Source organism: Rhyacophila brunnea, unplaced genomic scaffold, assembly GCF_057557595.1.
Source record: "Rhyacophila brunnea isolate RB1 unplaced genomic scaffold, BYU_Rbru_1.0 scaffold_5, whole genome shotgun sequence".
Lineage (NCBI taxonomy): Eukaryota > Metazoa > Arthropoda > Insecta > Trichoptera > Rhyacophilidae > Rhyacophila > Rhyacophila brunnea.
The window spans coordinates 27,410,217-27,471,164 of NW_028233170.1; the positions used below are offsets into that span (position 1 = coordinate 27,410,217).

At 33.1% G+C, this 60,948-nt stretch overlaps 5 protein-coding genes across 8 annotated transcripts in view; 1 reads left to right on the forward strand and 4 right to left on the reverse strand.

The window, feature by feature from the left end:
- Positions 1-5,441, forward strand: part of LOC147066234 (uncharacterized) — an 11,942-nt gene extending 6,501 nt beyond the window's left edge. Inside the window, exons 5-6 of the mRNA XM_085955739.1 lie at positions 556-758; positions 5,173-5,441. Of these exons, the coding sequence (XP_085811865.1) occupies positions 556-758; positions 5,173-5,441 (472 nt within the window). The remainder of the gene's footprint in view (positions 1-555; positions 759-5,172) is intronic.
- A 2,087-nt stretch (positions 5,442-7,528) lies between these two features.
- Positions 7,529-14,361, reverse strand: Tango6 (transport and golgi organization 6). Its single transcript, XM_085955526.1, has 5 exons — positions 14,241-14,361; positions 12,031-14,156; positions 10,115-10,328; positions 8,884-9,035; positions 7,529-7,975 (listed from the first exon to the last, which is right to left on the reverse strand). The coding sequence occupies exons 1-5, from the start codon at positions 14,284-14,286 to the stop codon at positions 7,679-7,681; spliced, it is 2,835 nt and encodes a 944-aa protein (XP_085811652.1). The 5' UTR covers positions 14,287-14,361; the 3' UTR covers positions 7,529-7,678.
- Positions 14,362-22,994: 8,633 nt separating this feature from the next.
- Positions 22,995-36,881, reverse strand: LOC147066236 (juvenile hormone esterase-like). Its single transcript, XM_085955247.1, has 4 exons — positions 36,733-36,881; positions 29,045-29,198; positions 25,328-26,637; positions 22,995-23,448 (listed from the first exon to the last, which is right to left on the reverse strand). The coding sequence occupies exons 2-4, from the start codon at positions 29,177-29,179 to the stop codon at positions 23,286-23,288; spliced, it is 1,608 nt and encodes a 535-aa protein (XP_085811373.1). The 5' UTR covers positions 29,180-29,198; positions 36,733-36,881; the 3' UTR covers positions 22,995-23,285.
- Positions 36,882-41,642: 4,761 nt separating this feature from the next.
- Positions 41,643-46,751, reverse strand: LOC147066237 (carboxylic ester hydrolase-like). Of its 2 annotated transcripts, XM_085955195.1 has the most exons (4): positions 46,656-46,738; positions 46,381-46,535; positions 44,522-45,822; positions 41,643-42,440 (listed from the first exon to the last, which is right to left on the reverse strand). In XM_085955195.1, exons 2-4 carry the CDS (start codon positions 46,513-46,515, stop codon positions 42,272-42,274), a joined length of 1,605 nt encoding a protein of 534 aa, XP_085811321.1. In that variant the 5' UTR covers positions 46,516-46,535; positions 46,656-46,738; the 3' UTR covers positions 41,643-42,271. The 2 variants fall into 2 exon arrangements, with proteins under 2 accessions (XP_085811321.1, XP_085811320.1); XM_085955194.1 differs by having other exon boundaries at positions 46,381-46,751.
- A 6,396-nt stretch (positions 46,752-53,147) lies between these two features.
- Positions 53,148-58,779, reverse strand: LOC147066238 (esterase FE4-like). Of its 3 annotated transcripts, none has more exons than XM_085955250.1 (4): positions 58,744-58,779; positions 57,984-58,142; positions 55,201-56,513; positions 53,148-53,453 (listed from the first exon to the last, which is right to left on the reverse strand). In XM_085955250.1, exons 2-4 carry the CDS (start codon positions 58,116-58,118, stop codon positions 53,285-53,287), a joined length of 1,617 nt encoding a protein of 538 aa, XP_085811376.1. In that variant the 5' UTR covers positions 58,119-58,142; positions 58,744-58,779; the 3' UTR covers positions 53,148-53,284. The 3 variants fall into 3 exon arrangements, with proteins under 3 accessions (XP_085811376.1, XP_085811375.1, XP_085811377.1); XM_085955249.1 differs by having other exon boundaries at positions 58,600-58,757; XM_085955251.1 differs by lacking the exon at positions 58,744-58,779 and adding an exon at positions 58,344-58,477.
- Positions 58,780-60,948: the final 2,169 nt, after the last annotated feature.

The window sequence follows — 60,948 nt, forward strand, 5'->3', positions numbered from 1 at the left end:
TTATTCAACGAATAATTCACAAGATTTGAGAATGTAACATTCTTTATATTGAACATGGGTAGGTACATAATTTTTAAACGAATCTTAAATAATAGTCCCTATTTTGGCGCATTGAAAATGAAGGATATAATATTTACCTAAGCCTTCGTATAAACGACGGGAATAAAACCAGTGCCATCTATGACTTATTTTAACATTTCATTATTATGTACGAATGACATACGCTATTTTTGGGATTATTCATGTTTGTTATAAATAGTTTTTAATTTTTCTACGAGAAATGGATGTTAGTCACTTGCTCAACCTATTAGGGGACCAAACACAATATGTTGAAAAATAACATGTGAATTTTTGCAAGACCCGGTTTCGAACCGAGAACAGAGATTATGTTAGAAATGTCCTGCACACTTATATGAATTTAACATTGTGCTGAAATGCTTTGCTTTGACTGAGGGTGATAATAGTGTGAAATTTGCTTCAAATGGATTTAGGCTTCATATAGATAGAGGTTTTCTTTAATGTCTTATCATCTAATTTATTCCTCATTCACTGCAGATTTTTGGTGCTGTGTTCATACAAACCGGAAACATTAACCGTACGCGCTGGTATTAATTTGCCAGCCAACGGAGCGAACCCGAATGTGAAATTCTACAGACCTCACTCGGGATCAGCTGAACCTTTCGACAGCCGTGATGACACAATTAATGAAGTTCGACCAGCTAGACTGGAAGCAAGAGTTGCTGATCCATCTACCACAGGTAACAATTATTACTGTCCGCTCATTTAATTTTATTATTGATATTGATCATAAATATGTAGATACTAGACAGACAGACCTGCAACGGCAACCTAGGATCACTGAATAAAGTTTTATAGAACTCAATATCTTATGTCAGGCATGTTCAACACGTCGATCGCAGGATGAATTTTCCTCAATAGAACCATAGGCCCATTGGAATTAAGCCCTGAAATTGTAAGAAGCATATACAATCAGCTGTAATATAATATGATTTAACTGAGATTTTGAAAAGGAACCATTAAGGGGGGACATGCTCGTCGAAGGTCAAAATTGAGTTTTTATTGTATATTCAAACCATGATCCTGGACACTCCTTAAACGTTGTAGATGATCTATTTATATACTTTTGAAGCCTTATTATTCTTTATAGTTATTTTAAACATTTGATGACTGCATGAAGTATTTTTGTTACATAAAATAGTATTCTTTTAAACCTCTCGCTCTAATGTTTTAGAATATAGTCATATTTCGGTACATAACTGTGCAGTGGTGTTAAGATTTTTTACATTTATTAATTTTTAAACGCATTTATAAAACCATTAGCATAATTTATTACGAGATAATTTTTGTAAAATATTCACGATAAAAAATTATATTGATAATCTCTGTGATCCCAAATTTGACAAGAATTAGGCATTTTATTATTCAAAAAATCGGCAAGATTAACACATTTCAAGATAATTCTAAAGATATTTATTATAAGCTATGTCTTTGACCATTCAAGTGTGATAAACATCTTATGAATAATGATTGCTTTATAATAATTATTGACCTAAGAATAAGGTAGTGTTTTTTTGAAATACGCCATTTCTTTTGTCATTCCCCAGTGGTTAAGCTACAACATACGGCCGTAGCCATAAATTGACAAACTATAATTGAAGTAAAGAGTAAAATGATATTGACACGCGTGTTTGAACATGTACCGTTTAAAAAAAAATAAAAAAAAATTCGGTTAGGTACATGTTCAAACACGCGCGTTAACATAATTTTACTCCCTACTTTAATTATAGTTTGTCATTTTATGGCTACGGCCGTATGTTGTAGCTTAACCACTGGGGAATGACAAAAGAAATGGCGTATTTCAAAAAAACACTACCTTATTCTTAGGTCAATAATTATTATAAAGCAATCATTATTCATAAGATGTTTATCACACTTGAATGGTCAAAGACATAGCTCATAATAAATTTCTTTAGAATCATCTTGAAATGTGTTAATCTTGCCGATTTTTTGAATAATAAAATGCCTAATTCTTGTCAAATTTGGGATCACAGAGATTATCAATATAATTTTTTATCGTGAATATTTTACAAAAATTATCTCGTAATAAATTATGCTAATGGTTTTATAAATGCGTTTAAAAATTAATAAATGTAAAAAATCTTAACACCACTGCACAGTTATGTACCGAAATATGACTATATTCTAAAACATTAGAGCGAGAGGTTTAAAAGAATACTATTTTATGTAACAAAAATACTTCATGCAGTCATCAAATGTTTAAAATAACTATAAAGGATAATAAGGCTTCAAAAGTATATAAATAGATTATCTACAACGTTTAAGGAGTGTCCAGGATCATGGTTTGAAAATACAATAAAAACTCAATTTTGACCTTCGACGAGCATGTCCCCCCTTAAGAGCGTATATAAGTGAAACGGCAAATAATTTTCAACTGTATGTAGAATGAAATTAAGTCCGCGTTGTCATTCGGAGAGCGATAGTCGAGGCGTCTGCACTTCGATTCGTTTTGTCATGGCATCGGATGAAAATATTCTTAAATCGTGTAAAGATGACTAAAAAACTTTACGTATGTACTTAAAAAAGAAAACATGTCAATGAATATACTATTATTATTACGAATATAATAATAAACATAACATAAAAAGGACGCATGTTGAACTTTTATGACAAATTATATTTCATACAGCTTCCGTCATTTGCACCCGCGACCTGCATTCCGCGCATCGCCTAGTCACGATCTTTTTAGACCATGCCTCAGCTGAGGTATAGCCTTAAGGTGAATTCTTTATAGGTATTTATGATGAAATATGACTTTTAATGCCATCTGTCATAAATACACCAATTAATTTTCTTTACCTACCAAAAACTTTGGTCAATATCGACCAGGTGGCAGTAAAAATATAAACAAAATGATTTATTATAGTCTATACTCTATGGTATTAGCTGATAGATTATAGATAATGATTCAAACTTTCAAATTAACCACGACAAAGCCTACGTCTATTCGTTGTATCACTGGATTCATATTGCATTCCTCGTGGCCTGCTGCAGGAATAAGAGAAAGAAAAAATGTGAATCCTTGCACTTTAAGTCGAGGAGTAGTTCCTCTTACCGCAGCACATTAAGAGAATAATTTGAGGATGAGTGTAATGAGTGTCCAAAAGCAGACCAAAACTTATCGTTTTTATGATGAATGGGAAATTAAGTACCTACCTACCCATTTCTTTGTGATAGTGAATGACAATTTTATTAATGTTGTTTATTTTGTAAATTAGTGTTCTCGGCCAAATTCCTGCCATTCTTGATACTGGATATTAGATCACAAGCAACTTGAAGTTGTACATACTTGTCTTTTGTCTTATGCCATTCATCAATTTATCTACTATGTACCAATATAATCAAGAGATTTAATAACGTCATTAAGTACATACATTTTAATATTCTGAGTATTCTCTGTAAATATTATAATCATGCCATCTATTTATTCTGATGCATATGTACTAATTTTACTACTTCCAGGCTATAAAATAAAATACTAATGGACACAATAAGAATTTTACTTCTGATATTATATTATGTATATATTGGAAAATAATCATTATTACACAGTTCAGAGAGAAGTATCAAATTTATCAAAACTATTTGTATCAAATTATCAAAATAATTGGCAGGCTGGATTATAATCTTGATATTTACATAGAACATAGAGTGGAAGGATAAATTTAATAATATATTATGTTTCTTTATTATTTATAGTATGTACTTTTTTAACCTCTTCTTCTTCTTCTTCAAAGCTTCTTATAAGGTCATATTTTAGACCCAAACAATTATTTTTTGAAACTATTGGGTAATTATTTAACTTTGTTTTTAATTTTTAATTGATAATTATTGACAGGATGTATCTAACACAAGCCTTCGTTGACGAATCGTCATAATTCCACTTAAAATTTATATTTGCTTCAGCTTTATGTAGATAATTACAGTATTTTTTCATTTTTTTTTTCTAAAAACATTTAATCATATTGTGAATTCAATGTTGCACTTTGTTACAAGAGATGGCAAAACTTGGAAATAATTAGAAGAAGCTTGTGGCTCGCAAGTCTGCCATGGCCTTATCATAAACAGATTTCAGGGATTTTTATGTTAGAGCAGCTTGGATGGTGTCTTTTGGGTTCAAATGAATTTTGTCCATTGCTTTCAATTACATAACCATACAATCCTTGTTCAGAAAAGGAGGTTGTTGTAAAAATCTTTATCGTCGCCATATCCAATATTTTAAAAGCCTTATGATATATTGATATCATCATCATCATCATCATCAGCCTGAATCTATCCACTGCTGGATGAAGGCCTCTTCAAGTTGCTTCCACTTCTCTCGGTCCTGTGCATTGCGTTGCCACGTACTTCCGCAGAACTTTATCATTTCATCGATCCAGCGGCCTCTAGGTCTACCTTGTGGACGTTTTGTACTTCTTGGATACGTAACTGGATGACTAGATTTGTCCAACGATTGTCTCTTCTTCGAGCTATGTGTCCAGCCCATCTCCATTTAAGGCTTTTAATAAACTCTATTACATCGCAAACCCTTGTCTGCTTCCTTATCCACTCATTCCTCTTTTTGTCCTTTCGCGTTATGCCCAGCATGCACCTCTCCATACCACGTTGTGCTACTCTAAGTTTCTGGATCTCTCTTTTACTTAGGGTCCATGTTTCACACGCATATGTCATCACGGGAAGCACACACTGGTTGAACACTTTGCGCTTTAGGCACAGTGGAAGGTCACTTTTGAAGACATTATTCAGGCGGCCAAAAGCACTCCAGCCTAGCATACAGTATTTTTAATATAATAACACTTTCATTTGCCTTTTATTGATTCTGGAATTTTCACATTTGAGAGATAGGTCATCTTGATAGAGATCAATTATTATTGTGAGAAAAAATAAATAGGTTGAGTCTAATATTATTGTAAGAAGTAATCACAATGATACGTGCATATTGTTTATGATATTATTTTAAATCCATGGAAATACTCAGAATGACATATATTACAAATTCGAAAATAACCAAATTAAATCACTGATAATCACTTACACAGATTAATTTATTGAATTATTTTTTTAATATTTCAGGGAGTACAACACAAGCAGTATTGATGGTGATATTAGTCGTGGCAGGTGTGGCCGGGGTAGCCTTGCTAGTATGGAGAATCATTCCCGGGAAAAGGCGCGACTCTGATACCATATCCGTCGCTTCATTTGAGTCGACCAGCAACACGATGCATGCCCTCGATAACCAATCGGATGCCGGGTCTATTTATTCTATATCCCTATCAGAATGTGGCCATTGCGGGGAAAACACAAAGCAATCGGATGATTGTGACAATACATCCGAAGCTTGATAGATTTTTCCTCACATTTACTATAAACGCAAATTCATAACTGATAATATATTTAGTTAGGTAACAGATAAGTTGTATCAGCCATAATAATATCTATTTAATGCTATAATAATAATAGCACCCTATTCTAGCTAAATACAGATGCTTTATCTACAACTTATTTTATTTCTCTGAATAATGTTTTAGGCTTGGAATAAATTAAGTCGAAAAATTATTGTAGACCAATCAACATAATCATCACCTTGATGAAGTCCTCCTGCATCTTCTTCTACTTCTCATGATCCATAGACTAGTATACCTTATAAAACTTTGTTAGCCCAAAAGGATGTAAGTGACAATTTGCAACTTTACATGGAGTAATTTGATTTGTAAACATATTGATTTTGACAGATTATTTATTTTTCATTAACCTACCAAAAAAATATTGTATGTTCGTCATAGAATAACACTCTTTTTGACGTACCTTTGGGATGCTTGAAGATGGCAATCTAATCCCGTAAATACATAACTCATTTTCGCCCCTTTATCTTAGCAACCTTGATATATACACCACCCAATTATGTAAAACTGATTCCCGGTAAATAAACCAATATCTGGTCATACCATTACACTTCAATGTGTTCTGCTACACATAGCTGATTTTAATACTGGCATAATAGTGAGGTTGTCATTTCCATCATCCCAGATATTTAAGTTACGACCCCCTACCTTTTTGCTGCCAAGTATTTAAATACAACTCAGCAGCTGTTTAGTCCCCCTCGGTACTACTGTATAAACTAGCCACTGGTTATTCATTCACTGTGCAATAATATGTCATGAACCTGCGTTGCGTATTATTGGCTTGGCGACATCTATCACATTGCATAATCTTTTTTGGTCTTCCAGCAAGCATCATGCCAAGTTGCGCTACTCACAATCTTTGAATCTTTTTACATTGAGGGTCCGTGTTTTGTATACATAAAAGAGCACTAATACAAATAACTAAAGTTGTAATAATAATTATTGGTGTTTTTTTTTTTGGAAAATGACAATTATAATGAACACTTTTAAAATAGAGATTTTGTTTTAGGCATGCTCTTCAGTTAAATCTACTAATATTTTGTATTTCTATATTTATTTTAAGATGTAATTCAATCTACAGAAATATTGTATTACATACCCATAGTCTTTATTTATTTAATACAATAAGAATTGTGTACATAAAATTACGTATATTACAAATCTCACATCAGTAATGAGAATTAATGAATATTTTAACAATGAGAATATGTCCTCATAAACTGAAAATCTGTACCACAAATGGAAAATTCCTCAAACTACATAGATAAGTTCTAACATTTTCAGAAATATACTCGTTTATGACGCTAATTGAAGCAAAGGCAACAATGTCCTACGTAGTCCTATTGGACTTTGTTATGTCAGTTTCCAATAGCGACATATTATGCACTTCTTTTTTGTTTCTTTTGACCATGTCGGATTCAAGTAGGATCATAATGGGCCTCCCACAGACTGGAGGTTTGTAATAACAGATTTATTTTGTTTACGAGAAATGGATGTTAGCCACTTGCTCAACCTTCACACCAATCACAAATCGAAAAACGATATGTGAATTTGCCGGACTCAGAATTTGAGCCTAAGACGCATGACAATATAAGCCGACGCGTAAGCCGCTCGGCCATCGTAGGCACTTACATAAGTACTCATTTTATATTGATTTGATGAAGAGGTATTTTGTAACAGTTAAGCCCTGTTTCAAATTATAAAGCCTCAAAATAAACATTATAAAAGTTTAAAAATCAGACTTCAAACATTGCATAATATTTTATGTCATATTTATTTCAAATAGTCCCCAGTACTATAATTATGTATTGAATTTACATTAACTATTTAATTATTTATCTAAAATGTACTATGTATTTATATTAAAATGAATCAAGCATTGCTTGATAAATAAAATATGTGATATACTCTACTTTAAGTGACGGAGGATGCTGTATTAAGCTTTATTATTACTGTAACCATAATTAATTATTATATTAGTTCTTAACCAAAGAAATCCATGAAATATAAAAAAAAATAAACATTTTTAAATATTGTAAGATTGTATTTATTTATATTCTTTCCCTTAGTCTTAGTAATTCTTGTCATTATAAATTGGCATAATATTTTGAAGGCACACGAGGCCACAACAGGATTGTATGGTTATTATCTGCCAAGTAATAGACCAATACCGACAATTATTTGTCTACAATGTAAATTTTCTTCTCCATCTCCAACGGTTTCAATAATAGGTCCTTTACAATACTATTTAATTCTTCTAAAGCCACCTGAGCATGGAGTCGAACTGTAGCATCTTCTTCCTCGTCACTGTACAGATTTTTCAGAGTTCTGTACGTAGGCAAAAGTGAATCTCTTAGAAAATGTAATGCCTCTTTGCCCAAACCTTTTATTAAACTTGAAATAAACAACACAGCAGCTCGTCTGCATTCTGGTGACTTATCGGTTTTTAATATATCCTCGACAGATGACAGTATCTGAAAACAATTAAAAAAACTAATGAATTACACTGACAATTAAGATTTAATGAGTATTCGTATTCTTGTTTGTCCGGTGGTTGTTTGTCCAGTACAAATCTTGCAATCGATTTTTAACTAACTTCCCAACTAGCTAGACATTTGAAACTTTTAGAATATATCAGAACACGATGCCAATGCATTCTTTTAATACTTTTAGCCATTTTTAAGCAGAATTGAATTCATTTTCAGTTAATTCTGTTTTGTATGGAAAGTTATTTCAGAAAAATCCGTAAAACTATTATTGGTTGCTAACGTGGTGGTCCTAGCAACTAAATTATTAATATATACATGCGTTACTATGGAAATCAAAATGAAATGTCAAAATGAAATTTCAGTATTCTATATTTGTTTGTTTGTTTTTTATTTACTTCATATCAAGTACAAGTTTGAGCATATTGAGCATAATAATTCAACAGAAAATTTAAAAACATTGTATGTAAAAAGTTCTTTTTTTCATGTAATTTTCTTTTACTATGTTTGATCCTAAGAAGATCATATGGGGCTCCGCAGAGTAGAGGTATTAACAGATTTTTGTTTTTACGAGACACCAGTGTTAGCCACTTAACCAGCTCAACCTAATAGACCCATACTCTGATTCAAAACACACATTGAAAACCAACATGTTATTTTATTGCTCCACGATGGCCTAGTGGGTGACGTGTTGGCATGTAATCTCATCTCTGGCTATACCCATTGACAAAGTGTATGAAAAATCAAACTTTTCACATTGTTATTATCTATGATCCTATTCATTCAGACATTCATTAGTATATTTCTGTGAATCCATTGGCATATTAATTTAATAATAAAATCATAAAAAAATGTAGTGTTTCGTATACATAGTTGTTAATTAAGGTGAAGTTTACCACAAATATAACTGGTCCAAGCTTGTAAGACATCACACTGGCTATCTCAGCGAGATTGGATAAAGAAGATGCTCGTATCAAATCACCATGATCGTGACAGCCGCTGAGGAAAGTATTCAGTAGCAAAGTTTTATGAGGTAGAGCCGATTCTCCTAAAATAAGAAATGTTCGTTACAAATTTTAACTCAACCACCAGTACATTGAATTGGAATGACGGATTTGGAGAAGTTTGGCAGGCATCTGGAATGAGGAACTCCCATGTGGCAATTAACTCAATGGTGGGCATCAACTGCATATGCTGTGAACATAACCGATGTGTAGTATAGGACGATTTGACGCTGCCATCTTGGTGGAATATTATGCCAATTGAAAGTTCGTTGTAATATATTGCGCAATATAAATCACTAAAAAACAATTTTGATAATATTTGCTCTTTATACAGTACAATCTTTCTAATCCGGATCTAAATAAAACCTGACAGAGCATGTATGGAAAACTGGAAAGTAAAAAAATACATGAAAATGATGTTTCCTACATAAATGAATCTAAATCTTTATGGGTGGAAGCAAAACATAATAATCTGCATAACATAAAATAATTCTCTAAACAGTATACTTAAATCAAAATAATCTCTTATCAATAATTGTTTTCACATACTCAAACCATGTTGAAAATCTCTCCCATAATTGTCATTAAACCAAAATGTCTTGATAGTGCCGAACTACTGGACGTACCAGACTTATGAAGTGCCTGATTTATGAGATTCTACTGTACTTTATTATTATAATTTAGTATCTGTACTCCATATTAGACTTCTTTTGATAACTTGTTAGCTTCTTGCTATTTCAAAATGTGTAACTTATGTATATTGCTTCCCGCATTTTATTCATCTTAACTGTCACCATGTGGCGTTCAGTTGGCATCTACATGGTGTTGCCAAATCATCCTATTCCTTCAATGCGCATGTATGACTTGAATTAAATCCGCCTTCTTTATGTGATTACAAATACATTTCAGTCATTTTGATGAGTCCTGTATACTGTTTGCCATCCCTGAAAGATTTCTGCCATTCACTAATCTGCTACTGGTGCTCTTTTCAGCTATTTCGGACAATATGATTTTTTAATAGGACCTGTGCTTTAGTTTCTATGTTGCCTTCAACATCCTGGCCCCGTGCAAGTGATTATTGAAATAAATATTTTGAAATAGGTATAATATATAAAAAACATACCCAAACTTTTTGTGATCTGAACAAGAGTCTCGCCAACCTTTAATCGGTGTTCATTGTGTTTAATTTCATTAAAAACTGGTGATGATGTGTCATCAGATTTAAGATATTCTTTTGTCAACGCTTCTAATACATTTTCTGTGGATAACTTAGCCAAGGATGCTAATCCATTGATGGCAGCAAGGTAAATGTACGAATCCTCATTCTTCAGATTTTCCTGAAATTATAGTTATTAAATTAATATATTTAGGGTAATTTTGACAGCGTAACGGTGGACTAGATAGATATGTATAATCTTTTGACTGACGGTTCTTATATGAGACATTTTAAAATTCAATAGAAAGATCACTAAAAAGATGATTTTCATAAAAGTGACAATATACTTTTATGAAAATTATATATTATATATTATTACATTATGTACATTCATTGATGCTTCTACGAAATTTGCTTTTAATAATGATGAAAAATTAAATAGCTATAGTGATATCACATAAGGTCCGCAGATACCATTTCTTCCCATGCACAAGAAGTAGGCATGGTAATTTATATATACTATATTAGAGATATATATTGATGACACTACATATTAATATGTAGTCTCTAAATGCAATCACTGACATTGTTTACAACACTTCTGTCATATTTGCTGGTATCGTAAGCCTCCCGAATACCTTTTCTTGTTAACCATCTAATCTTATGTACAATGCGGTACATATTATATTTATAAAAATACATTACATTAGTTTCTCTTATTCACTGCATTTTATTTGTAGGTAGGATCATCAAAAAAATAAAAAATAATAACATTTACTTAAGATGATTCAATATTTTCAGCATAAGATACTCGTATGATATAGAAAGTGTTTTTTATTAATATTCATTGTTCGCCAATCAATGTATCATATTTCGTAAATAATAATATATCCATCAATATACTGGTTTGAAGTTAATAATTTTTCTAATGGATTTAAGTTTTGTACTATTCCATGTAAGTCGTTTTTTGCAACCCGGGTTTCGCCTTTCGGCTTCTTCAGGTGCCATGTCGACTCAGCAAAGGCAAACACATACTGACATATATACATATGACTTATATAATAAATCAATACAATTAAGTAGGTAAAAACTCCATTACCTAGCATCGAGTGTATTGTTATTAATAAAATAGGGTTTTCACTAATTAGGTTTTTTACTGATACTTCAACTATTCATAATTTGTTTGTTGTATTTTTTGTGACCTTTGACTTGATAGGTAGGTTATGGAGTTTTTACCTACTTTATTGTATTGATTTATTATATAAGCTAGAGTTAAGAGTGTTCGTTTTCAGTGTGTGTTTACCTTTGGTGAGTACACGGCGCCTGAAGATGCCGAAAGGCAAAACCCGGGTCGCAAAAAAAGGCTTATATGGAATAGTACAAAACTTAAATCCATCAGAATTTAAATTCAAATTCCATCCAGTACCTTCGGTCGATAGTATTAATATAATAATTTGTCAGTTGTTTCGAGACGATTTGTCAAAAACATTCAACCCCCGCGATCAGTAACATGTTTGTGTTACTTACTGATTTTTTTTAATACATAACGAAGATAATATCTACTGTGGAATGGCGTGAGATTATTAGACTAATGAAGTACGCATTTGAGATTTTAAGGTAATTAAAGTCATCCCGCATGACTTTATAAATTCAATATACCATAATTTTTCAAAAAATACATTTTATGTAATATTTAAAATTGTTATAATTTCGGTATTGATACTTGCAAGTATCAATAATTTTCCTCCAATACCATACTGACATTTCTTTCATCTTACATTTTCACTTGTGGGAGTCAGTTTTTTTTTATTAATTAACGTGTTACTCAATAAAATATTAATGATTTACAGGTAATACTTATTGAAAATCAGCTCCATACTAACCTGAAATATACACTGAACATAGTGTTTTTTAGAGATAGTTTCCGGGTCATTCTGACTGATAAGTTTTGTCAACTGCATCAACCCATGCCCTCGTACTGGTAAAAGAGCATCGCATATCTCTGATATAGCTTTGGTGAATTCCGAGTCCTTTCTGGCAGCTGACTGAGGTAGACTTTTTGACAAGATTCCATGAAGTTCTTCACACAAGTATCTTACTTCTGTACTCAAACGTGTATGCCCAAAAATTTCCAAAGAAGACTCGATCGATGTAATTGATTCTCGAAGAGCTTCATCATTCATATTTTCTGATAATATTGTTGAAAGTAAAACAAGACTGATAACAATACATTCTTCATTATAGATTTTTTCCGGAGCATCTTTGATATCCGTAACAACGTTTAGCAGTAATTTAGCAATAAAGTTTACTATTAAACATGGATTCTTCTTAAAATAGCTTATAACGCAAGCCATTTCTGATAGCTTTTCTAGAGTTTGTAATATAGCTAAAGAATGTTTAGTATTTTCATTAGGTGAATATGATTTAATTTTGAGATGGTGTGATTCTTTTGAATTACTTTGTGTTAAGAGAGAATTTTGGTTGCTTAAAATATCCAAACAAAATATAAACAATTTGCTTGCCAATGCGCTGCTTTCGGTATTTGCAGAAACAATTTCTAGAAGGCAATTCATAGCCATTTCCACAGATACAACTTCACAGTTTTCTTTTGAACATTTTACTTGAACACTGTTTTCTACAGTTTCAAAAATGATGCTATTTTGAATGACCATATCTTTGTGAGGTTGACTAAATATGTTGCAGAAAAACCATTCATTTGGAGAATAGCATTCTGAATCAAGATGTTTCAAAATAAGATTATTTAATTTGACCGCAATACCCATGTTTTTGTTAATCTTTGCTCGTACACAAAAGATTGAATTGACAATGGGTGACAGAAAACGAATTGGTATACATAATTTAGAATCAATAAAACACGCTTCTAATGTAGCAATTGCATTACTAATTTCGACGTTGGTTAACAGAATAGTATTTGCAGCTCTATTTTCAGTGTTAAATAAAAATGGCTTCAGGGTGGAATTTATCAATTCATTTACATGTGAATTATCCGGATATTTCTCATTTAGATTTGATATGCACGCAGCTGCAACTTTTATGTAGTCCCTGTTGTCAACTGAGTGAACAATCTTGTTCAATTGCTTGCATATGTTGCATAAATATTCATCGATGGACAGAGAACCGTGCTTAATAGAAATAATTCTAACTATCATATCAATATATTTCCATTCCATCCCTATGTCAATCGTTGAAGAGTCTAAGAAACATTTGAAGATATTGACGAGACCATTTTCTGAGATGAGATAACCGCTCAGCTGCCGCGTAAGTGCCCTTTTCATAAATGGCGGGGGATCTGGGTTTTTGTTACCTTGCAATACTATAATTTCTTTCATAACAAGTGGTGGATAAGAACTTGACACTAAATCATCTAAAATAGCCTTGAAATTTCTTTGGCCTTCTTGAAGTTTGTTCCACAGCGCATACGTCATTACAAATTCATTTTCGATTTTTGGAATGTCATCTTTGGGCTTTGATATAGGTGCGTAACTTAATTGGTAAAGTGCCGCTAAATAATCACCGAGATAGCTGGTAAAAACGATAGACTTTAATTCATTTGACTTGCAGATCTTTGCCATAAAATTGCATAATGATTGTAGTCTATAATGTTTTTCTAATGGTGATAATAATGATAGCGGTTCACTATTACATGGATTACGTTTTTCACTTTTGTTATCAATTGGTAAACCTACACCGGGTAATAATGAAGGCAGTAACCCGATTGATATTATTTTGTCCAAAGCCAATCGGATATTTTTCTGCTGGCTTATACTCAATAAGTCATCAGATATATTTGTTAAATTCGTTTTTATATGAAGAAGAATGTGGCATAAAGTCCCCACAAATATCCATTTTGGGCAATTAATATCACAAGTAATGAATTCTATTTCTTGCAATACATCACTGCTTTTGATATCAAGAAATGAAACATCCACTGCACTCAATATATCAATGAAAGATTTTGATTGTATAGACTCAAAATCTGTACTCTCGCCTAAAAAAAAAATATTGTGAGGTTAAATTAGTGACCTAATCTGTTGACATTTTCAACTTTTTAGAAAAATTATCTTAAACTTACCAACTTTCAGTAATGCATCTAATACTTTATGTATTTCAACCTTCATTCTAATTTTGCTAAGGTATAGAATGGCGAAAGAAATTTATACGCGTTGTTTACATAAATAAACTGCGCTTGCAACTTTGACAGTTCAAATTTATTTATGGTTCAATTCTCTATTTTTTATTATTGTCTGTGGTTGACGGTTGTCTCTGTCCGGTGCTGCCATTTAATTGAAACCATGGTAAATTTAGAAAATCGTTAGGTAGGTATATTTACCAGGATACCTTCGTAAAAAGAAAAGTATTTTAAAATGGTTGTAATAATAATAATTATAGGGATAAATACATCATTTAATTACATATCGCTCTGGGATTTACATCGTTAAACCACTATTGAAACAGAATTATTGATAGTAAAAATTCACAAATAATGTACATTTAAGTAGGTAAGTAGGTATGAAGTTGACAATTTAAGAAAAAAATTCAACAAAAATAACGATTAACGTTTAGCATTACATCGAATGTTGGCAAAGCAAGTCTACTCATAATGGATCAAATGTCTTAATTAATATGACAAGACAAAAATTAAGAAAGGGTCTGTTACCATGTTTTTGTTCCAGTAATTGAGCATCCAAAAAATTGAAAGTTCCAGTAGTTGACCACTATATATTTCAGTAGTTGACCATGTCTAATCAGGGGTTCCAGTAGTTGACCACTATATTTTTCAGTAGTTGACCATGTCTAATCAGAAGGCTTTATGGCAAATCTGTCATCAGAGTTGCCTCAGGGCTTCCTGTCAGACCACTCTAGCCCATAGCTACTTGAATCAACTTGGTAGAAATGGGCGGTTCAGTAACAAGTTACATAGCGTCGCTATAGGATTTGTTTCCCGAATAGACCAAATGTCAATTTTTCAGGAGACGAAAAACAAATTTCATTGTCGTATATTGAAATATCAGTAGATGTATCAATCATTCTTTCTACACTGTATGATTGCAACATTATCTAAGAATAGATTCCAAGAATAATATACTGGTATAAATCAGTAAATGCACAGAAAATGCGTTTTATTTACAAGTACTCGTTGTGGATATTCGGGAAATTTTTAGCGCTCTCTCAGAATAATGGATATTCGGGACAAAACATGGACGTTCGGGACTTAAGACCGTAGCGTGTTGCTGCACGGCCCACGGATTACTGAGTGATCAAAAAGTACGCACCTCAAATGTTATATTTATTTACACGATAATTGTTAATGATTACTTTTACTATTTAAATATCTAATGATCGTAATAACCCAAGTTCGTAGGTAATAATAACTTGCGGCATTCGCTTTTTTCGGTTTTTTTCGTAATAAGTAATAAAATAGTTTTTAATAATCTTTTTTTTTATTCAACGAATAATTCACAAGATAATTCATAATTTTGAAAATCACTTCTGAGAAAATATATTATAACCAATAGAAAAAATCTTTTTGAAAAAAGTAAGACACTCGGCAGGAATCGTCCTGCATCTCCTGGGTTTACGACCCAGTCCACGAATTATCCACTATGCTACGAGGTGACATACTTATGACGACAAACTTTAACTATTGGCCTTTTAATACCTGCTCATCAGTATTCTTCAAAATCAAGCGACTATTGGCGATCGGTTTTTGTTTATTAAAATTTAATAAATTTTATTTAATAAAAGTAGATATCTACTACTTCAATTACTAACCGACGTCACGGATTTCTCCACTATTTTATGATGGTACTTACTCGTACTTGCTAACAATTTTATATTAATACTTTTTCCAAAAAAAAAAAAAAAATCTATGTATATATATCTGTATATTATTATATCTATATATTTCTATAATTAACAATTAAACTTATTACAAACCACCAAATAAATATTATATATTTACTATTGGAATGACAACACAAAATAATAGCATCTATAAATTAATTACCATTGGCTGCTAATATTAGGTAGGTACCAATATCCTAAGTATATAATATTCACCACATAAATAGTTACTAACATACATATTAAATTAAATTAACTATCAGCGCATTCAAAAATAAATAATAGCATCGCCTTTATTTTCATAGAAATACCTAGATTAAAAGTAAAATAAAGACAAACAATGGTTGATTAATAATAATTTGAAATAATAATTATTTTTTACGTCATAGTAGTTGCCGGGTCATACTGTAGAATTCATATAACCGTTGGGATTTTGTGTCATTTATCAAAACAAAATGCAGTTATTTAGGTTAAAATACTCACTTCCAAAACTTTACTATAAGTTCTGGGCGAACTGGTGATGTATCAGCTATAAATGATGAATTCACTATTAAAACAATAGTAACTTTAAAAAAAATATCAATAAGACGAAATTTGAAAGAGCACTCCGGACGGCCGAAAAATATGAAAGTGGGCGTGATTGTTTTAGAGCTGGACAGCGTGAATGTGGGAGCGAGATGCACGGCGTCAGCGTGGTTTGATTGGCTAAAAGTCATATTCGGGAAATAAAAACTCAGCCGAGATTTATTTCGACCGAAATTAACTTGGATATTCAGGTACGAAAAGTTGGACATTCGGGAGAACAACACGGAGTAATTGCAACATAACATTCGTATTAGCGTATTCGGGTTTTTCAAAAAAATATCTCTGTTCCTAGATAAAAATATATTGTTTTTATAAATGATTTCGGTAGAGTTCGATAAAAGAAATTGAACTGCATTAAAATGTCGATTTCGACAAAAATGGATATTCGGGAAACAAATCCTATAGCGACGATAGGTGAGGGTTTTGCTTGACAGCCAATCATCAGCTTTGTTCGGGTAACAAAAAGCGCAAAATTAGTTACTTCAAACTAAAAATACAAAAATATATTTATTTTAGCAACTAAGTACATACATACTACATAGTAACGCATAGGCTCAGTACTTAACCAAAATAAAACTTAACATAAAAATCCTTAGATATTCCAAATAAAGTCCAATTCCGGAACTAAATAAACATTACGAATTTTGCTCACTTAATGTGTCGGGTCATTTATGTGGGATACTACTATACCGCCTTCCATTCATAGCTGAGTACATCGGGTCGCTCTGGCCATTTCTATAGTCTCCCGTACTTTTGCATCGATGAAATAGTAGCTTTTACTTTAGAAATATGGACGATTTTCCCCGGGAAGTATTATAATATAATGTTCATTAATGACTTTCATAACGGGCAGCCATCGAGTTTTAGGCTTAAAGCTTTCATCACTAGACTTATGCCATTCACTCTCTGCTGAGTCTGAAATGTCAACACTTGGGTTAGAAGACTCGGAAGAAAAACGCATTTTCTTCTTGACTGCTTTCAATTCCCTCATTTTTTCTTCTTCCTTTGCTTGCTCATTTAGTTCTTTCTTTCTTTGCCTCTCTGCAGCTCATTCTTTTTTCAACCGTTCGATTTCTTCTTTCTTTCTCTTTTTGTTTAGGAAATACTCCTGGCAAGGTTTACCGGAAACACTGGTGGGGGGTTTTTTTCCCATTTTTGCTTTATACTTGAATTTCTGATGAAAAAATGTCTCTTGAATGGACTACGAATATTTGATGGACCAGCCACGGGTTCACTGGCGATTGGAGACGAAGTATCATTACAAATTCTTATACCAGCCTTAGGTGCACTGGCGATTGGAGACGAATCACCATCACAAGTCGTTAGGCCAGCCACAGGTGCCCTAGCGATTGGAGATGAAACATCATAATAATGCATACTATTCCAGGCGGCCAAAGACACCATATCATCGGATTCCTCTTCTTGCAATGATTCATCGACGAGTCTGACCGGGTCAGGTGGAGTGATATTTTCCAACTCATTTTTTACTTTTCGTCACAGTGCGAACAGTGACTTATCATCTTTATCAGGTTCGTTGTTTTTGCGGAATGATTCAAGATTTTCCTCATCAATGTTTTTACTCAGGAACTCTCTCTAAATACCGCTTGGGTTCCTCTGGTGTAACCATTGAAGCACACTTTACGATTCTCCTGGTACTGTTACAGCTTAAGGGCTCCATGGATAAAGTCCACATTTTCGGAAATTTCTTGAGGAATTCTTTTGTACTTGTAGAGGACTGTCGTTGGTGTGACATCCCCACCGACACTCCCTGTTACTATGAAGGTTATGCATTCTTTATCGTCAGCATTTACCTGCTGGTACACTGTCTCGATTCCTTTTTTGCTCCCCTAGGGGCGGCAGGTTATATGAAAGTGTGGTGAAGCAGGCAGGTTATATAAATAAGTATGGTGAGGTAGGCTGATAAACAATTTGCGGCAAAACTAACGTTTACATTATTAATTATATGGGTACGTTATAATGACCAAAGTAAATCCACTGTGATGCCCTGATTTTTTTTTATCGCGTCGCTATTTCTCGTAAGTTGTCGGCTATTGTTGGCCTGCTTCATTCAGTTGCTATATATTATATTCAGAGCTATAATTTAAGAAAATTTTGTTTTCCGAAGAAAAATACACAAACCCGTTGCTGGAAAAATAAAAAAAAAGTTGACGCCTAGGTCATCTACTGCAGTGCTCCGCAACCTTTTTACACCCACGGCACACCAAAGGTCTTTCCAGAATTCCGCGGCACACCACACGTAAAATAATTTATACACTAAAACATGGACCCCACATCCCGAAGGGGGGCCCCAGACCAAGATCTTTGGCGGGCCCCCCTACCTGTCGCTAAGGTTAAAGACAGCGTAATACTCTAAAATAGTGTTTTTCAAATATTGTTCGAGGTAAAATTAATGGTATTGATTTTATGTCTAGCGATTTTTCGTATGGTTATATTATATTAATATAATTATGGTTAGTTGTCGGGTTAGGAATAATTATTAGTCGAGTATATTACCAGCCATGTACGCAAATTTGGCTATTGCACCGTGGCACACCTAGCATCGTCTCATGGCACACTGGTTGCGGAGCACTGATCTACTGGACAGAACCACCCTAGACACTTCTAATTAATAAATAATTATCGTTCCATACTTATGAATGTAAACATTGTTCAAAACTAAGTGAAATAATTTCTTTTATATAAAATAATTTATTTGATGCGAATTTCGCGTTTGGCATCACACCAATGCGACAGCGACACAGACATAGACTAAATAATTTTATTTCCGCGCCAGATTTAAAATTGTAAATAATATTAATATTTTACGCCAAATATTCTACAATTTTTATGAATTAAATATGAAAAATATACGTACTCAATAGCGCTTTCAGAATTGCTACAACTTTTACCCAATTCGCGTAAAGTGTATTATAGGTGGTAGCATTGGTTGGAGCCATAGACTAAATACATCAGAAATTTCATTTTGAGCGGCCGTCAAGTTTTAACACAACATTTTTTTCCACATTTTTTAAATGCATAACTTTGAGTAATTTTATTTCATATTTTTTCATGTATTTTTATGGTTTTTCCATTGAAATTACATGAAAATTCGCATTTTTGTAGTTTCACTAAGTACCCCGTCAAAATATCCCGAAAAAAGCACCCGCCATCGGTACGGAAGGTCCGGTCAAAAGAGTCTCGAAAAAGCCAACACCGCTGTAATGCTCCCTACCTACCTTTTGTTAATGAACAAACGAAACATTTATGCACGCAGGAGATCTAACGATACAATGAAAACATCAATTTGTCATAATACATTTGGCTATTTTTTCAGACTCTTTTGACCGGACCTTCCATACCGATGCGGGTGCTTTTTTCGGGATATTTTGACGGGGTAAATGCGAATGGGTGGCAGTGATGGAGACAGATTGCATCTATAAAATTATTGATATATTTGAATGCTCGATACCGAAACGTCAAACAATCGCAGCGCTCCATATTGAACTTTGTAAGATAATGACATAATTCCCTTCCGAAATCTGTGCGTCGCGAATAATTCGCTGTCGACAACGTTCCATTCAAGACAAGCAAGACGCAAGGCGGTCGCGCAAGCGTGCTCTTTCCCGTAAGCCAATACGAGCATGATTGGCGAATATTCGCTTTGGAGGTGGACCGCATTAATAGTGATACCATTTAACCTTTAATTAGGCAGGTCGTATGTAATTATGGTTACGGTTACCATTTCTTAATAAAAATTATTGCATCGCTCGGCGCCGCTCCGAGTACCTATCTTGTTTTCGATCAAACCACCTCGAGTCAGTCCTAGCAAGCCTAGAAGCCTGATTGGATCATAATATGCGCGGGTCTCTGTATACAGGGCGCAAATAATAATATTCCTTTCCAATAATTATTAACGGTAATATTATTTTACAGGTTTACTTAAAAGAACTACCTATATAGGTAGGTACATATTTTAGCAATTTACTGAACATTTTGATAATACATAAATAACAAAACTACTTTTCCAATCAATATTCTTAAAATTTCTATGCTTTTTTTATCGGTAGAATTATTCATATTTTTTTTTAAATCGTAAATTATTTGCCATTTTATAATAATATTAATAACAGAAAAACACAACACAACAAAATAGCTTATTTTATTCATTAGTCTCTTTATTTTGAAAATGTTTTCGTGAATATCTTTTTTAGAAACATGATGTGTTTTATTAATGGGGTAAATTTTTTGGGGATTCTACGATTCTTCAATAATGTAGTTAGATATTCTACTGCACAATAAGTCCATATCTTACAATTGAATTATTGTTTGAATCCCGATTGGACCCAATCGTTCCACTGGACGCACACTCTATGCGGTATGTCTATTGTACCTATTATCTATCTAAATAGGTATTATAATATTATGTACCTACCTAATGTACGCGTTTTCGAAACTTTTTTGAAATTCATAGGTACCAATAAAACTTATACACATCTGTTCTGATTTCCTATATTAGGGATGGCGAATCTTTTTCTGCAAGTCAAATATTATAATAATGCAAAAAATACATAAATAGTCGCGTGTCTAAGAAAATAAAATAAAATAAAATTGTAGTTTTAAGCAATGGTTTATTGTAAATTAACAAAAAAAATAATACTATTATGGTGGGATATATTTCGAAGTTTGTTTGTAGATAATAATATGTAATATTCGTTGCTTATACATTGACTTTTAGAAAATTATTGAAGACGCAGTTAGTTATTTAACTTTTAAAGTGATATTTAACTTCATAACTTTGCAATCACGCTCTTTGATGACAATGATGTATATTCTAAAAATATAGTTTTTACATTATTATCTATTTATTTATTTATTACTACAATATCAAACATTGATTTAATTTTATGGGAGGTAATCAGGCAAATAGGCGTATCAGTCTAGTAAAAAGTGTAAAGTTATAAGGCGTATCTCTAGGTAGGTACTTACACAAAGATGGTCAAAATAGCGATTTGCTATTTTTGTCATTGATTTAAACGTATCGGGCGACGGGTTTCATTCTAAGTACATTCTGCAGTAATAAATATTACTGTTTTATTCACAGCCTAATTGTAGATACTAGGATATCGATAAAAAATATTAGGTAGGTATTCAAATTGTCTCGTAATCTATTCGAACACCTTCAAAATAAACCAAATTGCAAATGAATGTCAACAGATTTGAAAAAAAAGTATAAAAAAACTACTAAACATACTTTTGCATACAAAATTCGAACTTTGCCCGCTTGTCACTTAGCGATACCTAATTTTGACATAGGTTCTTCATCCCTGCATTATTTATTAAATTACATGAAAACATCGATTATTATATGAATCATGATATTGAGCCAATGTTTTCATCAAGACGTAGGTACGTACTTCGAGCCACAGATCTCATAATCTGACCGAGGGAAGTGGTGCAACCTTGTGCTTGCGCTATGCTCCGATACTGGAGATTAACAGACTGCAATAAGTAGGTATTCTCAATAATCATTCACATTCATTTTCATCAAAAATCATTAGGCACCTACCTACATGAGATAATAACGAATTGGAAACGCATTTGTTTATAGGAAAAACTCTACCCCAAATTCCACACAATTATAAAAAACTATATTTATTCAGGGCTCGAAATGGAACGGAACGCACCGGAGCGCCGTTCCGGCTCGTGAAATTTGTAAAATTATCGCTCCGTCTCGTGGAAAAAATATGTTGACCATCTGAGCTAGATAGGCCATAGAATAGAAAATTTGACACACTTATTTTTATAAAATACACAGATTTGATGACTATGTAAATATCTTCAGAAAATTTGTCGATCGCTCCGGTTCGTAAACTTTTCCATTTCGAGCGCTGTATTTATTATAACCACTAGTCGAAACAACCAGCTATGTTACCAGCAGTTCTGCATAATATTAATGCAGTATAAATACAGTCTACGATATAATAAGTCTACGATATTGTATTATTGATAAATAACTATAGGTACATCAATTAATAATAATTATACATTTATGGCAATTTTTCAGTCATCGGGGTGGATCAAGGATGGCCTTGGGCTAGATTTACCGTTGGGCGGGCTACCGGGCTTTCCAAACATTCGGTTCGCTTTGAGATTTTTCTCAATATACTTACAATAATAAGTAACTCATAAATTGTCTGGCAGTGGCCTAGCTACCTCACTGCAAGAGTATGAATAACATTGGGGCACAGCTGTACAATGGGTCCTCAATCTCAGGCTGACTTTCTATTTTATAATAGTATAGCATTCACAAAATAGATAGATTTTAAAAAGTCGCACGGAAATTTTTGGACAGAAAATTTTGGAAGGAAGAGCTAAAAAAGAACTCAACTTTTATTTTGAATGTTTTGTATTAAACACTGAGGGGGGCTTACATAATTTTGCATAGGGGGCCAATATTTATAGGTGTGTAGCTCTTGCCAAGCATTCCCATAAGTCATTTTCCATATTGTCACGAATTAAAACCTAAAATATTGTTTAGGTACCTAGGTATATGTTTTTTTTATGAAATGATCATTTTGCGAATATATTTAGAAAAAAATCCTTTCATTTAATTTCTTAAGAAGTAAATTGTTTTTGAAAACCCCAACATGTATTAACCCAAGCCCAATTAATGCGGATCTGTCAGCCATCATGGTACAGTATTTTTCAACGATTTCCAGAAATCTAAGGATTCTGAGTTGGGGTTAACGCCAACTGTTATTTTATTGCCAATATCTAAATAATTTTTGATTTCAGCAGTTACTGGTTTCCATTCGGTTGTTATTAACGTGGACAATGAAGGTGTTGGGTTCCTGTAAAAATAAAGCAAAATACTCAATATTTTTCTGTGCACCTACATAGTTAACAGCTGTGAATAATTATTCATCAGTGGTCGAGACCCATTAAACTGACTATTTAAGGCAATAATCATGTTATGTAAATTTATTACGTACTTTATTCTCGATTATGTTAAACGGGTATAAAATTATTTGAATTATGTTATGTAATATACGTTCACTGACGTTAAAATGCTTCCTTTAGAACGCGCGCCCACTACAACATCTGACCATTGGGTAACGCTGTATAGCGGGGTCAAGTCCAATGGTAAGACGTTGTAGTGGGCGCACATTCTAAAGGAAGCATTAAGACTCGCTGAACAGGACAAGGTCATTCATAGTCAGAAATAAACCTCAGCGTTGAAAGGACGTCATTTTAATTCAGTCTAACCTCAAAAACCTCTAACCATCGGGGATTTATTTTAAGAAACGCAATTATTATTAATTACAATTCTCGGTCGAATGAATAATCATTATTATTATTAGTATTATTATCTTCAAACATAAAATGTATGCGAAATTTTTCTAAAAAGGGTGCTGGAGAATTACATTCTGATAATTTTTATTTTGGGGGGTGCCAGGGCCCCCCCTGCCCCCCCCCCCCCTTGGTGCGCCACTGCAGCTCATTGGATAACCGAATGGTAAGCAACTGTATATATTATATTTTTCCGCCAAATTGCACACAATTAAAAACAATTTATCATAAAAACAAGTAAGACGTCTTCGAGAGCCCTGGGTGATTCGATAAAGTCGGCAGTTTTTTTTTGTTTTGTTCTCTGCGATCCGCTAGCTTTGAATAAAATATAATCTGTGGGTGACCACGTTAATAATAATTTTTTATAAGTATAAATTATTTCTTGCATTGGCTTTACTTACCAACAAAATACAATAATTATTGTACCTACTAATTAAAAGTAAAATTGCGTTACTTGTTTGTAAAAGTGTCAGACTAAATTAATTAAACTAATCGGGTAATTAATAAAAAGTCATTACTTGAGTTAGCATTTACTTGGTAGAATTCCATTTTAAAAGAAATGAAAATATAATTAATTATATTTTCATTTCTTTTAATAAAAAGTCACTTTCTTTTTATAATAAACAGAAATCACTATATTAATTTTTTTTTAAATATGCATTAGAATTAAACAATATGTACCTATTTTTTTAAAATAATTATGTAATAGGTCTTACACATTCAAAATAAATACTATTCAATAATAATGTTTTTTGGATAGCACATGAAAGAAAAATGTAGGTAGATATGTATTTCAACATCCTTCGTATGTTTAGCTCTCGGACAATTTCAGATTAAAACGTTATTAATATATTATTATTAAGTTTATATCGTGGCTATCCATCATATTGGTTGCAATATTTTCCACCAAACAGCTGATTAACAAATTGAATTTAGTAACATTTACGTATATTAGAATATATCATTTTTTGGTCACCCCATATTTTATACACTTTGACAGTGTTATGATTTAAATTGTATAAGAGATCATTATTAACTTTAGACCAAAGCATTGTCGGCGACCTTTGAATATTACCAGTAGAGCAACAATTCCGGACCACATGTAAAAAAATCATATTTTCAATTCTCAAGGGCAATTCTATAGAGCGTCCCCTTAACGCCAGGGAACGTATATTACATAACGTTGCTGCATTACATTATATTCAAATAACGAATAATTCCCGTCCTCCACCTCATCAAGAAAAAAAAATATTAAACTTTTTTTTTAATAATTGGAAACGCCCTCATATGTGGGTAATAAATGTCAACAGAGTATATATGCATCCATTGGCACGTTTACATTGCGTGAATAATTTAACAAAATATTAAAATTAAACATACCCATATTTTGAAAAATCTGTCCACATCTGTACTAATCGTCTCCTCATCAATTCATCACAAGGCTTCAATTCAACTTTATCGTGGCATTCCCTTTTGAAAATATAATCATTTTCATCACAGTGACCAGCCTTTGAAATTCTCATTTTCTCTAAAAACGTTTTGTTATGATTTAAATTTCCCAGATACGAAAATTTGAAGTAATATACTGGCGCAGTGGAATGTTTTGATAAAAGGTCGACGGTAAAATCTAATCCTCGGATAAATATAACGTCAGAAAGTAAGTCTACAGCATTTTCAGCAGTTTCATGATTTATGACATTGTCGCCAAAGTAGAATTTTCTTATTTGAGAAGCGACATTCAACGACTTTTCGGAATCCCATTCTAATTTCATTTCAGGCGGTACATAATTCTGGAAATCACTGATCATTTCGCTGACTCGATATACGTCGTGATTAACTTGAGCGAAAAGAAAAACAGATTCTTTCGCCGAGAATCCTATAACAATTGGAATACTTTCAAAATCTCCTGACATTATGATTCTTTTAGGGCTGACGTTTATAAGGGATTCCACGCCGGGAAAATTCTTTTCAACCACGGGAAGAAACGGGGACGTAAAGAATTTCTTCTTATCTTCATCTCTAAAAATAGTAAATGCACCCTTTATAATATCTTCGACTGGTACTTTTTGTAAGAATTTTAGTAATCCATTTTGGTCAGCTGATTTGAACCCCAAAGCATTTGCTAACTCTATAGCATTCTCCAGAGGTGTCGTTCGACGTGCCCAATAACAAAGGGCTGAACCGGATTGTACAAATGCCCTGTGCTTCAATCCTCGAGTCATTGGTGATAAAACTAAGAACATAGCTGATGCTGCTCCAGCACTTTCACTGTAAATAGAAACATTCTTCGAATCACCTCCGAAATCGTGGATATTATCATGAACCCATCTGAGAGACAGCACTTGATCTTTTAAGCCAGCGTTTCCAGGAACTTCTTCATTCTCGAGACATAAAAATCCCAGAGCTGCCAGGCGATAGTTAATCGTCACCAAAATAACATTCTTTTCTATAATAAAGTCAGGTCCGAAAAATTCGATGCCTCCGCATCCGCCGACAAAGGCCCCACCATGAATCCAAAGCATAACAGGTAATTTAGCAGAAGAGCTGAGTTCAGGTGTATAAACATTTAGATACAGGCAGTCTTCGTTTCCTTCAAAATCTCCATGATTCTCATACGAGATTTGCGGGCATTTATTTCCATCGCCAGTTGCGTTCAGTACTCCATTCCACTTATCAGCAGGGATCGGATCCTGTAATAAATATGTAATCATTTTTTTATAATATATGACTTTTAATATATTAAGTCACTTTTAGGCGTGAAACCCACATAACTCAGCGAGTGGGGCGCTCGCGCAAAATTTCACATGTGGCGCGGTGAATCATCGAAAATACAACGTAATACGGCAGAGTACACTGGTTTTGACGAAGCGCTGCGCCCGCCTGCCCCATAATTCAAAGCACATAGGTAGAGGCACACGCGTTGTTTGGCGGGCTTTTCTCAGCGGGACGAATTAACGAAAATACTACATATTCAAATATGTTAAAGCGGCGACAAGGGGCGCGCGCTTTTTTATTTATCCGCTTCTGGAAGTGTTGTCGATAGACGGGCGCCTTGGAATTCTTTTAATAACAATAAAGTCATTGTTTAGTTGCTGGGTATGCGATATATTGCTAGTAGAATTATGTCATCGTGAATATGAATTACAAGCGGCTAAGAAATAAAATAATATTTTTATTGCTTTGTTATGAGAGGCGCTGATATTAATAATTATTTTGTGCTTCTCGCGTTCCTTATTACATAGGTGAAGGGTAATGCGCGGGTGGAAGGAGTGTCATTTCGGTTGTATTCACGCTTCACGCTACTACCTAGTGAGCGCCCCGATCCGCCGCGTTTGGTGGGCTTTGTCCCTTCGAGTTAGGCCATCCTCCCACGGCGCAACTTATGTCCGTCGGAACTGAAACTAAAATTCCAGCCAGTATCTAGCTAATGTATTTCAATGGCGGCTCGCTGACGGCGAGACTGGAATCTGTCGGCTTCAAAACGGTCGCGAAGAGATGCGACATGCTAGTCGCGCGGTCTCTCAAGTTTCCAGTCACCGTAAAACAGTGGTACCAACATCATTAGATTCGGTTAAAAATCTTATTTTCTTACCAAAATTGGTAGCACTGCGAACAAGTGTCATGATATAAAAACCATTTACAACCCAAGACGTCAAAAGTACAAGACAAGCAAAATTGAAATAACCTAATTTTATTCAAGTAAACGCGGCAGCGCGCGTGTTGTTGGTTTTTGTACAAAACGGCTGATGGTCCAGTTTGACAGTTTGAGGTTATGTGATTATTATTTCAAGTGGTTTCAGTAGCGCCGTGTGCGAATCATCACATTGGTCAGTTTATGAGTACCATCACCAACCAGTTCCACCAGATTTCAGTTGCGCCGTGGGAGGAGGGCCTAACGGGCATATTATGACTGGATAAACTCGCTATCTATAGGACCTGAAATCGATTCATATTCCTAAACATTCGGGGAAAATTGATGATTTCATCATGGCTATTTCCACAAAACTTTAAGCGAAGGTCCATAAAAAAACATTCACTTAAATCAGGGGTGGGCAAACTTTTTGGATGGAGGGCCAAATTCAAGAATTTAAAATGAGCGGCGGGCCGCAAGTAAAATACCATTTTTAGATACACTATTTATTATCACGAAAAATAAACATTACAAAAAAATTAATGAGAAGAATGAAACTTGTTCATTTTTTAATTTTTTTTAAATTCAGGTGTTAATTTTGTACTTGATATTCTCAAAACTGCTTGTAAATGGGCATTGGAGATATTTGATCGTAAAGAATTTTTATTGAGGTTCATGATCGAAAATGTTTGTTCACATATATAGGTTGATCTAAAATTAACGAACATTTTTCTTGCATAATCTTTAAGTTGGTCGAATTTGTCTGAATTAAGGGCATTGTAAAATTTGGAGATTTCTTCACAACGATGCAATTCTCTTAAATCAGTGTCACACTGCAGATCAATAATCTCAAGTTATAGCTCTGTCGGTACACTATCAATATATACCTATTGAAAATGGATCGCGTACTATTGCTAAACTTGTCTCAATTTTTCGGAAGTCACCAAATCTTTGTGAAAAATCGTCATTCAGAGCTTTAATAATTTTACCATATTCTTCAAATTTATATTCTGATATATTCAGCAACTTCAAAGTTGGAAAGTGGTCCACGTCGTTATTCGATATTTGTCGAAGGAATAACTTGAGTTTTAATTGAAATCCATTCAAACTTTTTACCATGTTATGGGTATATTTTATATATGCATATATTTTTTTCCTTGCAACGCGGAGTTAAAAGTATTTAAATATGTCACGATGTTCAACGTAGAAAATAGTGGTTACATAGTGTGAGACGAGACGCAAGGAAGCTGTACTTAGATAATACATTCACGAAACAACAAATTCTTCAAATTTTAATCTATTGTCAATATTTTTTTAAAAATATATAAAAAAGTTATTCGTAATCAGAAGTACAATTAATGATGGCGGGCCGCAAAAAAATACCCGGCGGGCCACATGCGGCCCGCGGGCTGCAGTTTTCCCCCCCTGACTTAAATGATTATTTAAAATGCATTTTGGGTATTCACCTTAAACCTTAATTCCCCTACAGGTGGCTTCGCGTAAGGTATACCTTGGAAACAGTAATACGTTTGCCCACCAGGTGACACGGCTATTCGACCTTCCAACTCCCCTTGCTCCAGTTTCACTCTAGGAGAAGCCATTATGCACGCGTTCAAAAGTCTGAAAACAAAATATCATTTCTCACTCTTTGAGCCAGATTGTTTGTATTGTAGGATATTACTAGGTACTATGACTACCTATTTGAAGTAATAGTAAATTCAATAACTGGCTGTCTTAAAGCCTCAGGTCAACGTACGCCTTATTACAATTTATTATCGATCTATTCTTATCATAGTTTTATCGCTAAAATTGTAGTTGACTGTCCTGAAATGCTGTCATCATAAATAAAATTATGAACTCTTCGTTAGCTGTGTATTGCAGCTATCGTCTATCACCTTTACTATCTCGTTACAGCGTTGTGATGCTCCCCCTGTTTCGGCTCTCCCACATCAGGCACATAATCGAGAACCGTTTCTTAATTTCCAACTCCTGAATCATGATTGATTTGTTTTGAGCTCCATCAAAGAAATTGAAGCACCCGGCGTAGCACCACATTTCAAATGTACTGCTTACGCAATAGAACATTTAGAGGGAAGATTGATTATGCTACCAATCTTGTTTAAAACCAGGGCTCGAAATGGACCGGAACGCACCGGAGCGCCGTTCCGGTTCATAAAATCCACAAAAGTATCGCTCCGTCTCGTGGAAATATTAATTTGACCGTATTAGCTAGATATTTCATATACCTACTTAATAAAAAAATAACACTTATTTTCATAAATCATATTTACAATTAATGTAGTATAGTATAATATAGTTGGTATTTTCGTAAAATTATCGAGCGCTCCGGTTCGTAAAATATTCCATTTCGAGCGCTGTTTAAAACGTCAACTAATCTCGTCTTCGTACCTCCATGTTTATATTGGTTACATGTAAATTGTACGTAAAACATCTCACCGTGGTACAATTCGCCGTGAGCTTTCTTATCTGAAAAAGATGACCGTACGGTCTCCAATTTTATTAGATTCAATATGAACATTAATTCAATTTGCATAGGTTGTTGATTTTGGCAAAAATCAATAATGAAAGCCTAACCTAACAATTAATCCAGTACCTATCGGCTATTTTCAAAATTTGTTTGCTACTGGCTTTCTTTAAACTGTAAAGTGTAAACCGACAAGAACCGTGTTTTATGTACACATGCATTTTATGCCAGTACTTACTATACGACCCAAAGAGGTTGGATGGTCTTTAATAATATACGGCCATATATTTCCAATACAGCATTTCACGGTGAAGTGTGATACGGCGAACTGCATAGGTACAAGTTTCCGGACACGGTTTATATCATATTCGTAGTTGGATAGGTAAAATACGTAAATCACATCCTTAACAAATCACTTACATATTATGGTTTATAAGTACATTATAAATTATAATGCACGTAACTAACTAGTTAGTAGTACGAAAGTAACTGCTCGTTGCGGTTATTAGGTACCTACTATGATTGATTTAATGATTATAAATAGTGATTGTGTTAGTTACTACCATTGTTGATATCAGATAAAAAAGTAAAAAAAAAGAGTTTACTGTTTTATAATGATTACGATTATTACATACCCACATTCACATATAGGAAATTAAAATAAGCGTAACTACATCATAATGTAGGTAGTTATCGCAAAGTATTGCGCCTGCGACATACCCAGGCACGCACACAAGAGCGTTTCACTAGGTCCTACGTTTAGTGTGAAGCATCAGCAGTTTTATGCGCCTGGGAATGTCCTGGGAAAGTGTGCTTTGACTGAGTTTACAGAGACTTTATAATAAAAGCGCCTATGCGAGAGATGACCATAGTGAACTATCAAAAACAAATGCTTCTAATTAATATAGGTATATACCTATACTTAGTACAAAAAAACCTAAAACAATACGAACATAAAAAAATATGTTAAGAGGTCTTACGTCCGCAATAAGACGCCGCAATTTTTTTAAGTAATTAAATTGGATTTTCTGGCTATCAAGTCGGACGGCCTGATGGGCCTAACGGCTAGTTGGACCGACTTTAGCATCTGTTCCCTTTCGGAGCACATTCTCGGACATTCCCAGAGGATGTGGTCTACATCCTGTAGTACTCCACCATGTGGATATGTTGTTCGGATGATAAATCAAATCGCAAAGAACTTGGCAGCGAATCCACCGTGGCCAGTCAAAAATTTATTGGTGTAGTGGTCGGGAGCCAAATCGGTTATCTCCAATCGCCATTGAACATTTTGGAAAGATCAAATATGTGAGCCTGCCCTTGGTGGAGGCATCCTACTTTCTCTGTCAGGTCTTTCACGCTTCGGCCTTTATGGATACCTCACATTTACTATCGAGGTTTCTTTAAGGGCTATGGCACGCAAACTACTCTACTTGATGCTAAGTCAAATGAAATTTTTGCTGGCTGAAAAAATGCATAATTGAAAACAATTCGTCTACCCTCATTGGATGTTGCTAATTTGAATTCGGCTAGGGTCTATGAAACCACCTTGAAAAAACCCTGGAAAATTCTTTGTAGCGGTGGTGATTCTGAAAATAAATGTCGCATAGAACTGATAAAAGCCATGAGTAAAATTTTGCATGTTAATATAGATAGATAGACGTTTATTCATTCACCAGTAACAGACTCTGCCCTATTCATCAAACAAGATTGTCATTTTTTCTTCTTAATGCGTGTTGCGAAAGAACCTTGAGCCCAATTTTTCATTTCGTCATCCAAAATCAGCTGATTTAAACATAAATTTTATGGTTATTTTCAAGTTCTTTACGTCATAGGTACAATAATCAGTCACCACTAGGGATTCTAATCCCGAGCTGTCAATACCTGTGAATCCCGGGATTGATAAACATAATCCCGAATCTTTCGGGATTGATTTTTTTATCAATTTTCATGAAAAATAAAATAAAAACGAAAATATAACAACAAAAAAATACTTTTAATAACAAATAACTACATTAGAAATAAACTGCGTTTGAATGAAGTTTGATTTATTATACCCATGTGTAAGTTGCCGATTCATTTTATTTTTTCACATAAATTAATAAAAATGAGAAAGATTGGAAAAAAACAATGCTTCGCACTTTTAACAAAGTACCTAATTCCACCACGATCTCATACGTTTTACGGCAGTTTCAGATTTGGCTGACTAATTAGATTTATGAAGCGGAGAGGCCTTAAGTACACCATGATTAATAAAATTGTTTTACTATTTTAAATCGCGCTAACCTAGTCATTAAGTCTTTACTATCAGAAACAGCAATCTCATATTAAATTCACATTATTATTCATATTACAATATTATTTACTCCATTAAACTTAAGTATTTACAAGATTGAACGTAGATATACAATATTAACAATAAATGTCTTAAATAGTATAAATTATACTAGATTTATTTTTCACCGATTTTATCAATGCCCAGGGACCAGTCCCGGGATCCCGGGATTGTCAAATTGTAATCCCGAAATCCCGGGATCAGAATTTTGGCTTGGGATTGGATTCCCTAGTCACCACATTATTACAGGCAAATTCTCAAACATTGAAGTTCATGACTCCATCAAATCACGCCCGCCCTTAATCAGGTGTATCACGGAATGCTGCGTTTAGATGCGAATCACAATAATTATTGTTTATGACTGAGAATGTATTCACGTGTATTTAAACTGAATTTACATGAGTTTAAGTTAACAGTGCCCACGGGAGAGAAGAGAACATAATATAAGCAACATATTGAAGTAAATACGAAAAGCTAATGCAAATCTGCCGAACAATTTGAGGTAAAAGATCTCCACGTTGACAGCATGAAGAAGCAGATATTCTAAATGCAACAAAATTGGACTTTGTGGCTACCAGGTTGGATGATCCGGTGGTCCCAACTGCTTATTGAACTGACTTGAGCAACTCTTCCCTTTCCGTACACATTTTAGGACATTCCAGATGTGGCCTGCATCCTGTATTTCTCCGTCAAATGAACATGTTGAACGGGTAACAAGATCAAGCTCATAGAGCCTGCCAGCGAAACCACTATGTCGAGAATTGACTGGTGTAAAATAGTCCGGAATCAGAGTGGTTATCGCCACTCGCTAATTGATATTTGGAAAAAAAAAACATATATTATGACGTATACATGTCTTTGGTGGAGGCATCCCATTTTTTCTGCCAGAAACAGTTGAATATTAGGTAGGCACCTATCAAACAGTTTAATGGTATTAAAACTGTGCGCCGCGACCAATTTTCAGCTTGCAAACTCAAATAATTATTAAAATCTGTATTAAAAGGTTATGTTTGACGAAACAGATTGTTCAATACAGAATTAGGAACGTTTTTATACCTAACAAGCTGAAGTACCCGGCTTCGCACAGGGTCACTTCGTGGATACATTTATCTTAGATATTTAAAAAATAATAATAAATAATTATCTTTTTAATATTAAAATATCTGTGTAATACAATATGGCAATATGAAAATAATTATAATAGGACTAAAGGTCAAACAAAAGAAAACTAAATTAAAATCGAATCCAAAATATGTAAACGTTATTAATAGTATTAATATGTAGAAAAAAAAATTCAGAATTGGATAGAACTAACAAACTTTGTATTTTATATAATACTAATTTAGAAACCTTGGCAGTTGTGCGCACAACAACTGACAAAAGTTTCATCGCAATCGGATGAATGGTATAGGAGCGCATACGAATAGAAGAAGAAGATGATTTTCTAATTCTAAAATCTTTGCGGGCGTGCGCACGACAACTCACCAAAGTTTCATTGCAATCGGATGAATGGTATAGGAACGTATACGAATATAAAAAGAAGAAGGTTGTGTACTAATACAGAAACCTTCGCGGGCGTGCGCACAACTGGTCAAAATTTCATCGCAATCGGATGAATGGTATAAGAACGCATACGAATAGAAGAAGATAGAATAGAAGAAAATGGTTGTATCAATTCAGAAACCTTTGCGGGCGTGATCACAACACTTGATCAAATTTTCATTGCAATCGGATGAATGGTATAGGAACGCATACGAATAGAAGAATATAGAATAGAAGAAGATGATTTTCTAATTTAGAAATCTTCGCGGGCGTGCGCACGACAACTCACCAAAGTTTTATTGCAATCGGATGAATGGTATAAGAACGCATACGAATAGAAGAAGAAGAAGATTGTGTACTAATTCAGAAACCTTTGCGGGCGTGAGCACAACCACTGACGAAAGTTTCATTGCAATCGGATGAATGGTATAGGAACCATACGAATAAAAGAAGACATGATGAAGAAGAAGAAGATAGTTGTGCTAATTCAGACACCTTTGCGGGTGTTACCACAACAACCGACGAAGCTTTCACCGCAATCGGGTGAATAGTATAGAAACCATACGAATAAAAGAAGATATAATGAAGAAGAAGAAGATGTTTGTAGTAATTCAGAAACCTTCCCGGGTGTGCACACAACAACTCACGAAAATTTCATCACAATCGGATGAATGGTATAGGAACGCATACGACGGGACAGGCAATAAGTTGACAAAGTTTTATCGCAATCGGATGAACGGTATGGCAGCGCATAAAATACGAACAAACAAACAAACAAACAAATATTGATTTTTATATATTAGATAGATATAATGTAATAGTACCTACTATTTTATTTTCTTTAATATCCCAGTCAGTACCTAGGTAATGATTTTTTTTAAATAAGGCTGTGATTATACCTGCATATTATGCAATAGTCCGTGGCGGACAATTTATTTATCTCAGTACGTTCTGTGAAAAGATTGCGTGTTTAGATAATTATTATCATTTATCTACTGTAGTGAAAACATATCGGCGTTAATTAATTATTAGTACAAAATTAAAGGTTAATCACAAAACAGTCCATTTCAAAGTGCAAAGATATCTTATAATATCTAAAAACATATATTTATTTTGTGTATAATGTACGTGTGTCTGTTTGTGCAAAAAGATGGTTGTCTTAATAGAAAAGGAGAATATAAAACGATTTAGAAAAAAAAACTAACGATACAATCAACCTTTAAATTCTACTGGATTTAAGCACCCTAGGTCGATAGTATTAATACCAACAATGTTTGAAATACAAAAACATTGTTTATCACAAATACTGATTTGTGGACATCGGAGTTTGTTAATATACCCACACTTTATATAAATAATATAATATTCAATATATTGAATATTATGACATAAATACTTAACTTACAATATAATGTAAGTCAGCTTAGCAATATTATGGAATACGTAGTACATAATATTATATTGTGGCTTATAATGCAATTTTTCCACCAAACATTTACAATTAACACCGTAAAGTACCTAGTAAGTAACAAATAGTAAGATTGTTGCAATAATGCGTACGGTACCTATTTTAAAACACGGACAGAGGGACTTCAAGTTTTTCATCACTTACCATTATACTATTTTAAAATAAATCGCCATCTGTCCATTTACGAAATCACAACCCAATACAAACAATATGATAAAATAATACAAGTTTTGATTATTTTATTCATAGCTGGTCTTTATAAAAAAGGCCACATTTAAAAACAAGACGCAAATGACAACTAACGATTGATTTTTTTTAAATATTTTGGTTCATTAATCTTTATTTCGGTGGTGGCCAATAACCATGGTTACCAGCCAGTATAATAATAATATGTTAGTGCTGTACCCTATTATAATTGTGTGCTTGTGCAGTTTAGTTTATTAGTGATTTAATTGAATCAAGTCTCCCTAATAAACGTGATGATATTCTATTGTTTATGTTTCCAGTGCGTAAATACAGAGCACGAAGAAGAAACATGACAATAAACAATAGAATAGATCCCGTAGTAACCAATACACAAACCGATACATACAGTGACGACCTGTGGGGGTAGGCAAGTCATGATTTCATAGGGGCGGCACATTATAAAAGACGGAGTATGAGGGAACGTATCCAAATATCACAACTTTTGAGAACATTGGCGGTTTTACATGAAGTATGAGTAATGATGTTATGGATTCATTAGAAAATATCAACATCTTAAATTTTAAAGAATAATCGAAACAAAAAAAAAACCTGACAACATGCTATTATGTAATACACGTTGTATTGTAATACATGTTGTAATAGTGGTTTGCCGCATAAGAAAAATTTTCACAGGGGTACCTAGGTACATCTAAACCTATCAGCGCAACAGAGCAAACAAAACCAACACTGTTTGAGAGTAAGTTACATGGAAAATAATCTAATTCTCAGTAGATTGTGTGTTTGTCAATTTAACGAATTTTCATGTATTTGTCTGTTTGAGGTAGCCGAAAATAAATAAATAATAAAATAGTTAAATAGATAACTACCTAACCGATTTGCAGAAAAATTGTAACAAAAAATAGGCGGGGGCGGCATTCTAAGTCTGCTTATGGGCGGCACTTTGCCTAAGGGCGTCACTAGATGCATACAGCATAATATTAAATAATGGTAAAAATACAACAAAATAATGAATATGTAACACTGCAACAACGTCATAAAAAGTGATGGATTTTTTGAAACGTCAGAATAAGAATAAACAAATGCTTAAAAAACACCGAGGAAAACTAACACAAATACTTACACAGTACAATAACTTATAGTTTCACCGTCAGCTTACGGATATCCGGTGTCGCGCCTTGTGTTAGATTTTTGCTGTCAGCCCATCGCTCAGTATATAGGATTCAGACGTACTGAATCAAAGCCAGTGTTGCCAGATACGTTTTCTAGAATTTCGACTAAGAAGAGTCAACATTTTCACTTTCACCAAAAGTTTAAATAATTCACAACACAACGTTTTCCTAAGGATATATTTTAACTTATTTGAAAAAAGCTGCTGAAACGTTGATTAAAAATATGAAACACGTGCCAGGATATTGTTGAAAAGTACCTACGTAGTTGACTAATAAATTGCACTAAAAATATAGAGCGTTGGAGCGGAGCTCGGAGCAGGAGTACGGAGCAATGGAGCAATGTGGTTTTACCCGGAGCATGGACGGAGCCCGAGTATCAAACAGTTGTGGTGCTCCACTGCTCCGGATGTTTTTTTTATTAATATTAAATTTTCGTCCTAAAATCCAATGAAAATGTTATATTTGACACTTTGCAACACTGGAATTATTTGAAATATGCCAACACTACCACGTGATAAATAACCTCACTCAATAAGTTCGCAGATATTTTGTTTAATAATATCTAATGAAAATGACGAATAATAAACCTTATTTTAGAACTACTTTCTTATTTTTTTTACTTTTTTAACATTTATAAACATATAACAGGTACCTATTAAAAAACCCTGACTTTACCCGGAACGGAGCTGGAGCAAGTACCTACCTATTAGGTTCCGGAGCAGAGCTGGAGCGGAGCAACTCAAAAAAGGGTCCGTTCCAACCCTCTAAAACATATTAGAATATATTGTGCGATTTGAGAATAAAATCAAATGATAATATCTTAGTAAGCTCCGTCTTTCCACAATTTGATTATTACTTGAGGAGAATAATTAATATTCCATTAATAATTCATTTGCTGCATTCGAAATTTTCCATGTAATAGAAAAAATCCACCATCTGTCAACACTGATAAAAATCAAAACAACTGAAATCCATAACGTAAAAAAATATTATGCGCATGCGCTGCATATTTATTGGAACGTTGCCAAAACCGTTATACGTTCTTGACCCTATTTATTTACGAGTGACAACATTGTATCATCTAGTATTAAATGTCATGAAAAACGAAAAACAGTAATATATCTACTCCTCCATTCCGACTTTTTGCAATTTTTATGTTCTCTTATAGTCTCTTCAAAATTTTTAATTCCCTGTTTGCAGAACACGCTCATGTACTAGAAAAAATGCGTTACCGGAATAATTACTTAGGGTAACGGTGGCTAACCTTATGGCATGCAAAAGATTGTATATGAAATTTATTTAATACCTATATATTATATAATCGACTTTTTTTTAATAAAACATGTTGAATGTTATTGAAATATCACTGCAGCCCCAGGCAGGTACGCTATCTTCAATGTTTACGAAAGCGATCTAACAATGGTTAATAGGTATGTACATAAAAGCAAGATAGTTAACATTAGTCTGCTCCATTTGTATTTAAAGATTTGGAAAAAAGAAAAAAAAAACATGAAAATAATAAAAGATTTAAGTTCCTATTTCTATAAATAATGTAAAAGAAATATTCTTAACAAAAATCTTTAAATAGATTTTCTCCAGTTTCTGTGTACCTATATTGTACAATTATATAATGTTTGTATCACTTCGGCGATTCGTTCTGATTGTACACTAACAAACGGCAATTAAATTAATTTTTATCAGTAGGTACCTACCTATCTGTCAATTTATGTATTTGTAAGTGATCAAAATTTTCGATCGTTTATGAATTACCTGAAAATATAACATTTGTTTAGAACGATATTACTCCCTCAGTGAAAAGTGACATTCAACCATCAAAATCAATATAGTTTATTGAATAAATTTTTGTTGAGAATATAGTCACAGTGTCTTATAGTAGTGAGGGATGGAGGTAGGCTTTTAAGGTTCGACATAAATAGTGCACACTAAACTTTGTCAGTCATACTTAGGTATTTGTTTTCATTGAACTTAGAATACAACTATTTGCATATGCTGCTGGTTAGTTTTTAAAATTTAATTAAAGCCTGCCCAAATTAAGCCATAATAGTTTAGATATGCTATTGGCGATCTTACAAAAATAGTGCACACTTTTCAGTCATATTATTTATTTGTTTTCGTTGAATTAAGGATATAATATTATATGGTGTTAATTATTTTTTTAATTCATTAAGCCCTGCCGCCTAGACCAAACCATAATCGATAAAAAAATTAAAATTAAAAAATTTAATTGCATAATTTTAGATATTTTATATAAACGAATATTTTTTGACTATTATCTACTATGGCTTGGATTATCCACACTATTATTACACTATCTACATATTGTTGTAAGTATTTGTTTAATGAAAATAAATATGTTTGCCTGGCAAAGCTTAGTGTGCACTATTTATTTCGGATCTTAACAGCCTGCCTCCGTCGCCACTGTTATGTACTGAAAAAACACAAAAAAATCAAATATTTCCTGAAATTAAAAAAAAAAGATGGTAGCAAACATTGGCGGCTTAATCCGGAAAAACCTAGCAGGTCAATTTTGAATATATTATTTTAATTTGCCTTTTCGTTGTATACTGAAAAGACGTATTGCAAATTGACTTTTTATACATTATAGAATAAGTGCTAGAAATTGTTATAGGTCGGTACCTACTAACCCTTCAAAAAATGTCCGTTTTTCATAACGCCAACCCATCGTTAACCGAAATTGCACACAACGCGTTATAATTTTTTGTAAATCAGGTCCACTTTCCTTTCTTTGCTTTTTGAAAAATCATCAATCACACGATTATAAAAATTGTCTATTTTTCCCACATATTTTTTTTCAATACTGAGCATTGCAAGAGCGGTCAGTCTATCCTGGCCCTATTGCGTAGAAAGGTTTTTATTCTTTTGAGAGTGGAAAAACATCTTTCACTTTCAACTGTTGTCATTGGTATGACGCAAATAAATTGGAGAACTTTGATCGACTCGGAAAATGTTTCGTTGAAATTATTGCTGAGTAAAAAATGTAGAAGAGAAACTGCACTAATAGCGCCATGCAAATCATATCGTTGATAAAACACCAATAATTCATTTTTTAACTTGATTATGTTTATTTCTTCTAACAGTTTTACCAAATTTACTTGACGTGTGGGAAAATTATTTTTAAAATCAGTGTAATTTTCTTTATTGAACAAATCGGATATAATGAGATGATCGTTGGATGCAAATCGTGCTTCCATTTCCATTATAATTGTATCACAGACTTCAATTGCTACTGCGTGCGTACTAACTGCTTCACAAAAATGTTATAAATCACCAAAAACTCCTTATATATTATTAAAATAACCAAAGGCATTCGTCAAAACCTGTCAACGAATCCGAACCGCATACACAGTTGCGTCTTGAGACCAATTATCTAGTCAGTGTTATCATTCTGTTTCATTTAATTAGGTGAAAAAATCTTTCAGAAACACTCGGGCATTGCCGATATTACAGTAATTCACGCACCGTTACAAGCTTCGATCTCGTATTTTGTGTTATATCGATCTCTGTCTTATGTATGAGAAACGAGAGAGAAAATTTTATAAAAATATTCAATTTGGGTCAATTTTCAGACTGCCGGCGAACACAATATTTTTGTTCGGGGAATTATCGCCCAAACAAAAAAAGCCCAATAGACTGGGTTGACACAATATCGCGCGCCCTATAATTTCAAATCCACCGATTATTATTAATATTATTATATATGACATTGCACATATTATTAATATTATTATGTCGATTGTAAGGTATTTATTTTGGCAGGTCAATGACCGAATGACCTAAAGAGGGAGCCGCCAGTGGTAGCAAAACAGAATTAATAAAAATCTCATTTAGAAATTGAGATTGAGTGAAATTGAGAGAACAGAAACCTTTTGGACTCATTCAAATGGGATGTCCTCCGTCATCCTGCTGATGACCTGGCGCCGGGTTATTTCCATCTTATTCTTCGCCTGAAGCAACATTTGGCCGAAAAACGCTTCGAGACCGACGAGGACGTGGAGGAAGAGGTGAGAACATTTTTGAGGACGGCGGTGCCGGAGTTCTACGACAAGGGAATCAAGGACCTGATGCCACGGCTCATCAAGTGCATCAATCGTAACGGGGACTACGTCAAAAAATAGTGGGTATATGTACCTAAAATTTCGTGTGATTTTTTACAAAAATAAAATTTTCATAATTTTTAAAATAATAAAGGTCTTTAATTCATGTACAATCCTCGTACTTTGTTTCTATGTTCATGAGTATTAGCATTTTTATTGCTTCTTCGTGTGCATATTTGAAAGCTATCGCAGCTGTTCGCTTCGATTGATTAATATTTTTTTCTGTAATTTTATGTAAGTATATAATATATGATTAGCCTTTATTTCCACCGTGATTTTGATTTTTACCCCACTTGGGTTAATTTATCCTGGCTCCCCGATTTTTACCCTAGAATGATAATTCAATGGTAAGTAAAATGAAAGTCTTTGTAATTTTTATAAATTCTCATTCATTTATTTACCACGTATTTGTTTTGCAAGTAGGTACCTAACATGTTGAAAATAAATTATTTCTTATAAAATAAAATATTTTTATAAAAATATGTAGTGACACAAATAAATGTGTTATTCCTTAGGTTAGGGAAATCTACTCCAGAAACATAAATAATCAGAATTTTTATCAAGCTGACTCATAGAAATATGAGCAAGCTTGACTACGAGGCACAGCATAAAAAACTATATATTAGTCTAAGTTGATATTAAGATTTTATAAGGCACCCCAGATTGTAGATAGAGAGAGACGGACTCTATACATTTCGCAGCCATGTTAACATTCTTTTTTTTTTGCTCGCAGATTTTTCTGTAAAGACAAGAACGATGTTAATGTCTGCCCGTTCAACACGTCGGCGGTGTTTGCCGGCGTGTTCAAAAAATTTACAATATTAAAAATATTTTTATTACGATATAACGTGTACATTATGTTATTGTAAATAAATTACTCCGCTTCTCTCTGTAATCCTCCGATGTTTGTTAATAAATGTCCCCGAAGAACCCAGACAGACGATGTCAGCAAGTGCACACTAACGATCAAAAGAGAGTACCTAAAGCACCCTCGTCCCTCTTTCGGGAGTGACGTTAGGTATATCTACAAAGACAAACGTAGAACAAAAAAATTGATTGAATTTGATTAGCCTCTTCTACCTACTCCTCAATAAGAAATTATATTGTTAAACTTTGTTTCGTTATTATTTTACATTTTCACAATAATTTTGTAAATTCTTCCATGAATAAACCAAGACAGAAACATGTTACCTGCGTTTTACATTTAGAATGGCATATCCACCATTTTTATTTATTAATACAACATATTATTTTAGCGTTTAACGTGAGTAGTGTTAATTGCTTTTATATTTTTTATAAGGGAAGAATTACTTTGACGGATGGACATCGAGTGATGACAGCACATTAAAGCAAGTTACTTGACATTAATATAACTATGCAATGTTTTCCAGAAATTCATGGAGTTGGCGTTTGGATCCACAGTTAATTTCAACTCCTCTGTTATGTCGATACAATTTCTCTCATGAGCAGTCACTGGCTTCCAAATCGTTTCAATGTTCACAGACACGGATGGCGTAGGATTCCTTCAAAATTAAAACAAAAAACATTCAGTCATCGAGTTAAATAATGATCATTTGCTAGCAGTGGGTACTGGGAAGCGTTTGACATGCCCATGGTTCAATAGGTACCATGTTGCTATATTGTCCATGAAGGATTTCTTAGCAGAACGGATACTTTTATAATTTCAATCTAAGGTTTCATACTTTTTGTCTAACAAATAAAGTAAAACCGACTGATTAAACGTAATATTTTCGTCTGTTTTTTTTTTGTAAAAAAACCTCACCTTGATTACGAAAATTTTAAGTCGTCTTTATAATTTTAATGTGGTTGTATAGTAGGTAGGAATGGGTAGGTTATTTGTTCAGTTTTTGATTATATTATCACTTATCAATAGTTTATTACGGAACAAATAGTTTTTGTAGAAGAATATCAAACAGCAATAATTGAAAAGAATAAAGCAATAAAAATATTGCTACAAAGACAAAAGAAAAGAAGAAAAATATAATATATATATAGGCAGAAGATAAGACAATCAGAAAATAAAGTGTTTGAAAAAAATACCACACACTTTAATTTACAATTAATCTTAAGATACAAGGAAGCTATCTCATAAAAAAATACACTGTCAAACAGGTATTTAGTCAACATATTTTAATGTGTATAAATAAAAGTGAACATAATAAATGTGAAATATGCATAATTTAAAATTTAAATTTAAACAAACAGTTTTAATCAATATTTTTCTAACGGTTGACGCAAACATCAGTGACTCAACAGGCAACAGTACAAAAAAACAACGTAACAAGAAGTGCAATCACCCTAATTAAACATACATCCAGACCATATATATAATAGTATGAGAAATACGGTCGAGAATGTTTGCGGTCGACTTTACACAGCCTGTTATTTAAAAGGTGGAAAAATGACCTTCTGCCTGATTACTGGAACCTTAACATGATTATTTCTAATCTTTAAAAACTACACATGCTCCACAACTCCAAACTCCAATGTAACCACATATAAATCACACTGTAAAACATATCATAATATAAGGGTAGACATTTACTAATCTTCTAAAAATGAAGAATATAGGAGAATACCAATATGGGTTCTGAAACTCACGATCGAAAACTGATCAATTGTGTAGTATACGACAGATCCTATAGAAGTGAGAAAATAAATGAGCTTTTCATCGATGCACATCATCTATCAATTCATAAACTCCAATAGTTGGCTATGGAAGCAACGGTTGTTAAAAGAAATCTTGAGGAGAGCACCAAACTTAGCATACATCATAATTATTGTACACAGCAATGATCCACTTTTAGAGAGGGGAGCCACCTGAAATTTATCCTTACAAAAAAATGTTTTTAAATCTTCCCCGATAAAATTTTAATTACTTAAATAATTCTAGTTGGGTGTCATATGTTTTTAGGGTTTCTGAATTCATAAAAAGGCTGTAAAAGTTTATATGATGAGATATCCATCATGCGACCAAAATGTTCGCCATGTAAAAAAATATAATATGGTAAAATATTCTTTATCGGCGAACGTATTTAATTAAATCTTTTTTTATATAATAGCCACGTATTTTAAGGTAAGAGATTGCTCATAACAAGAGGGTCTAGTCCTACTAGAGATGGCAGCCATTTTTGAAGAAACACTACAAAAAATATTGTTAATTGAAATTGCATTATTATATCTAGATTCATAATAAACAATTTAAAAAAATAGCGCCATTTTCCGTGAAAGATAGACAGCCAATATCGTGAAAAGATCACTAGAGGTATCGTGGTATATATTGTCATATATATTATATACTTCTATAGTGAGAAATCCTTTCACAGGTTGCTAGGGCATATGACTCTCTCTAGCTATTCTCGTTAGCTCCCAGTATATGAAATTTGTCGATAGAAGTTATGACGTATGACCTTGTCTGATGATTGTCGCTTTATCTGATGACACTGAAATTCACTATTAATGTATTTCATCCATCATATTGCTCTCCCCTCCCCGCACCCTCGATTAATGATGGGAAAGCCCTGAAAAAGATAGTCTAATGATAGACATTCTTCAAAAACACGAAAAAGGTTAATAAACTTACCCATATTTCGCAAAATCAGTCCACAATTGGATAAAACGATTCCTCGTTAATTCATCCGAAGGTGTGATATTGATATTGTCATGTCGTTTTTTTCTAAAAATGTAATTATTTCCATCAGCATGACCGGCTTCCTTAAGATTCATTTTTTCCAAAGATTCTTTATTTTTATTCAAATTTCCCAAATATGAAAACTTACAAAAATAAACAGGAGTTTCTGAGGTTTTCACGAAAAGATCAACAGTTTTCTCCACTGCGCGAATGACTCCATAGTCGGATATTAAATCTATAACGTGTTTGGCGGTTTTGTGATCAATTGGTTGGTCTTTAAAGTAAAATTTCTTTATTTTAGAAGCGATCTCTAATGATGTTTCCGAATTCCATGAAATCTCCATATCTGGTGGAATAAAATATTGAAAGTCGTCCACAATTTCATTCACTCTGTTGATATCATGTCTGATTTGTTCAAATGCTATTATCGATTCATTCGGTGTGAATCCTATAATCATTGGAATACTCTCATATTTTCTGGTTGCGATAATATTCTCAGGGTTTTCATTGATTATAGATACCACATTATTAAACTCTTTTTCAATAACTGGCATGAAAGTACAAGGATAGCATCGCTTCATTTCGTGTTTACTTAAACATGCAAAATTGGCTTTCAGAAGATTTATCATAGGCACTTTCTGTAAAAATTTTAATAGTTCGTCTGTATCAGATGTTTGACAACCTAAAATATTCGCTAGTTTGAAAGCACTTTCAACTGGATTCGTTTGCCGCGCCCAATGACAGAGAGCCGAACCAGATTGGATTATTGCTTTATGAATCAATCCACGGGTCATTGGTGATAAAAATAAGTACATAACAGACGATGCACCGGCACTCTCACCACATAGAGTGACATTGTTAGTATTCCCCCCAAATTGTTTTATATTGTTATGGACCCATTTGAGCGACAGAGCTTGATCTTTGAGACCTGCATTGCCCGTATCAAGACACAAAAATCCAAAAGCTGACAAACGGTAGTTCATAGTGACCAAGATAATATTCTTCGCGATTAAAAAGTCGGGGCCATAGGAAGTTTCGTTGCCAGAACCTTCAACATAAGCTCCTCCGTGAATCCAAACCATGACAGGTAATGCAGATTCTGTTGTGAGGTTAATGGGCGTGTAAACATTCAAATATAAACAATCCTCGTCACCGACAATGGAGCGTGTGCCATCGCAAGAAATTTGAGGACATATTTCCGCGTTCTTTGTTGCTTGGAGCACCCCATTCCAATCACTAGCGGGCAGAGGATCCTGAAATATTTCAAAATAATAATATATTATGAATATTCAATTAAAATTATTCACAATCGCATATTGAAATAAGTAAATGGTAATAATTTGAACGAAATATGCAATCGAACATCTTCATTTACCTATTGCGAATACGTTACCGCATTGCATTCGACGATAACCAATAACTAGCACCAGTGCCACTGCATGAACATAGTCGGCCTTGTCGTAGAACCTAGGCCAAAAATGACGAACCGTTTTCTGCTTAGGTGCCAAAAACTAAAAAATGTTTGTGATAGACAGGTAACGTGCCAAGGGATTTTTCAAGAAGTAGTAAAACCATTTTTAATTTCCTATTACCTACTGAGAGCTTTATTTTAGCTCCTCTTCCCAAAAGTTGTCCATGAAAATTGAACTTTTACCGAGCATGACATTCTGCGTACCAATAGTTGTGTTGTAAAATTACAGTTTTTTTTTTTATTTGCATATTTTGATTGAGTATTTTTTTTATTTTTGCCATCATTGTAAACCAATCTAATAGCATTTCGGCCCTGCGATTAAATAAATAATTTAACTAACCTTAAACCGGAGATCTCCTATCGGTGGTTTAGCATAAGGAATTCCTTGAAAACAATAATATTCTAATCCACTGGTTGAAACAGCGTTTCGACCTTCGAGTTCTCCCTGTGATAGCTTTATTCTTGGTGGCGACATAACTCTCCTGTGCTGATTTTCTGATAAGTATCATCAGACCTCATTGAAATGTAAAAATGCAAACATTAATTTTGAACTGAACTTAAAAATATAAATACAATTTGTAGGATTTTCTAAATACTTAATAAGATTGACTTAACTGTCTAGTCGACGGGAAGAGTCGAGGGAAGTTTACAACGCTCTTCTGGGTTGACAGTGCTTACTAAATCTGTTTCATATACCTTCTCTAAACACATATTCTGTATTACGTTTTAATAAAAATAATAAAATTAATTTGCTTGGAAAAAAGCTATTTACATAATTTATATAAGTATGTTGATTTATCTCATATTTATGTTTATCTTGTGATTATAGCTATACATGCGTGATAAGGCGTTATCAATTAAGTATAATAATATATATGGAATTAAATTTGAAAAATATATTTTAATCTAATAATTATGATATAATCTGTACGATTATTAGACGCAAAGTTTGTTCAGGATACATAGAATCCAAAACGGTGGGCTCTAGAGCGCTAAAATTTTTACTGAAAATTTCTTGGTTAAAATTAGGATCAACGCACATGTTTTGAGGTTTTTTTGTCATTTAATTTACGAGGTATTGAGTTACAGGATAATAAACAATGCAAAAGTATGACATATATAATTTGAATTTATTAATAATTTAGCGCGTCGTAACTCATACGCACTCCCGTTCCAGCTAAGCTATTATATACACAAGGCAGTTATTGGCGGCTATCGACGGTAGTTTATCATATTTATGTATTAAGGTGGTTAAGTGTTACAATAAGTTAACCGTCTAAACTGTCAATAAATGCTGTGTTTTAACAGCCTTTCTATTGACTGTGTTATCTTTTAAGGCTGAATAGACAGTTTTTACGGCTAACTTATTGTAACAATTATAATAACTCAAAACATAAATATGTTAAACCACCATCGAGAGCCACCGATGTCGCCTTGCGTATGGAATAGACCCACAGGGGCCTTATGTTAGAATTTACGAGTTGTAGTCGCCCGGTCGACATGACGTCATATGACATCATTGTGACGTACTACCGGAGTGATAATAGCATTCGAGAAAATAACGCTAGTGAAATGCTGGCGTTATTCATTGTCTCCATACACAAATAGGTGTTTCAGCGTAATAATATCTATGGTGAGCAGTGTGTGTTGGGCGGCTTGCCTCGAGCGTGTATTGGCTGACGTCACAATCTCGTCATGTCGTCGGGTGACTTGATATCACTAGTTAGAACATAGGGCTGCAGATACTGTAACTAACTCTAGATGTGGACGTGACGTCAATGATCTCAATGTAACCGATGGCGATCTACCGTACCCGCAGTGCTCATTCTGAGGTGAAATAATATGTCGTACGAATTGATATCTAGTGCGGCGTATATTTTTATAGATTTTTTACTCGATAAAAGCAAACCTCGTCGAAGACGTTGGTGGAGTGACAACACTGACAACATGTAAGAAAGAAGAAGCACTTCTTCTTTACTTTCTGTTTTGAAATATCAACACATCAATGGTCATTACAAGAATTTTACACGAATGAGTCATGCAGATTTTGAGTATGTAATTAACATTAGATTGGATCTAAGATAGAAAAAATAAACACTAGGATTCGACAAACAGTATCAGTGCAAGATAGATTAGTTGTATCCTTAAGATATTTGGTTACAGGGGATTCTTTCACAAGTTTGCGGTATCTTTTTCGCATATCTAAACAGGCCATCAGCACTATCGTCCCGGAAGTCTGTCAGGCGATCATCGATGGATTGAAAGAACATGTCATGAGCTGCTCTAGAACTAATTCTTTGGCGTTGATACTAGTTACTGTATCTGCAACGGTCACCGTTACGACTCGCTAATGAGTACCCGACTTTAGACGTCAAAAATATTTCGATTTGAATTCAGAATTCAATGATAATAACTTAGCGGCAAAATACGTACCTAGCTTGCAATTAAATGTGATTAAGTTAATCAACACGTAGGTATCTAAAAACATTTAAAAAAACTGGATATTTTTGAAGTGAAAGATAAATTTACAACTAAAAAACGATTTAAAATGTGCTTCGTTAAAGAATCTAATCTTATTATTGTATGGTTGTTTGTCAATAAAAAAATTCTCCCTGGTGTTATAAAATAAAAAATCTACTTATCTACTTATTTATTATAAATAAAAAGTAGTACAACGCCCAAAGCGTTTCTCCGGACCCCAGGGTGGAAATCAAGCATATCTAATATCTAATTAGGTAAAAATCTTGATCATAATACCTGCAAGGTTATTTTTGAATATGTGTTTGATCTATCTATAGCAGTGGTTCTCACGTGAAATTTAACTGTGGCCGCACAATTGACATTGACAGTTATATGGAAACGTCTGGTGGCCGTACCAAATTTCACTTTTTTGTGATTGAAAAAAATAAAACTAAATATTATTTATTAAAAAAATGGACCGATTTATTTATAGACAAGTCCATAAGACATTTTACTACATATCTATTTATTTAAAAATAATGCATATGGAAAATCCTCAATAGGCATTTTTTCCAATGCGAGCCGCGTGGCTGCTTCTAAGTTTACATCTGTCAACTGGCTTCGATATTCGTTTTTTATGAAGTGCATTACACTGAATGATCTTTCACAGTATACAGTAGTAGGGAAAATCGACAATATTAATAAAGCAATTTGTTGTCAATTCTTTGAATTGACTTGATTCTTGGTCAACGTATAACTTCGATCAAATTTTTTCAACCGTGGTATTATTAAAATGGTTTTTAAGTACTTGGTCATGACTCATTTCCAATAACACATATTTAACGTTAGCCCGGTTAATTAAATTAAATACTGAAAATGATGCTGGTGGCCGCAGCAAAATCCTCTGGTGGCTGCACATGAGAACCTCTGATCTATAGCTTGAATCTAATGGTTTGGGCTAATTCTTATCAATCGCCTCATATAAAAATTACCCCTGTATAGATAACCTCACGCTGTCGATAGATCACCCAAATTACATTTTGTTTTTTTAATTTATTTAAAATAGGAATGATTTTACTTTAGGAAGTTGAAAATTTCATCTTTCTATCATTCTTAGTTTTGTTAAAAAAACCTATTGAAACAAAAAAAAAGTTTATTTTGCCTCTCCCGAAAAATCATCATTGATATGTTCTCTCAAATTAGGTGCGAAAATTGTCAATTGCATTTTTTTTTATTGTTATGATTAATCACAGGTTGTATAGAAAATTTAAAAAAAAATTCAATTTTCCAGCTGTAGAAAACAACCACTATCTAGTTTTTTTCAGTTTAATTCAGTTTACCCAGGGCTGAATTTACTACGAGTTTTAAAATCCTTTCACAGCACACCTTTTGCACCCTCATTAATTAACCATTCGATATAATTAGCATGTTATTTAAATGTGGTAATTAAATAATAATTAAATGCTGAAACGGTTTAGAAACACTGATTTATACAATTCTCCTGCGTACAGGACTGTGAAGTACAAGATGCTCATAGTCATAACTCACAATGCCGTTAAAGTCGTAAACGCACAGAAGACAAGTCAACTTAAAAAAATTGACATAATTTATAATAAGCTAGTCGACACGTCGTGTCACCGATTTTATGATGTTGTCAAATTAGAGCCATTACTTAAGATAACCAAGGAAATAACAAATGATAACTTATATTATTATTACAAAACTAATGATTACCACCCACGGTGGTCGCGGACAATGGACACCCACGGTGGTAGCGCGGCTTGAGCGTTGGACTATCACGCCGTGGGTCTCAGGTTCGAATCCTGGGTCTGGCAAGTACACATATTGTTTTTCAATTTGCGTGTGAGTCAGGGTATGGACCTAATAGGTTGAGCAAGTGGCTGACATCCATTTCTCGTAAAAAACAAAATCTGTTAATACAAACCTCTACTCTGTGGAGGCCCATATGATCCTATTAGGGTCGAACATGGTCGAAAAAAAAAAAAAAAATGATTATGTATTATTCTTTTTCAGGTAAATATTTGTTAGTAATTAACTCACTCATAATAATTATATTTTATGCCGTAGCACACTCTCGCTGACACTGCCCGAGAAAACGCGAGAGTGTAGTAGCGCACTCGTCCCCCCTCGGGTACCAAATAGTATAACTAATGAAAGTCTCGGCGAGAGTCTGATCCGGCATTATAACAACCATGACAATGTTTGTTTAATAAATTATGATTCACTATGTACGTATACCATTATATTTGAAGCAAAAAAATGTCCTTCATTTTTAATACACATAAAGAGTGCGCTGCATCCTTATAACGGGTCTAGAGCTACAGGGCTGCTCCTTGAATTTGTCTCTCTGTTCCGACAGATTTATTCATTAATTTCTGGTATTATTTTCTTAAATGACATAATACGTGTTGTATAATGTCTGATTTTTTAACAAACGTAAAATTGATAAAACTTGATTCTAAAATACGTTCTCACGTGGCGATTTTTGTCGTTCAACTGGTTAAACAAGTGGTAGCAATCAAATTGGCGTCAAGTGAGCCAAACATTATTTGATGTGCCAACGCGAATTGTTATCACCTTGGTTACTCTATTCTCGAATTCACTGTTGAGCCGACAAAGAAGAAAATATCTCAATTTCGTTCAACTGAACTTAGAAGTTGATCAAATTTATTAAAATATTGTTCCTACCTATCAATTGACTTTCAACTGTCATTCAACATCCAGTCAAACGACAAAAATCGTCACTTCAGAATGGCGGCGTTAGGCAACGATTCACAATTTCACCCTCAAAACTAGACTTTTTTTAAATAAGATTTCAGTTGGACTTGAGCATTGGAGTAGAACGCCCGTGTCGAATAGAAAGTAAAATTGTTGTTACCAGAATTAAATATAAATAAGTGAAGTCTGAAAGAAATATTATTAGGTGAAAAAAGACAGCCGAGATTTACAGTGTATATATTATTTAGTGCATATATACTGCACAAAATAAAATATTATTAATATTAAGGGGGGACATGCTCATCGTAGGTCAAAATTGAGTTTTTATTGTATTTTCAAACCATGATCCTGGACACTCCTTAGACGTTGTAGATAATCTATTTATATAATTTTGAAGCCTTACTATCCTTTATATTTATTTTAAACATTTGATGACTGCATAAAGTATTTTTGTTACATAAAATAGTATTCTTTTAAACCTCTCGCTCTAATGTTTTAGAATATAGTCATATTTCGGTACATGAATGTGCAGTGGTGTTAAGATTTTTTACATTTATTAATTTTCAAACGCATTTATAAAACCATTAGTATAATTTATGACGAGATAATTTTAGTAAAATATTCACGATAAAAAATTATACTGATAATCTCTGTGATCCCAAATTTGACAAGAATTAGGCATTTTATTATTCAAAAAATCGGCAAGATTAACACATTTGAAGATAATTCTAAAGATACTCATTATAAGCTATGTCTTTGACCATTCAAGTGTGATATACATCCTACGAACAATACTTGCTTTATAATAATTATTGACCTAAGAATAAGGTAGTGTTTTTTTGAAATACGCCATTACTTTTGTCATTCCCCAGTGGTTAAGCTACAACATACGGACGTAGCCATAAATTGACAAACTACAATTAAAGTAGGGAGTAAAATTATGTTAACGCGCGTGAAGGGCTACAAATGAAGTAACGAGTGTGAATATTACATCTTTTGAGATTAGGTTTGGTGTGAAATGAGTTATCAAATTTATCTAAGTACTACAATGTCAGTGTCAAAATTAAGTATATTTTATTTAAGTAAAATTAAGTATATTACTTTATCCGCTTAAGATATCCTTGAAAAAATAATATATTTGGAAGATAATATTATGTACCTAATGAATTTGCATAAAATTTGAGATTTAAAATTAGCGGGCAGCATTCTAAATTCTAAGATATTAAGACATGGAAGGTAAATATGTCAGCGACAAGTAAAAAAGTGTTTAATTTATTCGAATAAAAATGTATTTACTACATAAGTATTATTATTTGTTTGTTCAGTGATTTGTTCAAAAGTTAACAATTCTTATAAATTAAAATGATACTGCTTACATTTTTTTTTGTAAAAAATATTTTATAGAAATAGGTAATATTTAATATTTTGGATGTGTACAAACATAGAAAAATATATATTTTCGTCTGGTGCACCTGCTCTATTTGTGTCATTATTTTTTTTATTAATATAGTGTTCTTTTTGCTCTTTCAGTTTACTTTACAACAATTTTACAACAATAATATTTTATTTTTAATTTATTTATATTTTATGACATATTATTTTATAAACTCTTCCCCATCTCTTCCCTGAGTAAATCATTACAAAACAAACACGTGGTACATGCATTTTATATCCATATTAGCCTATCCACCATTTGAAACCCATAACTTAATAAATACATCCACCTAACCTACCTACAGGTCACTAATAAATTATTTATTATTAATAATATTAAATATGTTATTGACATAGCGTCATCGTGTTTTTAATCTGTTGTAAACGGAAAATTATTTTTGAATTTCCACAAACGTGTGTATTTTTGGTATCTTCAGTAGGAATGTTCATGTTTTAGGAATACTCCATTATTAATACACCCCGTGTATACCAATAACACGTCGTACTATATCATTAGGATTCATTTTCCGACCTCAATTAACTCAAAACAAATAAATTCGCAATTACAACAAGCTACACGTGAAATCATATTAGGTCGTTTTTAAAGAAAATCACACCGCATTAAGATCATTGTGCAATGTTTTCCAAAAATTCATAGAGTTGACGTTTGGATCCACGATTATTTTCAATTCCTCTGTTATTTCGATACAATTTTTGTCGTCAGCAGTCACTGGCTTCCAAATCGTTTCAATGTTCGCAGACACGGATGGAGTAGGATTCCTTCAAAATAAAAATGAAAATCATTAAGTCACCGAGTCAAATAATAACCATTTATAGACAATGTCTATTGAGAAGTGGACAGGGGAGGAACACTGTTACCATTTGTTTATGAGAGATCTATTGACAGAATGGATCATTAAATAATCAAACTCTTGATAGCAATGTATTTGATTTAAGCCATGAGTGGCCAACCTTTTCAGCAGCCGGGCCAGATTTAAAAAATGAGATTTCCTACCGGACCGCACAATCGATTTTTTTTTTTATACAAAACAAAAAAGTAATATATTATATATATATATATATTAATAAAATAAAACAAAAATGAGAATCGAACATATTTATTAGATTAGATTTTTTTAAATACTTAATAAAAAATAAACAAAATTATATAAAAATAAAAAATTTTAGTGAGAAGTTTGATTTTGTGTGGCAGTACTAAGTGCATGAATATATCGAGTGAGGTTGTTTCTACGCACAAACAGTTTTCCAAATGCATATGGACAAAGTTTGTAAATAAAGTAAAACACTAAAGAAAGGCCTTGAATTTTTTGTACAAAAAAAGATAAATCTACAAAATTAAAGTCAAACATCGTACAATAATTTAAAAAATAATTACAAGATAAAAAGAACTTTTTATATACCACGTTTTTAAATTTCTGTTGAATCATATAAACTTGACAATTCTATGTATAAATAAATACTTTTTTTTGTACTTGATAGAAATACTGAATAAATATAGAATACTGAAATGTCATTTTGACATTTCATATTGATTTCCATAGTAACGCACGTATATATTAATAATTTAGTTGCTATGACCCCATTAGCAACCAATAATAGTGTTTTACTTTTAACGATTTTTTCCGAAACATACAAAACAAAATTAACTGAAAAATAATTTAATTATTCTGCTTAAAGATGGCCAAAAGTATTAAAAGAATGCATTGTCGTCGTGTTCTGATATTTTCTAAAAGTTTCAAATATCTAGTCGGGAAGTTAGTTAAAAATCTTCAATCGTCCAATACCAATCTTGGACAAACAAGAAAAAATTTGTACTGGACACACAAGAAATAATCTGTACCAGACAAACAAGAATACGAGCTAATAAAAACGTAGTGAAAAGGCGGGTTGGGGAGAGCATGTGCGTGTTCGCGCGCGAATTCAAATTCGAGCCAGCCAATATCAAATCTCAATTTGCGAAATTAGTACATCTAGCGGCAGCATTTGATATTATTTTTATTTTCTCACTGCTCCGCGGGCCACAAGTTGACACCCAGCGGGCCGCGGGTTGGCTGCCCATGATTTAAACATTGAATTATATATACACGCAGACAGAGCCTATCATATGCCTTTAAAGTATGAATCGGGCATGTGGCGTTCTAATGAAAACAAATTCATAAATGTGACTTTTTAAATACTGGTTTCTAGACACTTAACTCTCTAAGAAATTCTAGCATTTTTCTGACAATAACCCTATTTTATTACATGCATGTTTAAGGCAACGTGAGCACTTTTAACATTGGTCTGATAATTGTTAACAATTTTCTATCGCTTATAAAAATATAGATTAAAAATACATTCTCCACAGTTGTCCGATTTTTTAGGAAGTTTTAAGAAGACCCTCAACATTAATTTTGGGTGGGAAAAGAAAAGAAAAACAGTTTGGATCTGAGGACGAAAAATTTGGAGAACGTTGAAGAAGATGATTTTTATATTATATTAATTAGTAGTATGATAAAATACTTACCCATGTTTCGCAAAATCAGTCCACAGTTGGATTAAACGATTTCTTGTTAATTCATCAGAAGTTGTGACATTGATATTTTCATGGCGATCCTTTCTAAAGATGTAATTATTTTCGTCAGAATGGCCAGCTTCCTTAAGATTCATTTTTTCCAATGATTCTTTCCAATTATTCAAATTTCCCAAATATGAAAACTTAAAATAATAAATAGGAGATTCGGAATTTTGCACAAAAAGATCAACCGTCATCTCCACTCCGCGTATGAAAGTGTAATCAGACAATAAGTCCACAGCGTTTTCGGCGGTTTTATGATAAACAGGTTCATCTTTAAAGTAGAACTTCTTTATTTTAGAAGCAACATCTAAAGATTTTTCTGAATTCCATGATAGCTCCATTTCTGGTGGGATAAAATATTGAAAGTTATCCACAATTTCATTCACTCTGTTTATATCGTGTTTGATTGGGTCAAACAATATTATTGATTCTTTGGCTGTGAATCCTATAATCATTGGAATACTTTCATATTTTTTTGTTGCGATAATATTCTCAGGGTTTTCATTGATTAGCGACACGACACCATCAAACTCTTTTTCAATAACTGGCAAAAAGGCAGACGTATAACATCGTTTCATTTCGCGTTTACTTAAACATGCATAACTGGCTTTCAGAAGATCTATCATAGGCACTTTCTGTAAAAATTTAAGTACTTCATTTTTATCAGATGTTTTACAACCCAAAAGATTTGCTAGTTTGAGAGCACTTTCGACTGGATTCGTTTGTCGGGCCCAATGACAGAGAGCCGAACCAGATTGGATGATCGCTTTATGAATCAATCCACGTGTTATCGGTGATAAAACTAAGTACATAACAGACGATGCACCTGCACTTTCGCCAAATAGAGTAACATTGTTAGAGTCGCCCCCGAATTGTTTTATATTGTCATGGACCCATTTTAGCGACAGAGCTTGATCTTTAAGACCTGCATTGCCTGGTGCATCAGGTGTGTCAAGACTCAAAAATCCAAAAACCGACAGACGGTAGTTCATAGAGACCATGATAACATTCTTCGCAATTAAAAATTCGGGACCAAAGGAAGCTTGGTTGCCCGAGCCATGAATGTAAGCTCCTCCATGGATCCAAACCATGACAGGCAATAACGATTCTGATGAGATATTTCTGGGCGTATAAATATTCAAATATAGGCAATCCTCGTCACCGGCTATGGAGCGAGTGCCATCGCGAGAGATTTGAGGACAGATTTCGGCATTTTTTGTTGCTTTTAGCACACCATCCCAATTGTTAGCAGGCACAGGATCCTGAAATATGTTCAAATGGTGTATTATCAAAATTAATAATTCAAATCTCAACAAACATGATTTTTTAAACCTATTTCTACACAATCAATTTCTCGCTTGCGTTTTGCATTTCCAATACTGTTATGCGACAAATAATGAGTTAACGATGATACTAAGAATACTCTGTCTAATTAGAGGCACCCGGCGGAAAAATATGAAGTTTGCAATTTAATACAATTTATAGAAAATTTACATTTGTTGATATATTTTAATTGATCAATACCTAAATATCTAAAAACATTTGAAAGAAAAAATATTTTATAGTCGAAGATAAACTTCGAATAATTACTTAAAAACAGGTTATTTATGGTTTTCACATTTATGGTTTATGAAGTGTTCTGTAACGCAAAGAAATGTTTTCGAATAATTCATGTTCTCATATATTTTATTTTTATTTTTAAAATATCAATGATTTTATTAAATATTAATCCCAATAACTTAAAATCATTTTTATTTATATCAAATTTCAACTTCAATATTGTGATCATACACAAAACTATATTAAATTCGATTCGATATAAATACTATAAATACAAAGGATTGCAAGTTATCATACACTTTTAAAAAAATCATATTTTTAAAACTAAATAAATTACATTAAAACTATATAGGTAGACATAGTAGGTATTCACATCATTATTATATTTTAATTTCGTGAAATTCATTGAGTTGAATAGGAGAGACAATTTTAAATGAAATATTGTAGACACTATAAAGATTTGTAAAAGTTTGCTGGTCCCTAATCATTGTGTCAACGCGGTAAGTATATTCGTTGTAACGGCCGTAATATTATGATAATACAGTGACGTCCCTAGACAAAATGCCGCCCCATTTTTTTAAACAGTATTTTTATCATTCTTTCATGACTAAAATATTTAAGAAATGTGTTGTATTACATTACTAACAAAATATAATTACCACTAAATCTAATTTTATTTAAATGCCATCTCTATTTCAATGAATAGACAATATTGCGAGTCCACAGTTTCAGATACATTTAAAAATACACATAACAACTTCCAAAACTCGTGAGCGACTGGCAAAAATATTGTTGCATAAATTTTAAATTAGGTTAAGTAGGTATGTACCTACCTATAATTTAAATATAATTCGCAAATCTGCACGTGTCATTGTTGGCCATCAAGGACGTGACATCCAAGGATAACGGAAGTAAACTAGATATCGCGAACCCGACAAAAATACAGTCCTGTTAAACTTTTTATGTCAATTAATACATTTCGTATCTAACAAGTGAGCTAAATTTTTCATTGGAAAGATATTTCCGTTATTACTAAGTTTGGGTGGCTATTTCTACATATAGATACCTAATGATTCTCCTCGATTTGCCGCCCTTCGAACAACTGTCGCCCCCAAGCGACGCTCAATCTGCCTACCCCCACGGGACGTCACTGTAATAATAATTTAACTAACCTTAAACCGGAGATCTCCTATCGGTGGTTTAGCGTAGGGAATTCCTTGAAAACAACAATATTCTATTCCACCAGGTGAAATGGCGACCTGACCTTCGAGTTCCCCTTGTGCTATCTTTATTCGTGGGGAAAACATTGTAATTCTTGTTGTGCTGAGATTCTGAAAGAAAATATTTGAATTTTTATATAATATGCACTATACACGCAAGTTGACAGCAGCATGAAATCGGGTTTTCGTTAGATGTATCAGCACAAAGTGGAAATTTTAAAAGATAAACGTTAAATAACAAAAAAGTAGTAAACATTTTCCAAACGTATCTCGGAAATGACATTATTGAATTATATTGACCACCGCGATCACCTAAAAATTGAAATCGAGTAAGAGCGCAAGCAGACTTCCAATTAGAATCAGGAAATGGCCGGGAAATTTAGTTTTTTTTTTCGGAATTTTCAAGAAAAACAGCACTATCGGGAAAAAAACTTTTTGTAAATAGCAATCAATGCGCACGCGCTCGCGCAAACGAACAAAATACTGAGATCGTCACACTTGTGGCTTGATAAAAACACAAAATAATTCACAGTACAAAGTAACAATTCGATGTCAATAATTTTTTTACCTTATAACCTTGTTTAAATATGAAACTGACGTGACTTCTAAGCATATTATAAGCCAAAGGACTTCACTGAACCACTTAAAAAACAAAATATTTTGTAGATTTAAGTAAAAATTTACCTGTTTTTCAATAATAAGATTGACTTACCTATCTAGGCGACTGTCAGTGTGGGAAGTTCACAACAGTGTTGCCAAGTCAAAATTTAAAATTTCAGTAGAATGTGACAAAAAAATTCAGTAGATTTGACAAAATATCAGTAGATTTCAGATTCTGAATACCTACTCATTGAATGACCAATTCTTTTCTGGATTTTCAAAAAATTACACGTAAAGTAATTAACGTCTCGTTTTTTAGAGTAAAATACCGCGTAAGGTAATTAACGTCTCGTTTTTTTTAGAAAAAATTCAGAAAGTTCAAAAATAATTAGCGAGGGCTTCAAGAAATATTCCATTGCAAACTTATTTTCCAAATTTTCATTGCATTTCATTTCATTTCAGTGCATTAATCATGTCAAGTTTACTATAAACATAATCATGAATTTACTCACAAATATTATGGAAAACACAAATATTAGTAGATTTTAGAAAATGCAATAAGTATATCAGATAGGTATGATTTAAAAATAAGGAAAGAACTCACCTTGTGCAGATAACAAACGACCTTGATGCTACTTTAGAATATTATGGTCTTGTAATAATAATTATGAAATAAAATAACAATAATAAAACTATTCATCACCATCTATTTATTGTTTGTTTTCGTTATTATTGTTTTCTACACAAAATAATGTTAGTTTATAATACGATTTATAATACGATTACGATTTACGACCTAGTTATTTTTATATCACTGGTTTCACGATTACTACTAAGGACAATTTAAAATGTTTTCTGAATAACAAATGAATCAGGAAAAATATTTTAAGAAGTTCAAAAATAATAGGTATCAATATTAACGAGCTTGTATTAATAATTTTAATATTGCTATAACTGCTGCTATCGGAGAATGCTAGAATAAAACTGATGAAAATTAAGGGCACAGTAGAAACCATTTTCGACTGTCTAAACTCTAAACAATCTGATGAAAACAAAACTATAAAAAGTAGGTACTAGGTAGGTACCCAGTTGTTCCTTGTTCGAGTTTCGAGATCCCATTATTTGGTGTAATTAAAATAATTCCTAGTTATAGAAAGGAAATCTCTCCATTCGCGATGTTTTATTCAGTTTTATTTTCATTCTAAATATCATGAGAAAGTTTTAGTTATAGATATGCCACCATAAATTGTCCGGTTTTCGAATTTAGTACTAAGCTCACCACAGTATAAAAAATATTGAATGATATACCTATCAAAATCAGCATGTGGTGCTCTCACTAATCGGAAGACTTATAAATTGTTATATCATATAATTATGTACATTCACCTTTACTTGCTGAAAGGTTCTTGAGAAACCTGACCTAAAATTTTAAATTGCTATTCAGTAATTAATACCTAACCAAATTAAATGTTCAAATTTACTTTATGTACCTGAGCCGGATCCAAAAAGTATCATTCATTCGAACTTACGTGCATAAGAAAAATATTTGAAACCAGAAGAAAAAAGTTTTTTTGCGTTCTAAAAAAAATATTTGTGGACAAAAACCCTTTGTACTAACAATGATTGAAATGTTTGAATAATGTCTCTTGTTCTTCGGTTTCCTTCTTATCAGCTTATCACTAACAATGATGCAATTGTTCATCCCCATTAAATTTTATTTTTGCTGGTCACACATGGCATAGCATTAAAATATAATGATTATTGAGTCATGTTACGTTATGGTGTGACGTTTTACGTAATAAATAATAATAGGTAGGTATTAATTTATTATTTTCTAAGCAATGATGATGTCAGTGGGTTAAAATGCCGGTATTGGGTAGCGTAACAATGCATCCTTTGTTAATTTAGAAGCGTGTATCCAAATCAACAAAGGCGTGCGTAAATCTTTTCAACTTTATTAATAAATTCACCATCGTTGACTTAAAAATATGGGAAATAGCCAAATATCAGTAGATTTCATGAATTTCGAAAAAAAATCAAAAATTCAGTATATTGGCAAAAAATATCAGTAGATCTACTGAAATTTCAGTAGACATGGCAACGCTGGTTCACAATGCTCTCCCGCGATGGCAGCACGTGCAGTGTTGCCATATTTTGAAAGTGGAATTATAGTACAAAGCCTTCAAAATTATAGTATTTCGGCAAAAAATATAGTACGCGTTGAGTCACCAATAATTTTCTGCATTTTCAAAAAATTTTACGTGGGTAATTAACGTCTTGTTTTTTTAGACAAAATTCAAATGTTAAGTCGGTGGTT

Excerpts from the sequence above, each read along its gene's own strand:
- Tango6 (XM_085955526.1), bottom strand. The coding sequence starts at position 14,286 with ATGAAGGTTGAAATACATAAAGTATTAGATGCATTACTGAAAGTTG. Across the intron at positions 14,157-14,240 it reads AGATGCATTACTGAAAGTTG|GCGAGAGTACAGATTTTGAG; the intron begins GTAAGTTTAAGA and ends TTTTTTTTTTAG. Across the intron at positions 9,036-10,114 it reads TCAGATCACAAAAAGTTTGG|GAGAATCGGCTCTACCTCAT; the intron begins GTATGTTTTTTA and ends TTCTTATTTTAG.
- LOC147066236 (XM_085955247.1), bottom strand. The coding sequence starts at position 29,179 with ATGGCTTCTCCTAGAGTGAAACTGGAGCAAGGGGAGTTGGAAGGTCGA. Across the intron at positions 26,638-29,044 it reads TAGGGGAATTAAGGTTTAAG|GATCCGATCCCTGCTGATAA; the intron begins GTGAATACCCAA and ends TATTTATTACAG. Across the intron at positions 23,449-25,327 it reads ACAGATTTTTCAAAATATGG|GAACCCAACACCTTCATTGT; the intron begins GTATGTTTAATT and ends TTATTTTTACAG.
- LOC147066237 (XM_085955194.1), bottom strand. The coding sequence starts at position 46,515 with ATGTCGCCACCAAGAATAAAGCTATCACAGGGAGAACTCGAAGGTCGA. Across the intron at positions 45,823-46,380 it reads TAGGAGATCTCCGGTTTAAG|GATCCTCTGCCCGCTAGTGA; the intron begins GTTAGTTAAATT and ends GAAATATTTCAG. Across the intron at positions 42,441-44,521 it reads ACTGATTTTGCGAAATATGG|GAATCCTACGCCATCCGTGT; the intron begins GTAAGTTTATTA and ends TTAATTTTGAAG.
- LOC147066238 (XM_085955249.1), bottom strand. The coding sequence starts at position 58,644 with ATGCTTAGAAGTCACGTCAGTTTCATATTTAAACAAGGTTATAAG. Across the intron at positions 58,143-58,599 it reads TATTTAAACAAGGTTATAAG|AATCTCAGCACAACAAGAAT; the intron begins GTAAAAAAATTA and ends ATTTTCTTTCAG. Across the intron at positions 53,454-55,200 it reads ACTGATTTTGCGAAACATGG|GAATCCTACTCCATCCGTGT; the intron begins GTAAGTATTTTA and ends TTTATTTTGAAG.